Consider the following 71,266-nt stretch of genomic DNA (forward strand, 5'->3'; position numbering starts at 1 on the left):
CTTTAGATGTTCCCCTCACACAATTGGAGTAACTAGATTCTTCCCTTTGGCCAGCAAGTGTAGATATGAACCCAGACACACAATGGGCCATTCATGGAGCACTGCAATGCACTGACCCCCCCATCCCACTCCGCCTCCCTCCACCACCACTACCGCCGCTACCCAACCCCTCCACCCCCCCCTCCCACCGCCTCCGCGCCCCCATCTCTTTCTACTCCTCTCTGCGACTACACCCGCCCCCCCCCCCCGGCCCATCTCACCCTGCTCCCCAGCTGCATTCGAACCCCGTCCAAGATCTACCCCCACCACCAACACCACCACCACCACCCAGCAACCCTCCACTTCAGCTACCACCCAACAAAGCTACACCCCCGCCCCCCCCCCCCCCCTCCGCCCTGCACTGCAGTCTGCCACCAGCAACATAGAAGGAGAAAAACAACACAACCGAATAGGAAATTCTGTGGTAGGAACACAAAGGCAGGATTCATGGCGAGCCACAAACACTCAAGAGGGGGACCCATTTCAGCGTCGCACAGCTGCATCAATTTATTAAAAAGGATGGGGTGGAAAGAAAAGAAAGGTTGGGAGGTCTTGTGGAATGCTGAACTATTCTTATTAACCCCTTTGAAGATCACCTGACGTTTTAATTGGAGGGCTTTAATCATTATTTATTACAGAGAGGAATTTCTAGCCAACTTGGTGGTTAGTGTTGAGGATCCTTACTCAGTTGTTAAACTATTCTTTATGTTTCCTAAAGTTCTGATCGAGTAACTAACAGTTTCTGGTTATCAGAGAAGGAACTGTGTGTGTGTGTGTGTGTGTGTGTGTGTGTGTGTGTGTGTGTGTGTGTGTGTGTGTGTGTGTGTGTGTGTGTATGTGCGTGCGTGTGTGTGTGTGTGTGACATTACAGTGTTAATGAATACATGTCTACAAACCTAAACACCCCACTATCAAATGAAAGTCTAACGCCTGGTTAACACTCCAGCCCCACAGGCCCTCAGACTGGCTGCAGGCAGAGCCACAGGTCAGAGTGACCTGCTGACACAGGAAATAGTTCTGCTGCACAGCACCTGTTGGATACCGAGCAGGTGCGCCCGAGAGAGAGACAGGGAGAGAGAGAGACAGAGGGAGAGAAAGAGAGACAAGGAGAAAGGCAGAGACAGAGAGAAAGAGAGGGAGCGAGAGAAAGATAGAGAGAGAGACGAAGAGAGAGAAAGAGAGAGACGGAGGAAGAGAGAGAGAGACAAGGAGAAAGGCGGACAGAGAGAAAGAGAGGGAGGGAGAGAGACAGAGAGAGAAAGAGACAGAGAGAAAGAGAGAGACAGAGAAAGAGAGAGAGACCGAGGGAGAGAGACCAGGAGAAAGGCAGAGACAGAGACAGGGAGGGGGAGAGAGAGAGAGGAAGAGATGGAGACAGCAGCAGTAGTTTTAGCAGTGGCGAGTATTAGTCATTTTTAAATGTATTTTTAAAGCTTTGACTCGTCTCTGACTCTTCTGCTGCACAATCTCTGCCCCCACAGCCTGGTACTGGCAGGAGAGAGGCTGTGTGAGAGTTTGGCTGTTTACCCACCAAATTCCTAATTCATCTATGATGGATGGCAGAGTCATCGCCATCCCACCGAATATCATGAGATCATTAGTCCAGGCATTTTTGACAACTCTCTCTCTCTCGCCCTCCCTCTCTCTCCCTCTATCTCTCCATCAGATGAGACAGAGAATGCTGGAATTCGACCAGGAATGTCTGTAGTACCAGCAGCAGAGAGGACAGACAAAATGGTGACAGTTTTCCCCAGCAAAAACATGCAGCCACTTCGTCTCATTCCTCTTTCAATTCCCTCTTCTTCCTCAGTTGAACTTTCATGCACTTTCACGCACAATTATTCTTGCTCAATGTAATGATTCTATCTTTATTTTTCAGCATGGAATAGTTTTCTCCATCCCGTTCTCTCTTTCTCGGACCAGGGATGAGTCTCTGTACTGCTACTGTACTTAACACATGTGCAACACTGGTTTGTTCACACATCCGATTATTGGAAGATATGAACATTATACAAGAAATGAACGGCAGATGAACAGACTCACTAGCACATGAGTGTAGATTGGCCCACTATGTGTGAGAAGGGAGTGTGACTACTATTACATGTTACTATAGGTAGAGCACACTATGAGGTTTACAGAAAGCTAACCCCAAGCAGATGGAGGAGCTGAGCATCCTCCTTTAGGATCATAAACACATCACCCTCTCTGCCTTGGGAATGACCTTTGAATCCTGTAGTCACGCGTTCCGCCTCCCCCAGGAGCCCTAACCAGCTATCTATCCCCCCACTGACTCCCCTCAGGGCAACATCATCGCTGTCACATGGCAGGTCACAGAGCTGTGCACTGGGAATCTCACAGGCCAAGGATGTTGACAAAAAAAACAGAACTATCCTTCTGTAGTACTATAGTAGCCTACTGCTCAAATGTATGCCATTTTACAGAAATGACTATCTAAAGTCTAAATTAAATAAAAAATTAATTATGCAAGTAACCCTTGCGTAAGCAGCATACTCTACAATACTAATTGATCTCAGGATCATTACCTCCGCCCCAGCGACAGTGCAGGGAGAGAGGTAATGTTTTTGGTGGCGAGTGTTTGTTTCTGTGTGTTTGTTTGTTTGTTTGTGTGTTTGTCTGTTAGCAGGATTACGCCAAAAAAATACTAGTCCGATTTTCATGAAACACGGAAGGGTGTAGCATGGTCTAACTTAGAAGCCATTACATTTTGGAGCTGATCCGAATCACATGGCGGGTCCACGGGCCGCCCAAACACGGCCGGCCGTTCACAGCCATTCAGTTTTTGGACTAGGATTAAGCTAAAATTACCAGACTGATTTTCATGAAACTCGGTGGAGGGGTGTAGCATGGGCCAATTTAGAACCCATTCAATTTGGCGCACACAGAGCCACAGAATGCCTTCAAGGGGAGGCCAGTGCTGTCTAAGCACCATTTCTAGTTGTATTATAGGCCTACCATTACACTTCTATGATTTATATATCTAGTCTTTAGATACCTCCAAATACTTTTCATGTCAACTTCTGTATTATGTTATGTCCTCTTGTGTGCTTAGGCTATATGCCAAAATCTATTTGGATTTTCTTCAGTTTTTATAACTTCTTATAAGTTATGACTACAGACTGAGACACAACAAAGTCACTATCAGAAGCATTAAAGTACTTGTCTCTTAAGTTACCTATGAGGTTCTATGAAGGATAGGATTTTACATTTCAAAAACATTTTGACATGGCACATAGGCCTATTTTGATAGGTTAATGTTAAAAATATATTATTGCTGCATACAAACTGATTACTCATTCTGGATTACTGCAGAAAAGTATTGATGGACAATTTTAAATAATCTAATGAAACATTAAATCCTATATTTTTTTATTTGATCAAATCGTTATTGATAAATTAGGCCTGGCTACTCGCTGATAATAATGATAAATTAGGCCTATACTCCCTGATAATAATGTATTCTCTTTTTAAATTAGAGAACTATTCTGTTCAAAATGACACTGAAATAAAACATGACTGCAAATGTACACACAACAACAACAACCACAACAGCAGCAGCAGCAGCAGCTTGGTAATACGCCATTTGGCCTTTTCTGGCTCTAGTCTAACAGGTTTGGGAAGGGAAAGTATCTATCTTAATTTCTTATCTTTATCTTTATTGTTGCTGGAGCTGCTGCCTCCGCGACCCGACCCTGGATAAGCGGATTAAAGATGATGATGATGATGATCTTTATTGTGTTTATCGTCCATCTTTTTTCCTGCTTTTTGTTTATTTTATGTTTATTTTATGTAAAGGGTTAGGGTTAGGGTTAGGGTTAAACATGTACATTCTTTGTTGTAAATCACTTTGAGCTGAATGTATTTGTATGAAAGGTGCTATACAAATAAAGTGTATTATTATTATTATTATTATTATTATTATTATTATTATTATCGTTGTTATTATTGTTGTTATTATTTAACAAATACGTTTCATATTTCTGATACTGATTAGGCTACCACTTTTCATTACATGGGGAAAAAGCTCAGTATGATCATTTTGATGCCAACTAACTTGATAAATGCTGTAGGCCTATGTTCAAGAAAGTCATAGATATTTTCGATCGTTCAATATAATGCCTAATGGTCATACAATACCGAGGATTTAACGAGAAAAAAAGATAAACTTTATTTGCCTCATTTGGCTGGTTGTTCTTCCAAACTAATAGCATAAACAAATCCAACGCAGATTAGGATGTATAGGCCTAATGTTTACTCAATAAACACATTAGGGAATGGATTAGCCAAAACGAATGGTTACGAATGTGTCCTTTATTTGATAATTAAAAATACAAATATATATCCTATAAATCGAAAATAAATAAAAGCAAAACGAAACGTTTTACTTTTTTCAGACTAGCCTAATTAATCATTTTGGAGGTAGGCCTCGCGCATTCATCATATTTTCGTTTCTAAAGCTTCCATGTTTCCCTCATACTTCAGGAATATAATTATTAGTCTATGTAGCCTATTCTGCTTCTCTCTCCCATCTTCAAATCAGCATTTCCCTCAACTTCATAAACTAGTCTCATTCAACAAAGGTAATGAAAAATAATATTAGCATATCATTGACACTGTTACAGCTTTAGTAATAATAATAATAAAACGATTTGATTTAGCCTACAGTTAAAAGCTTATCTCGTCCATCTATTTTCTCTCAAATACTCAGAACTGATGCGGCCTTGCATTGACATGTTCCCTCTTCTCTGGCTGACATGTTTCTCTCTCTTCCAAACAGACTGAACCTGCTTCCCCTACCCCGGTGACTGCACCCCTCACAAAAACTCACTTCAAAGACGATGCCAGGCCACAAGTCCCTGATCGACCAGGCAGTCCAGCGGAGTAGCATTTTAAAGTGTCCCCCGTATCAAAGCTGCCAAGGCCGGACAGACAGTGCGACAACAGCAGATCCATAGACAGAGTAGCGAGATCCTGGAGCACGTTTCCCTATATGTGAGCGTTTACCGAGACACGGACAAAGAGGCGCACTAAAAGGAGACACACGTCTTTTTCTCTTTTCTTCTCTTTTTTTATATACACAACTGCTTTTTGTTCCTCATTTTTTCATTTAAGGGGGTAATGGAAAGGGGGTGTTCGTTTGATCACATGATTACAATTCACCTGAGATAAAACAAAGGGAGCAAAGAAGGAGCGGGGAGAGCGAATGAAAGGGGGAGAGAGGGAGAGAGAACCAGACAGAGAGATGCACTCATGGTTAGGATTCCCTTATCACAGTCAACATTCATGGATAATGAAAAAAGAAGTGATTTTTGGATGGAGGGGCAGTTTGTCGCGAGAGGGAGACACAAGGGGTCATTGTTGTAAAGAACAGCGCGTGTGTTTGTGTGCGTTCGGCCCGTGATGTTCTCTCTCCCGTCTCTCCTTTCTATTTTTTTTTTTCCTCACGCTGTTTAGTTTTAAATGTGTGCCCTGTGAGTGCGAATTGATGCAATTATAAAACTCACACATAGCATGAAGCAGCGCAGTGTTTGCCGTGGAATTACATTTCAATCGAACACATGGGCCTAGGCCATCTGTGTGCAAGGGCCCTATCCAACTTGCCAGTAGGCCTGGAACTATTGCCAATGCCAATAAGCAAACGCATGTATTGATGCCATGCATGTCCGTGGCATGCCGTGTGAGCGTATAGGCTACAGACGCACCATGCACTTGGATGGCCAGACAAATGTTTTATAGCCTATTCTAACTCTGCCGATCTGTTTATTGAAAAGTGAGACAAGAGTAGGCTAGTATGTCCATGTATCCTATAATAGCAGGTGCACAACAAGAGTATCTCGGGGTATGTCGGAATATGTGGAGCTGTGTCTCTCTTTTTCTGTGTGTGCCCCCCAGTATGTCGACCTCTCATCTCCGAAGGGCAGAGGGGGGCTCTGATATGGTCGTGCCCCAACAATGCTCCAGTGTGTTCTGTCTCGACCCTGTTGCTAATTTAACCGATGTCCCCGGACATCACTTCAGACGGAGATAAAAGGAAACACTTCAAAGTGCGTCACTCCTTGACGCGTGGATCCATCATGAGACGAATGACAGGACTCTGTGTAGGCTAAGGTCCTGCGGCATGCATTCCCTCCAAGTACTTTCAATTTGATAAAAAAAAAAAATCAACAAGATGTAGAAAAATTATAGCTACAATAATTCTGCCTCTGATCCCTGAATAGTAGGCTAAATAAGTTATCTAACTGAATGAACTCCTTGGAATGTTTTCAGATATTGTGACAAATATGGCGGCATTACGCAGTAGGCTAGATAAGCCTAGATCGAACACGCATTTGACTCACTTGACTTGATGCGTAAAATTTGTGCATGCAAGTTTTGCTTTGGCTTGCTGCAGAGCTTCACATCGTTTGAAAATAATTAAAAGTCCAAGGCCATGCCTCTACAAGGTTTTGAACTCGGGATCATGATATTCTGTTACTTGGGCAATTCATGTAAACTGCTACATCACATATATAAGGTAATGTTCATTTCCATTTTGATAGAGAGATCCCTGCCGGGGAAAGAATCAGGAACCAATCACAAGCGTTCTATCGGTGTAAGTTTGCTGCTCCTTTAAGACTTTTTTCTCTTCCTCACACAACGGAGTTCTTTAAGCCCCGGCGCGCGACACAGAGCAGGCATTCATAGACGGGCAGCGCGAGCGAGGGGGCTGGGGAGTGAGCGCGAGCGTCACTTTGGAAACTCGGGAACACACGGACTCTCGTGCAAAGCGGGCGACCTCCTTTTTCGTTGCAGAAGTAAGGCGCTTAGCATTCGAATACTTTCCTCTCTGCTGCTACTGTTCTCTTATTCTTTCTTTCTCTTGTAATCAAGTGATGAACTTCATCGACAATTGTATAGCCTGCCTTCAGAAAAATATTGAAACATTGAATGTATTTAATTATTATTTTCAGTATTATTATCATTGTCATGATTTGCATTATTATCATTAGACATATTCACAAACTATCAGACATTATTAGGCTACACTGTAACAACTGTCTCGTATTAATATTAACTTGCTTTAAATTAGGCTATTCCTTATTCTATTGATAAGCATGATGTGGCTACTTGACAGGGGAAAATATTTTTCGTCAAACACAACGCAAAATTGTAACGTTTGTTTTCAGCAAGTAGCAAAAACTAAAATTTTCAACTATGCACCAACTTCCACATAACCTTTTTTTTAACTCATCAATACAAGCATATTTCCATCAAGCTGATAGAATACAGTGGAAAGTTTCTCTGAATTAACAAGTTCAACAAAACGATTAACACCAAACTTTGACCCATAATCTCCACACAAAATATTTCTAATTGATATAGACCGAGATACATAGGCATAGCATGATTTATTGGAACATCGAAGATCTAGGCTAGTTGAACTGTTAGGCTACACCATCTATAAAAATTACCAATGCCAATTTATGTAGGCTAAAAAACATGCACCTGCATTTCTTTCGATCATGCACTTGACTTGTGATATTACGATATTACGAGTTCCAATTTTCGTTTAAAACAAAGAAGACTACGGACTAAAAAGAGAAACAATGCAGATGGCAGGAAATTGTTTCAGCCACAAAATTAAGGACAGGTTATTGTCAGGTCAAGCGGAGAAGCTTCTTTTTCATCGTCTTTCATGAAGTCCAAATTAATGACGGCGACCCAGCTACAGTGGCCAAAATGCACTCATGGACAATTAGACATCACAAACACAATCTAAACGGATTGTAGAGAACACAGTCGATATGCTGTATACAGATAAGCCTAATATATTAGATAAGTAGTCCAATGTGGGCGAACTCGTCTCGAATTGACATGAAAGTTCTGTTTTTCGATCAGCGGACAGAAACAAACGTGTGTCTGTCTCACTGACTTTTGAACTAATTTGACGCGCAACTTGATAAAGATACTGATGATGCAAATAATCATGGCTATTGAAAACAACAGAACATGTGGCGATTGAATCACAGAAGGGCTCTGTTCTAGGTATCCTGGGTTATATGCCACGCGAATAATTTGGACAATAGTGTCAATCGTCAGTTTGTCAGCTTCTTCCTCCATAAACAAACCACAGCCATGCAGTAATATTCACAAACGTCCCTGTATCCACCTAACCTCGTAGAAAAGCACTGAGAATTGCATGAGCCAAACCTTGTGTTGGTGTGCGCTTTGTGGTGCGTAAAGTTGAGAGCGCTTTGAAGCAAGTGATGGCGAGGACAGATCCAGAGACATGGACTCTGTTAGCCACGGTGCTATAATAACAAGATGTTATTGTACTTGAATCTGACACAGATGGTGTATAAAGGCTACTGGAAAACAGATAGCCTATGATTAGGATGTCCACTTTGCTTATGACGTGAGGTACATGCCAAAATGGGACAGCGAGGTATCCAATCCTACGCCTTGATGTTAATTAAAAGCTAATTGACTGAATATGTACAGGTCAAATCGCATAGGACCTTGGCGTTGCTATGCGATCAATTACACTAGCTGTAGTTAAGCCATAGTGTTCAGTCAATTGAGGCTATTATTCGGCCGTTGTAAATGAGGTGGACAACCATTAACTCTTTAACAGCCTAATCCTACTTCACCATTGACAATCCTAACACTGACCACGTAGACCTATTACTTCGATGCACTGAACAACTGGTTCTCAGTAAGAGGACGGAGAAGAGATGGCAGTCTTGAATGTGCCTACAGTGTTGACACGCACGTCAGGAGATCAATATCATCGATATATGTTTAATCCAAATGAGTCCAAATCCAAAGTAAATATAGGCATTATAGTTCTGTTTATGTTTTTGAAGTGCACAGGTTCGCTTAATCACAACTTCAAAGTCGTGTCAGCATGCAGCTTACACAGGAGAGCGTTTCTTCAATGGACAAAACTCCATATTTTGTCCCCAAATATGTATACATACCCATGCACTTCTACAAGCAGGCAGTGTCCAGTTCACACACGCGCACTCACACGCACCCACACGCGGTTTATATTTCCAGCGCCAGCCCGTGTTTATCTAAGAGCTCGCTGGTATAAATCGAAGCCCTGTGCTAGTGCGGGTTTATATTATTCCAACACTTTCTCTCCGGGGAGCTTGGAATAACTGCCAAACCTTAAACAGTAGCTTGTTAGCGCGAACGAGGCCTGGGCTAGAATAACAGCAGGACTGCGCTAACTGGACCTCAAATTATACATCTGCATAAATGATTGTTACACTTACATATAGGCTAGACTTGTATTGTTCATGTCTATTGCGCTCTGGTCTACCAATTATCTAACCGTGATAATTTGTCCTATAGCCTGTGATAGTCAAATTCAATTTTGTGTGAATTATAAATCAGCAATTGTCTAAAATGAGCTATTAAAATCTTTTTTCTTATAGACATAAAGTGTAGGTCTCTGTTCTCTAATTCTCTTACTGTTTTGCATCAATTTCAGGTCTTCGCTGTATGTATACGATTACAGAAAAACAAAGGGAAAAGAGGACAGCGGACAACTGTATCAAGAAGACGTTAAGCAACAGGTAAATTGAGGCCTGCAATACGCGCCGAGCGTATGATACCAGCATTACGGATGGAAAGAACTTTAATGAGGAATCCCAATAGAGTTCTGGAACGGAGACTGCGAGTTGAGACTGACTGGGAGTTTATATAGGCCTAAAGACTTAAACAGGCTTAAACAGGACCAGGTAGTTGTCTATAGCCTTCATTGAGACATCAAGATAATCTCAGTTAATTTAGGAATAACTTTACGCCTGTTGTAGTTGAACACCTAGACCAAGGAATAACTGTCTGATATAGGCCTACACCCGAGGACGGAATAGTTTTGTTTTGAAGGAAGATGTCGGGAGAGGAGCAGAGTTTGTCGGAGGTGGAGATGAGTCCTGGTGTCTCGGACGATGGCCAGTCCTTGTCACCGGGACATTCCTCCGGTGCCACTGGCGGAGGAGACTCACCTCTGCCAGGGCAACCGCCTCATGTGGCAGGGGTTGGAGACGAGGCCTCCGGCGGGGCTGATGGCCTATCCATCAAGTCTGATGAAGATGACGCCCGCTTCCCCATCGGTATCCGCGAGGCGGTGAGCCAGGTGCTGAACGGCTACGACTGGACCCTGGTGCCCATGCCCGTGCGTGTGAACTCCGGCAGCAAGAGCAAACCTCACGTCAAGAGGCCCATGAACGCCTTCATGGTGTGGGCTCAGGCTGCAAGGCGAAAGCTGGCCGACCAGTACCCTCACCTGCACAACGCTGAGCTCAGTAAAACACTTGGGAAACTGTGGAGGTAAGGTTGCATCTGCGATACAGTATATGGGTCAGTTCAGTGTCAGAAGGTCAAAATCGGCCTTTCAAATGTGAACGGTGCCTAGATTTATTGGTACAAATTGGTCAGTTCTGTGGGGGGGGGGGGGGATAGTACTCACAATAGAGGAGGAATCTCTTACAATTAAGTCTGGAATATCAGTGGCCTCATTTACACCTGGCATTAAAATGCGTTTTGAGTGATCAGATTGCAATCTGATAGTGCTAAACCACATGAAAGTACAGGTGTAAAGGCATCCAAAACTTTTTGAAGACGAATTGTGATCTGATTAGCCAAACTACCTCAGGAGGTGGTCAGGGACTTATACACCACATTGGACTTAAGTGTAAATGCAAATGTTAAACCAATGTGGCGTTCGGTTGTTTGAGCTAGATAGAGCAATCTGATCTCAATCAAGTCTCTCAGACCTCCGCCCATGAATGCATTTTGTGTCTCTGTGTGCGCACACGTGCATGTGAGCAGAACATCTTTGGTATTGCTGCAATAGTTAGGTCGAGAGCTTTATGCAAGTCAAAACCCCTTATCACTGAGACCTTCCCATGTCTAGATATGTCTGTTTCACCCCCCTCCCATTAACAATGAATTTTTGGCTCCTGAGCCAAAGTCCAAAAAATGACTGGAGGTAAATGGGCTTCTGTGTTTGGGTAGCTCTATTTAATGGGTTCTAAGTTGACCCATGCTACACCCTTCCAAAATAGGTCCAGTAGTTTTTGCGTAATCCTGCTAACAGACAAACAAACACACAAACAAACACACGCCACCGAAAACAACATTACCACACGCCCTGCACTGTTGCAGAATCGTATCTAGATACAATCTGGATACGAGACACATTTTAATGCCAGGTGTAAATGGGGTCAGTGGTTGCATTTTTGAATAGTAAACATCACATTGCTTTTATTAGCACATCTCCAGGGACCTGCGTTTTATTTTAGGGATCAATATTATTGTTCCAAAGCAGTTTCTGAAAATTACACAAACTTTGCTGCGATTTGACTGTATTAGCTCCACCAAAAGTAGTCCACATCTCTAAACTCAATACCAAAATGAATAGGCCTTACTTATTCTTATTCTTCAGCTGGCTTTCTGGTGTAGGCTATACCTGATGTAGTCTATTGCCTGCTTAGTGGGTGTTGATCATACTGTATGTTCCTAGACCCAGTCTAATTTCATAGCCCACTTAATTCACTGCCGTTTAGTTGGGAAAATGGCTCCAGAGGGAATAACTGTGTTTTCAGTCAAAATCCCCTCAGCTCACTTTTACTGGTCAGATTAGTATGGCACGGATTTTCCACTCACTCTTAAACACTGTACTTTAGCATGTAGCCTTTTTGATGCTAGCATGTATTCAAAAGCAAGTTTAAAAAGCATGTAAACACTAAACACTACACGAATCTGATTTGGTTTGCCTCCCAAACATTTAGTCAAGTTGCTGCATCAGTCCAGATGTAGGCCTATGTATGTCTGGGCCTTTCCATCAGGGAAGTCTAATTCATTAATCTTATAAAGACACAGCATGAATCAGATAAAAACTTGACCTTGAAACCAAACATGATTGTTTAATTGGTGGGGTAAGAAACATGATGAACTGGGAATGTGAAAGGTCAGGGTTTTCTCATGCCAGTAGAACCCTTAACTTTAGCATGATCTATAGTTTCTGTGTCAGCACAGGATGTAACTTTAGGCTGTATTGTAATTACATTAGAGACCTGATCTCCCAGCAAGAGCAACTCCTTAATGCAGCTGTGTAGACAGCACGTTATGTTAAAGCCTAGGCCCGTACCAACTTTTGCACCAAAATAACTACAAAAAATAACATGTTGAAATAGTGACAGTGCAATCAATCTATTTTGTGTCTTTTGAAATCTGAACAGGGTTTTAGGGTAAACACAAGAGATATGTTAAATGTTGCCCATTATGTTTGACAGACTTTTTGACCCAGATATTTGTTGACACGATCTGCAATGCCTTTGAATCCTTTTATAAACAGCTCTCTGACAGACCACATGGCAAATTACCCAGAATGCCTCTAAGACTGATGTGGGTCAAGGTTGTGGACCTATCATTGAGGTGTGAAAGGACCCAGTAACCATATGACTGTTATCTTAACATACATTTTATGGCCATCATATTACCAAACACACATACTCTCAAAACGTTCTCAAACAAGGCCTCTCATTCCTAGGTCATATCTCATTTCCCCATGCATCAAAAGAGAAGCATATTAAAACAACACAAGCATTGACACAGGGTTCAAAAACCTCAAAATTCAAATCTCTCTCTCTCTCTCTCTCTCTCTCTCTCTCTCTCCCCTCTCTCTCTCTCCCTCTCTCTCCCTCCACCCCAGACTGCTAAACGAGAGTGACAAGCGTCCCTTCATTGAGGAAGCAGAGCGTCTGAGGAAGCAGCACAAGAAGGACTACCCAGAGTACAAGTACCAGCCGCGGCGCCGCAAGAACGGCAAGCCCGGCGGCTCTGGCTCTGAGGCCGACGCCCACTCGGAGGGTGAGGTCAGCCACAGCCAATCGCACTACAAGACTCTCCACTTGGACGTGGCGCACAGCTCGACGGTGGCGGGGTCTCCTCTGGCCGACGGGCTTCACCCTCATGCTGCAGGTGGGCTGCAGGCTGTGGCCCACGCCACCCAATAGGATCGAGTAGAACAGAACACAACAGAAAAACGAGTTTATCTCCCACACAATATTCACAATTATGCACAATATACCTGTACAGTCAACCTATGAACGTAGTTAGTAGTTATAGAATTTAGAATTTAATTACATTCAAACTCTCCTGTTCAAACAATCCCATACAGCACCATTGCGCTCCGTATCAGCTAGAGCTTAACATTAAAATCTCTTCTCTTCATCATGTCTCTCCAGGCCAGAGCCACAGTCCCCCCACTCCGCCCACCACCCCCAAGACGGAGCTGCAGTCTGGCAAGTCTGGCGAGGGGAAGAGGGAGGGCGGTGGGGCCTCTCGTGGCGGCATGGGGGTAGGAGCAGAGGGCGGTTCCGGGTCCGGGTCTGGACCTGGCAAACCTCACATTGACTTCGGCAACGTGGACATCGGTGAGATTAGCCATGAGGTCATGGCCAACATGGAGCCCTTCGACGTCAACGAGTTCGACCAGTACCTGCCCCCCAACGGGCACCCGGGGGTCGGCCAGGGCTCCGGGGCGGTGGCAGCCGGGTCCTCGCCCTACGCCTACGGCATCTCCTCGGCCCTGGCTGCAGGACACTCAGCTGCCTGGCTCTCCAAACAGCACCAGCAGCACCAGAACCAGCATCACAGCTCCCCACTGGGCCCGGACCCCACCAAGGCCCAGATCAAGAGCGAGGCTGGGCCGGGGGCCCACTTTTCGGAGGCGACATCTGCCACCGGGTCCCACGTCACTTACACGCCCCTCAGCCTACCCCACTACAGCTCAGCCTTCCCCTCGCTGGCGTCCAGGGCCCAGTTCGCAGAGTACGCTGACCACCAGGCCTCGGGTTCCTACTACGCCCACTCCAGCCAGGCTTCTGGGCTCTACTCTGCCTTCTCCTACATGGGGCCCAGCCAGAGGCCCCTGTACACGGCCATCTCTGACCCGGCCAACGTGCCCCAGTCCCACAGCCCCACGCACTGGGAGCAGCCCGTCTACACCACGCTGTCGCGGCCGTGACACACACCGGGACCAGGGGGCGCCGGCGCAGACTCAGGCCCGTCCAGGACAGACCCGCTGAGCAGCGGCAGAGGAGGCGGCCTGCGCTCGGGGGAGGGGGGAGGTGGAGGGGGAAGGGGAGCGAGAGCTCTGTCTTGGTCGGCCCCAGGTGAAGAGAAGCCTGTAGGCCCTAAGGATGACATATGGAGCCTGAGGGGTTATTTGGAGTAACATGATGTGATGTGTTGTATTACTGCCATGTACTGAGGTCTCACTGAGACAGTTGGATCCTAGTTTCTTAAGCGTCTCAAATAGATCCATTCATCCATACCCAGAAAGTCTATCATTGAAATGGTTTCGCGACAAGACGTACAGTATGAAACAAAATCAAAAGTGCCAAACTGTTTGGCTAGCCCATTCAAATCTCAGGCAAGTTCAAAACTGATCAATTAGATTATCTATAACAATATCTGATATATAATCAATGTTTTATTTAATATATCCTACATAACAAAGTGTAAGTACAGTTAAGGAAAATGTTTCTGCTTGTATTTTATCCATGAACATGACCAAAGTTTTGAGACCAAAACTTAAGATGGAGAGATTCAGTCTTTTCAAGAAGTTTCTCTTTTAATAACTACATTGGTGTGAAACTACTCAGCAAACACGTTTTTTCAGTTGCTCTTTTCCGAAATCCCCCCAGAAGTGTGATTGTGTAGTAATGTTAATAATACTTGGGACATCTGGTACATCGCACTGAGTAAGTTGATTTGATTTGCATTTGAAAACAGTGCAAAACAGTTCAGAAAATACAACACACTTTCATGATGGATATTCATAACAATCCCTTTTATTAACCAAAATGAAGGTCATTCATCTTTAGAAAATAGAAAACATTATTTTTATTGTTAATAATCTTAACTATTAATGCCATTGTTGTCAGTTACTTTTTGCCATTACTACACTGAAAGTCTGCACCACTGCCCTCACATATCTGTAATTGTTTGACATTCAAAATGTGTACAGTATTCAGTGTGTAATGTTAGATTTGTAGATAGCTGTGGTTGTGTGCTATTTTTGTAACATGTTTAGGGCCTCCCTGAGATTTGCCATTACTGAACACAGTTGCCTGAGATTGAGTAAGAGAATGTGCGAATGAGTAATGAGTTTAAAAGATTATGACACTAAATCTCAGCTGTGCCTTCTTGAAATGCCTTCCACATGTGTCAAACAAAAAAGGGTTCAACATTAGAAGTGGGATGTGTTATTAGATGGTCCTCGTTTGTAATTCTGCCATTAAAAAGCCTGAAAGACCTAGAAAGGATTCCCAGGTGGGGAAGTTCATGTAAGGTCTGGGATTTCTCACCTCTGGTATCTGGGATCTCTCAGCTGCATTTGGCCCCTGAGGAGTTGTTGGTGTTTGCACCTGGAAACGAAACTTTCCCCACTCTGAAAACACTTCCTCAAAACACAGGCCTGCTCTCCATCTCCTAATGTGAAATAATTAATGATACGTCAACTTTGTTCTAATGTCTAAATCTGAAATGTTATAATTTGAAACAAAATCCACTCACACCATATCCATCTTGTTAATGTGGTAGAGGTAGTGTTTCATTTTGGCTCTACAATTTATAATCCTTTTGGGGCCTTAGAAGCTTACAGTTTGAATTCACGTTGTTCAGTTAAGAAGTTGATGAGGTTTCATTTGACATTCTATATTTTGCTCCATTGCAAAAAGCTTGTTCTTGTTGTTCTGAATTTAACTATTATTATTTATATTTGCTCGTATTATGTTTTTATGCGCTGTTAACATGTTGAAAACTCTTGTCTGTTATATTGTTGTCTTGTTATTTTGTATTTTTCCTCAGTAACTGTTGCCAGCAGAACAAAACCTGCAATACTAGCAGAAAAAAGCCTTAGAGATGTGATGACTAATGACCTTCTCACACTAAATAAATCTGTATTCTTTCTGCTTTTGTAAAACATCTGTCCCCACAACTGTTCTTGTACAGGGGCAGCTGACTTCAAATGAAACTAGATATGAATATGATAGACATGCAGGGATAAAAATGCAGAATAATGACTAAGAAGCCTAATCAAAATCTGGAAATGATCTCTGAATAGATCTTGCTGGTTGTCCGGACACAGATTGAGCCAATAGCCCAAAACTCTGTATTGTATTGAGGACCAGCATTCCTCAATATTAAACAAGATCTACATACCAATGTGAAATTGGACATGACACATGACATCATTGTGATAAAATGCAACAAAAGCAAGTATGCAGACTCATTCACTCGACAAACACACCAATTCATTCACTGGCTAAAGCAGTTTATCTGGGTAAGAGTCTCAAGGGAAAAAACACAACCAGCTGACGTTATTTCAGATGCTTTATTACTACAGTTCCCAAATTGATTGAACAGTTGGACATCAACCAGCGTAGCCACATTATACTGTAGTTAGTTAGTTTATACAGCCAGAGCCATAGAGAAAGGATGCTAGCATGGCTACTGGTGCAGTGTCGGAATTGGTCCATCCATCTATGATTCTCCCACAGCTGTCCTCTGGGACTATACATAACCATTAGGCTTGCTAATGCTTATTGTAGCTCAAGCAGGCAGTACTATGCACCAACACTATACATTATGTGTAGCGCTGAATCCTACTGTGGTCCACTGTTCCAGCAGGTCGCACTGCACGCAGTTCATTTGTGTGTGTGTGTGTACTTATGTTCATGCTTTGGGATGTATGAGTGTGTGTGAGTGTGTGTGTGTGTGTGTGTGTGTGTTGCGGGTTAAGCCTGACTCCTAATTCCCCCTATTTAATCGGCTGTGTGATACTTTGGTGAAGACAAAGAGAGCCATTGAGAGTGAGCAGAGGGGTGGAGGGAACCGGGGCAATGAGGGAGCCATACCCATAACTGCCTGGTCTGTAGCTTCACTGGGATACAAAGGGACTCTCATACTCATGGCACATAGGCCCTACACCCCCCTCCCACCCCCCACCCCCCATCCCTACATCACCAACCCCACCTCCCACAACCCCTCCCTTCCTCCACACCACACCAGCCACCTCTCCCCTACCCTCTCAGGTTGAGACTGTAATGGGATTAAAACATTCCAAAACTGGAGAGAGAGAGAGAGAGAGAGAGAGAGAGAAGAGAGAGGAGAGAGAGAAAGAGAGAAGAGAGAGAGGGAGAGAGAATTATAGGAGGGGTAAATGGACATTTGCATTCAAGAGTGAGATGGCAGGGGACTGAGTTGGACAGCTGGACATGATACTGTAATAACATGACATGGTTCCAGGAGGATGGTAGAGTAGAGAAAGAGGCTTGTGAACAGAGGGACAGGAGGACGCGGGGAGAGGAGAACGGGAGGCGGGGTGTGTCCCGGGGCAGGGGAGTCCAGCGGGGGATTCCTGGGTCTGGGGCTGGTGATCGAGGGCCACATGAGAGTCTCTGGAGCCCCATGACAGGAGGAAACCCATGCTATACACAGATAGTGGGTCTCCCTGGCTCCACTTCATATGATCGGACTATATAAAACGATACATTCAGGATTTGTATTTTTGTTATAGTCGAATGGTTCCTTACCCTTAGAGTAAACTGTGGGCCCAAAAAAACAAAACATGTTTCTTTTTCAACAATGAATGGAATGTAAGTGTTACTTTCAGAGATGAGTGGGATGCACATTGTGAAAACAAGGCCTTGATAAAAACTGTGAATACCCCCCCCCCCCCCCCCATCTCTCATCCCGGGTTCCTGGTTGCCATAGTAACAACCTATTTTCCATCTGACAATGACCTGCCTGTGCCAGGGTCCGTGCTTGTCTGACGGACTTCAGATCCACCCGTGTACAAATGATTCGCTGACACGTATGATACATGCAGCCGCAGGCAATAACACCAACGTATCAATAATTGATAGTTCGCCAGGTAAGTTAGTTGGGGGAGGAGCTTTGCCCAAAGGCATTACAGAACTCTGTGATCTGTAGAATGCAGCCCAAAAACACATTCCTTCAGGGCAGGCAACAATTAGCGTGGCTACCTCATGTGCCCCCCAGCTTTCAATAGCAAGTAGTTTACGTGGTATCGTGCAAATACGTCAGAGACAAGCCTGACACCTTCCAGTTCTACAAGAGGCACACCAGAAATGAGTTCATTCACTTGATTGATTTGAGTCTATTTTGCACTGAATGATTTGCATCATTCAGGTAGCAGCTGTATTCAATTTACATGTACATTGTCTTCCGCATCAACAGCACAGCAAGTATGGGCAAAGAATGAAGTCAAACAAATGACAAGAATGACTTCCATGAGCGATCACTGAATCACTGAATATACACATCACTTAAAAGAAAAACACGCCTGATGGAAAGAAATATTCTTGGTGACCACATTATGGGAATTTGACACAAATAAGACAAAACTTCAATAAAAAAATGAATTTATTCACAACAATAAAACAATCAGACATATCAAAGGAACTGCCCTTCCTCTGCACAAAACAATAATCTTATAATCACATCAGTGTTTTTGGGAATACAATGTAGCTAAACACCAACTTGACTTACATTTCCCCCTTGTGGATGCTAACTGTAATTTATCTGTAATAACAATTTTCCATCCTACATAAAGATTAACAAAGCCGCACTTCTTCTTTTTATGAAGGGGGGTTGGTTGTCTATGCTCCAAGTAATGGTGTTAGAACTTGTGAGGGATGCAGTGGATCAGAGAGAAACGACTTGGAGCTCGGAATCAAAGGCTGACCGATGACATCTACTCTCCAGGTCTCCTCAGTCTGTGGCCCTGATTGGCCTGGTTGGTCGGGAGGCGTGGACTCGGTGTGCCTCTGCCAATAGTGTTTGGTGTGGTTCAGTCGGTGATGATGAGCTCGTCACAGCCCCAGTCCTCGTAGCTGCCGTCAGGAAGGTACCGTCTAATGATGATGGGGATCTTCCTGCTCCTGGGGGAGAGATGAGAGCACAGAACAGAGTCACAATCAGACTTGAAAAAACAGAAACACTGAGCTGTGTTTACAAAAAGCAGGGTCTAGAGAGTGGCATGCTCTCATTCACTACCAAGTGAGTCCGTCTCCTGAAAACACCAACGCTTGAGAAAACACAACTCAACCGAGTCTAACCTGACAGTAGACTGTAGTGAGAGTAGCTAGTGTTGCTTACTTGAGCTCCTTCATGGCGATCTGCAGTGGGTCTGTCTCTCCCTCCAGCTCAACCATGACTGGGGCACACATCCTGTAACAGGACAAAAACACAGGAGAAATCTGTCAAAACAATGACTCAGCAGTGGAAAACGATATAGTAAACTGAACATCTGACAGCTGACAAGAAAAGCTTTGGGTGCCCACAACTGCACTGTCCTGGTCATCTTCCTCACACAACAGATGCTCGTCTGGATATCACATTAGGGTGGAATAGAAAACTTCCTTCCTCAGCAGAGAACCAAACCCGGCCTCTAGTGCTGTGTGTTATAATAGACCCACTGCAGGAGTAGAACTATATAGAAAAAGGAAATCGGGAAGATGGATAGAACTTCTACTCACGCTATCTGGAGGGCTCGTGTCCCCAGCACCCTGGCTCTCTCGTACTTGGTCATGTATGGGGTTGTTATCCTCTTCTGATTGGCCTGTTGGCCTTCACCTGCAGGCAGAATCTGTACGTTTTCCCGGTCCTCCTGGTTACCATGGGAGAGAGCACCATGTTAGAGCCGACCAGGGAGAGTCGAGGGAGAGTGGAGACTACTTAACGTTCGTTAGCGCTGTAGTATTACGATGAATGATATTTAGTGATGCATCAAGATAACAGTGTATGAAGATTTCTCAGGATTTCTCAGGATGTTACTTAATAAGCTAACGGTAGCTAGCCAACGTTAGCTAACGTCACAGCCGGTGTTCTGAAAAGTTGGCCTATCTTCCCAGGATGACCTACCATTATGTTTAAACCATGGGTAGCGCATCCTATCAGGTAGGAAATGTCTATCAGAGTGTCCTACGACTCATTTTAATCTGCTTAATTCATGGGTAGCGCATCCTGTCAGGTAGGAAATGTTGATAGAAAACGTACGTCCTCTGCGTTCTCCAGATCATCCAATCCTTCATCCTCTTCACCGTCATCAAAATCTCCATCATCGAAGCTAGAAATAGTATATGAGAGAAAGGCAGACAAGTGGACCTCCAGTTAAAGTTAGCTTCCTATAGCTTTGGTTCATCCTCACCAGCACCACCGCACAAGAACGAATGTCCCCACGTTGAGCTAACGTTAGATATAGTGTATGGCTTTGTTCCAGGGCTCTAACACGTTATTTATTTACTTACTTGTCTTCGTTGTCTGACATCTTATTCTTCTTTCGGGTGTGGTAATGTAGAAATCAATAAATTATACAAATACTTTCCAAAGACAGTTGTTGTCAACACTTCGATGAAAGCATGAGCGGCGAACTGCGAACTTCCGGACCAGTCCTTTCGCTACTTCCGTATACAACAAAGATCACATTATGGTTCCGCTGAGGTGGAACATTCTTTGACAAAATTATTTTAAAATATGCAACATAATAAATTGATAATATATATCTGTAGATGCAGATTTTTAAATCCACAAATTAATTCAGTTGATACAAAATACAATTTTAATAACAGAATAGCATTATATCCAGTATCCTATTGAAAATTTTACTTGTTACACAATCCCATCTGTCATTGATGTAAATAATACAATGCTGGCCTATAGTAGAAGTTCATCACTATTTCATAGCTGGTGATGAGACATTGTCTTTCAATAGGTGATGTCATTCCAACGTGATGTGTCCTGAATGAACAAGGAGTTGACATACTACTTGATATTTTATTTATTTATTTAGAAACTCAGGACATGATAATGAACATGCATAGCAGTACACGTAAATATGCCAGATTATAGCCCGGAGGCTAATTTCCATCTGTAGTCCATGTAGGCAGGTTGATGTTACATAACATCATATGAGACCATAGTAATGAGGTACAAGGTCTACAGTAGGCCTATGTGTGTGAGGTTAAAGCAATCATCAGTATCAGCAATCATCAGTATCAGCAATCTCCTGCACCACAATCTTCACGAGGGCCTCTGTAAAAGTAACTGAGCAAATAATTCCGGCTGAGGATATGGACTAATCATTTTTTCCGAGACAAAATGTTCCTCTATCTCAGCTCTTATTTTTCTGGGAGCCCTTGCTCTTGGGGTCTTTGGTGTCCTCTGTTTTATGGCCCAGCATCTTCAGCACACTCAAAGCATTTAGCTTTCCTTTTGACTTCTTCAGGTCTTTCTCTTCCTCTTTCCGAAAATCTGAAGATGGAGAGATGGTGAAAAGAATGTCAAAGGAGGAGTTCATCTGAGATGAAGTAGGGGATTAGAGGAAAGAGCAAAAAAGGAACTTGTATTCTAGAGAGACATGGAGACTAAGATGGAGACATATGCTCTACCTTTCCTCTGGATCATGGCCTCTAACAGCACATCTTCTTCCTTTTCCCTAAAAAGCAGAAAAAAACTTTACAGTGGGAACGATCCTGATTTTAAAAAAAGGAAAAGAAAAAAAGAGCCTCTTGGATCCAAAACCCTGAGAGTATCCACCATTCACTTGTAAAACAGTGACTGCTTCCCCGGTACAGTACCTCTGCCTGTCCTGGTCTAAGCCGTTGATAATCTGGTCCCTCTGTCCGATGACGGTAACAAGCTCGTCCATCAACTTCTGCTCCTGGCTGCGGTCGTCCTTACTCCACTCACTCTCTAAAGACCCCGAGAAGTGATCCAGAGATTATTCTGGATTATTCTAAGAGCCCCAAGCACACTTAAGCAACAGCAGCATACAGTAGTATCTAGGGTTGGGTTAAAAAAATGATTAAAATCGATCTTTTATTTAATTAATGAATGATAGTTCATTAATTAATTCAATGATTCATTCATTCATTCATTTTTGGAAATCAGTATCGATACCCAGCCGTAGTGGGCCTGTTGATGTGTTGCATATCTTGGCAGTCATGTAATTAAGGTTACAGAAAAAAAAAAAACAGGTTTTAATAACACTAACCGAATCGATATTGAATCGAATCGAATCGTGATAATCGATTCTGAACCTTGTGAATCGGAATCGAATAGATTCTTGAAATTCGAAGCGATACCCGCCCTAGTAGTATCACTCACCAGGTCTGTTAAGGAGACATCGAAGTTGATACTCCACATCTGCCTGTCTCTCCTCCAAATGCTGCTGCCTAGTCCTGCAAATGTGTACACACACACACACACACACACATACACACACAGAGTCATAATGCAACGGAATGAAACGGATGGTGAGGGTAACAGATTAGAGGGGTAGTGTGCTATTCTGGACATTTAGCGCTATTTGTGGGCTGTCTACCATGAATCTGAATCATGTTTTGGACTGCAAAACATTTCACAGGAGAGCATTCTGAGAGTGGTATGATAACAACCTGTGCATCTCGTCTTGGAAAAGCACATATTATATCATTGTTTTTCCAATACATTTACGGTTTCCCCATTGACTTCCATTGTAGCATTGTAGAAAAACTGCAGCTAGCTCAGTACTGGAACAATCAGTGAAATTATGTTGTCTATGTTTCCGTTTCATGGTAGACAGATATGGCTAAATGTCAGAAATAGCCCACTAACCCTTTAACACAGGAAGTGCTGTTACAACAGGAAATACTGTTCGGTTTTGACTTTCATCAGTAGATCACTCACAGGTAGACCAGCTCAGTATCCCTGCGCACCAGTTTGTGTTTCTCGTGGATGAGGGTGAACCAGTCCACCAGCATGTCGTCCTCCTCTTGATCTGAAACCAGCGGTCATCAGTAGGGCCTGATACCATAACCAATGTCATCAAATGATTTAATCGTCAATCAATTAAATTATCTTGACGTTAACATGATACAATTATCCCCACTGTTTCCCTAAAGAGTGTACGTCAACGAAGCGTACAGTACACCCCAACATGAGACAGCAGAACCCAACACTGTATTTCTCTCTACGGCCTCACTGTCGTGGCCGCCTCTCAGACTGGTCTCCAGCTCCACCCCCCTCGTCTCCAGCGAGTCCATCTGTTGCTCCAGCTCTCCCATCTCTCCCTGCAGCTCACGCACTGGGACCACATGGTCCGCCTGCACCTGAGGACTCACACCGAGAGGAGTGAAGTATGAATGGCGTTTATTTTGCTACTCTTGCACTTTGGTTTTAGCACTAGATTATGCTCTTGGTTACTTGTTTAGAAAGGAGATGCACTTGTGAGTTCTGGCGAGTAGTAGTACACTGACTACCTACGTTAAATGCAATTTAAATAAAGTTGCTTTGGATAAAAGCGTCTGCTAAACGGCTGTAATGTAATGTGTAAGGAATGTTATACAGGAGGGCTTTAGTACAGTAATAATGAAAAGCAAACAATTAATTTACATGACACTTTTCACAAAATGAGTGGGTTAGGATTAGTGTTAAGTCAGCAGGATCAGAGTAAGGAGTACACCAGGACCAGCATGAATAGGTGTGCATGTTGGGTTTGAGCACTGCCAGCCTCACAGCCTGTGTCACGGTGTTGCATCACAAAGGTGATCACTGAACCCTTGTGTCTCCCCTCTCACCTTCCTCCTGATTAGGGGGAAGCCGTGACCAGGAGCGGCCGCACGTCTGGGTATGGTTCCCTGGAGCGTCTTGGACACAGGAGCGCCTAACGGGGGGGCTTTTCTGTCAAAAGGGTTCTCTTTGCTGACCTGCTAAATAATATAAACACAGTGAGATACTTTGCAGCCCAGACCACACCGGCCGACTACTTTGCAGTGCCGGTGACCTAGATACAGACCGTGTTGACACTCTGCAACCAGTTCAACCCGATACCTTTGCATGAATTACACGCTGAAGCTTTTGGCACGGGGAGCTATATGCACATGAGGACATTGATATTATAGTAGACTTAAAATCACCAAATCATAAATAGACTTATTAAATCCACATAGGGCACATTGACTAGAAACAGGTATGTGTCAATAGAGACCCGTGTCCAGGAAACTGCTATATAACTGAAATATAAATTGAATTTGAGTATAAATAGCTCTACTCTTACCTTACTGTGAGACAGTAGGAACACTGTCTCAGTGTCACTCACAGACTCTGAGGGAACAGCTGCTCCCCTATTGGTTGACAGGACCGGTGGGGAGGGGCTATGACTGGCAGAGAGGATGGCTGGCTCTGAAACACTGCTGGGGAAAGGAAGGCCCTGGAGTCCAACTAAGCCAGCAAGGTCACTGGGCTCATATAAGTCGAGTACTTCTGAGCAACTAGCTGCTACAGCCGAGTCAGGTATCTCCAGTATCTCAGATATTCCATGTCCACTAGCCTCTTCAGCTAAACCACCTAGCCCACCAGGTCCAGCTAAGTCAGATAAGTCTGATGATGACCTAGCTGCTCCGGCTTCAGGTAAACCAAGTCCACTTTCTGCCCCCACCGAGTCAGGGACCCTTGTTGTTCCGTGTCCACTGTTTTCTGCTGCCGAGTCACCTAACCTCTGACCCAATGCAGTGGTTCCACCATCCTCTGTCTCAGAAGTACCATCTGACCTATCCTCTGATGTGTCATCCTCATCTTCTTCTTCCCCAAAGGGGTTGGCTGGTGGCACCTTCTTCCAGAACCATTCCCCCGTACCATGGAGGGACGACAGGGAGCCAGAGCGAGAGGGCTTGATTGGGGCTGGGGCTGGGGGAAGTCTGTTCCAGGGTCCTGGGTGGACTATGGACATCCAGGGGGGGTCTTTGGGCTTATGGCCCCTGCCAGCAGAACTGGGGGATGGGTTAGAAAAGATTAAAAAGCGACAGACGCTTGAATGTACGGGCGATTTTTGCTGTTTACTTAAGTAGATAGATGAACACACTCACCTGGGTGGGGATTTGCGAAGATCAGCTGACCTGCCTGCTTTGTGAAAAGCAAAGCAGAGATAAGAGTCATGGGGAGACAGAGAAGAGAGAGAGATGACTGAACACGTAGTAGCTCACACGTTCATCTGACTCACCTGTAGCAGAGGAGCTGTCCATGGCCTTGACAGTACGAGTCCTGGGTACAGGACGGGGAGGGACAGAAGAGTCCAAAATCCGTCTGGGGGCAGGAACAGGCCTACAAACGCCCCCCTGGGGGGCAGAATGGCCAGCCGATACTGGAGAGAGACCACCGCAGGAATCTGTTTTCTTAGTCTCTGTTTCCTGTGCCCCGGCGTGTGCCCCTGCGGACTGCGACTGCGTGTCGGCGAGCGTCCTCTCTTCCGTGGCGAGCTGTGGAGGACTGGGTGGCGGCGGTTTCTTTAGACGGTCCCTTAACATCGACTCAGAAGCCGGATCTGTGTTCCGCTCTCCGTGATTCGCCTCTCTGCTCCCGCTCAACTCCTGCCTTGGGCTCCTCTCCCCGCCGCGAGGAACCGCCCTCTCTCGTCGTGACTCTGTTTTCCCGGTAGAGTGAGCGAAACTAAGACCGGGACTGGGGCTGTGTGTTTGTCCAAGTTGGGATGATGTCACTTCCTGACCGGCTAATTTGGGCAGGTGCTCCGTGGATGCCACCTCTGCCTGTCTACTTAGGTCGGGTCGGGCGTTCTGGTTGGCTGTCAGGCAGTGGTGGGCGCACACCAAGGAGCCAGTCTCTCTTCCCTCGCTGTAAGAGCCTGGTATGAGTGTGCTGCCGCACACACTGCATCTGAACAAACAAAAGAGATCGTCATTATTGTTTATTTATCCATCTACCCCAGGCTAGTCAGTTAAAAACAGACTAGACCGGCACAAGTTATAGATGCCAATAGGGGAGTACAAGTACCAAACACACCGACCACAAGAGATATTTCACTAAGGATAAGGGTGTGATCATAGAAATTAATACAGCAAGCAAATGCATTAATACTGTTGTATTCTCTATGGGAGTGGTCCTGTTACCTGGTGTGCTGTGGTGTTACAGTACCTGAAACAGCTGCGGTGGTAGAGCTTTCCTTCTACCAGGTTCCTCTGGACCAGGTGAACGTGCTTCATACAGGAGGTACAGATACTAGTAGGCCTGCCTCTGTTGGACTGGAAGACCACCCCTGTCTGTCCATCAGCTGAACTCTGAAAACACTCAGAGTAAAAAAGACATATCAGAGGACAGGAACAAATATTCTACAGAGGTGGAGTTGGAGGGAGATACCACAGTTCCTTGTTACAATGTTGACCTGTTTCTGTTACCGTGGGTGTCTTCAGAGCCTGAGGAGATGCACGATGTCTCTTAAGCAGATGGGAGGGGCCTGCAACACCATCATGTGACACCCTCAAACTGGCTGGACTGGCTGTGAAGTAAAGATGCAACGCAAATTATTACACAATTAATTGTTGCTATGCATTACACAAACATTATAATAGTGGAATAAAACATGCTTTTCTGTTTATATGATTCCTAATTACTATTACTATTTAATTCCTGTATCTCATGGGTATATACAGTGTATGAATAGGACTTGTGGCATCTTCTTGACTTGAACAGTGAAGATATTGAACTGACTGTGATATACCATGAGGTATTCTGTTAAAGAAGAGGTAGTACTGGGAGAGGTAGGTGATGACACTCAGGTGGTCAGGCACCTCCACGGACACCATATCTGTGGGGTCCAGCAGGGCGGGGATCCCCAGCTTGGACTCAGCAACCTCGAATGCCTAGTAGTGAGAGAGGCCAGACAAGGTTGAGTCCCCACAGCGTTTTCTTGATCCCTTACCTCCTCTTTCCTCGCATCCTTCTCAAAACACACTGTAGGAGGAACGCAGGCCCCTCAATGACGCGCTTTAAGTTGGAGGCCTGAATCTGTCTAGTATAATAATATAATAATAATAATAGGCATGCATGTTGGGAGCGTTATGAATAGGTCAACTCACCAGACGGTTGTTTTCATAAATGTTATCTTTGGAGAGGGAGAAGAAGTCTCTGGGGAAAGGTACGGTACAGCATTTAGACTGATTAATTTGTAGTTTTGTTGAGCATGGAAGTTACTGCTAGTAAATGTGCCCTATCTAGACATACACACTCAATATCATCACCAGTCAGACAGACTGAGAAACTACCAAGAGGATGAAAACGGATACAGTGTTGACTGAGAAACGACAGATGAAAAAGCTGTCCCGTGTACTGCATTAACAACGAAAGGAAGATGGGCAGAATGAGGCAATTAAGGAGTTAATTTGTGTAGCAGGCCTACTGGGGATTAGTGCTGCTATTCTGTGTGTCAAGGTAAGAAAATCCTGAGGCACATCGATAAAGTAGCGCCAAATAGCCTATTCTATTCTCCACCCCATGGCCACTTTTCATTGTCAGTCAACCTCTGAAAAGTGCTGCAATTTTTCAAATTAGAAATTTTTATTTTTTATCCGATACTCGTGTAGGCCTATATAACGTGTAGCCTACATATACTTACATTAAATCTGGTCGGTGCTTGTGGATTATGGCACAAAAGGCCAACCCATCTCTGAATGAGGATGACATGTTCCTAATCTCCACATTGGGATAATTTTCGCACTTGATGCGACACCAATTTTGCAGAGCCTTCAGTGACCCCATGAATCTGACCTGGGAATCCTTGCTTGAAACAATTTAACGTCTCGCTGTATTAGTGAGGCAACCTGACAGACCGTTTAATTTTCACGACAAGACTAGCAACAAAACCCATTTCGGCATCTTCGTAGACTGACGATTCGATACGAGTAACCTGTGTGGCTTGCTCTTCCAAAATGTCTCTCTCCAACCTCTTGAACTGCAGCGAACCTGAAAGATCCTTTTTGGCTAAATCTAACCAACAACGTCCACTTACACGAGTTGATTCCTCTCTTTGATGTAGCTCGCTACTGTACAATGTTGTCACAACAAACTCACTGAAATCTGTTCAAGATTAGTCCCATTCGAGAATTCCAAACTAAGTAGCCCTAGGCTATTTCTGGTAACATTTTCCATGCAGTTTATTATCATTAAGCTAATCAGTTCCTTGTTTACCATGGCTGTGAAGAAAATATGAGTTAAAATAAACCCGTTAGGTTGGGCTACTCGCTCGCTATTTCTTTACTGTTTATGCCCATGCAGTCTAGCCTCCAGTACAACTTTGTACCGCTAGAGGGATTCACGATTCATGCACCTAAACTTAGTTCAGGTTTGGGTTTCAGAATGAAACCCATTAGATACATGTTACAATACTAACCTATTTGTTTGGTAGATGTTGTGAAATTGAAGGGGTTGCAGACTAATGCTTTAACATTGCAGGTATGTGACGATCAAGTAGGCTAAATGCCTAGAAGAAGTGGTTTTGGTACATTCAGTGGTGCACAAACTCTTGAAATGTAACACCCAGAATTAAGAGGATGAGCATCTTAAGTCATGTCAATATGGGGCAAAAAGTTCTGTAGACGCACACATACTATCATGGATTTAATCACTCTGCTGTTGAGTTTTGGATTGAACATGGGGGGAAGGGGCTTTAATGACATGGGAAACATACATTTACATTGCCAGAGCAAGTGTGAAATAAAAACAGAAAATGTACATACAATTTACTACTAATACTAGAATAAGTTCATTGTGTAAACAGAGTACATATATCTCAAGTCATTCTCCGATGTGACCAACTGACCACAGTATATACATTACAAAGAGAGATGCATGTGCACTGTGCTGCCAGAATTTGATCGATGTGGATTTAGATTTGGTCCAGTTAAGACATTCATTCAGAGAGCGACTTTCTCTCTCATGAGATGGGGCATCAAACACAACTCATAGCTTTGTAGTAGTTACTTTCTCTGATCGCTGGATCATATGTACTGGATTTTATGTTTCAACATTGGCTTAATTACCTCTGTAGCAGGGTGTCCCATAGCTGCAGCAGGAGGGTGTCAGGCCTGCCATCCCTTAATATAGCCTGCCTGCACCCCCCCCCCCCCCCCATCACCCCCTCCGACTCCTTAAAATACCCCCCCTCCCTTAATATAACCACCCTGGACCCCCCCCCCTCACCAAATCAACTGTCACAGGTGTAACCGAGTTCAATTGGCTAACTCACTCCTTAGTACCGCCCACCCACGTAATCGAACCAGAAGCTGGTGGTGTAGCTGGCTAAAGCAGTGATTATGAGAGGTGGTCAAGTGTCAAAGTGTGGGGCAAGCGAGGGTGGAAGCTATACGGACGAGCGACGCAGTGACACCTTGTACACGAGCAATCTGGTTTGCACAGGAAGTAATAGAGACCATGTACAGTACCCTACAGTATGACAGAGGAACACGGAAAATGGTCTCAAAATGGCTCAAACTAAACTACTAAACATATATATATATATTTCTAATGTGGAGCCTGTAGTCTCTCTAATTTCAGTGGTCTCATTACATTAATATGAATTATGAATCATGGGGACAGGGGGCATGAGCACTTTCACCTCAAGAATAGGCTAATACTATACATTTACCAGGCCTACATTCTCTCAAATATTACATACTACAACATCTAGGCACAGGAACATTTCTAAGCAATTGAACTGATTAATAAAAGAGTAAGCATTTTATATTTACTGATTACAGTATCTAGTCACAGGTAAATGTATAATCAATTGAACTGATTATTAAATGTGTGAGACATTAAAACCAGCTCAGTGGCCTTGTGGTTAGAGTGTCCGCCCTGAGACTGGGAGGTCGTGAGTTCGATCCCTGGCCGAGTCATACCAAAGACTATTTAAAAAAAAAAAAAAGAAAAAAAGAAAAAAAAAAGGTTCCCATTGCCTCCCTGCCTGGCACTCAACATCAAGGTAGAGGTCTTCACGGGTCGGGTAAATCCGAGAGGACCCGTACGGGTCCGGGTCCACATTTCCACGCTTTTATTATGGTCAATTGGGTTCGGGTGGATCCGATTCTATTACCTCGGGTCTCGGGTCTGTGTCATTATGCGTAATACCCGAGAAACGCATGACGCAAATTCAGTGAGACCGTGGCCGCGACGCGAGCGGAGACACGGCAGCCACCACCAGTAGCCTACCTTGTGAAAAATAAGCTGAAAGATAATGAATATAAAGAGGTCAAATCTAGCGGCAGCTTTGTGTAGCCTTATTTATTTACGGCCGTTTCATTTCCATGCTGCCACATCACAGCCTGACAAAACAGCGATTGATCCTGTCAAGATTGAGAGGATAAATCGCAATTCCATCAAACTGTGATGCAACAGCATGCAAGCCAACAGCCCTGACAGCCTAAGAGATTAATGCTACTGCTACTTGCTACTACTGCCTGTCGGATCCGTAAAATACCCGATCCGACTCGGGTCTCTGTCCTACTCCTGCTCTCGGACAAAATCGGGTCCGGTATACATATTTTTAAAAATTATTAGATTTAGTCGGATCTCGGAACGAATGTCTCGGGTCCATCTCGGTTTCGGGTCCACATTTTAGACCCGAGAAGACCTCTACATCAAGGGCTGGAATTAGCGGGCTAAATCACCAAATGATTCCCGAGCGCGGCACCGCTGCTGCTCACCGCTCCCCCAGGGGATGGGTCAATTGCGGAGAACTAAGGTTGGGTGTGTGACAATAATTGGGACTTTAACTTTATCTAGGCACAGGTGTGGGGGGGGGGTTATAGTCGCTATGAATAAAACTACTCATTGGAAAATTCTGCATCAAATAAAAACTGTTGAAACTTCAAACGGACGAGGGATTTTTCTCTGTTATCCAGTCTTTTAAGAGCTGGTACCAGACTCAACAGGAAATGTTCCTCCTCGCCAATGTCTTTGTTGAGGGCATCAAGCACTCCCTGCTGGAACACAGAGAGGACCACTGGTGGTGGTGGGGCCCTCCCACGCTTTGCTCCCCGTCTGACCTCCCTCTGCGATGCAGCCGGTGGCGCCGGCGTCTCTGCCAGTGGCGCAGAGACAGAGCGGGGTGGGGTTGTGGCAGGAATAAGGACCCCGTAGCTGACTTCTGGCCTCAGCTGTGTTTCCTCCTGCTCACAGCTCCAGACTTGGGTCACCTTGGGTTGAAAGAATATTTCAGTTTAGAGATAAATTACTAGAAGAATTAAATTACATTTCCACAAGTGACATAGGAACTTTATACAGTATAGCTTACTATGTAAACAAACGCATATTTCAGACAGTTTGTCATTATGTAAACGAACCTCAACACCTCGAATCTCCATGTCCTGCGACATACTAGCGTCATGTCCAGGGGGTGTACTTGTACATCAAGCTGCCTCACACTAAGGAAACAGGAGATAGGCTCCTGCCCTATGGGCCACTAGGCTCGAGAAACATTGGTTCTCTGCCCTGAATATGTGGCTCTAGAAAAGCTAGGATGTGCAAACATTTCCATCTTTCTCTTCTCCACCTTCTACGCCCCTCTTTTCCTTCTCGGACTCTTTCTATACTTGTCCTTCAGGTATTTTCACTTTGACTGGCAACTTTCAACCATACTCAGACAGACTGACATTAACATTAGCGAGCTAACGCTACACTAACAGAGAGTCGTCTACACAGCTAACAAGCTTACAATGCATACGGTGATAAAAGCACAACACTCGCCAGCAACATTCTGTGTCCGGACGATCTGCTCCCACAAATGGGCTTTTCTGTCTTTATTCTGATAGTGTCCATCTGACATCATATAGCTCAGGGAAGACAGACATCCCTGAACAAGCTTCTCCTCCATTTTCTTGGGTAACGTTAACGAGTCCCGCCCCATCTAATATGTGATTGGTTGCCTGAAAAGGAGCGGCAGTGATACAACAGTGCTTTTCTGAAAAAAATTCTGAAAAGATGCACTTGGAGCGGCTGCACAAAAAAAGACTTGGCACTCCTACGGTCTCTCCTCATTGGGAACAATCGCAAAAACGCACTGCTGCTCGGAGAAAAAAAAGGTATATGGACACTCAAGTCTAAAGCTGACCTCTAACCTGTCCCGTCTTCCACTAATCATCTACATGTCTGAGCTCTGGTTCAGTGTGTTCTCTCAGTGCCGGTCTTCTCACCTGAGGTTTGGGGGACATGCTCTCACGGCCAGTCCGAGTCCGGTCCCCACGGGGACCACAGAGGAGTCCACAGGGGGGGGTGGCATTTCTGTGGAGACTCTGGGTCAAGGTGGCTATGGTGGCCTGGCACTCCTGCTGCCAGATCCGGTGTTGCTCCTCCCTGTGCAGCCGGTCCTCCTCCAGCCACTCCCTGTCACGGGACATCATCTCCTCAAACTCCCGCCGGGACTCCGCCAGGAAGCGCTCTCCCAGACCGCTCAGCTGACTCTCCACCCTCTGGATGTTTGACCTCTTGTCGTAGCGACCTTGTGGAAGATGACGAGAATAAGAGAGGGAGAAAAAAAAAGGAGAAAATTATGCATTTAAAGGATCATTCTACTGATGCTGGTTTATTCTTCTCGGGGAGAATACTTTTTTTTTGATTATTGTCTTATTTTTTTTTGTTATCAAAGTACACATTTTATATCATTTCAACAAGCCACCGGTGAAAAAGACGAAGGCTCTTAGTCTACCTTTGTGTCTGATGTTGTGAAGGCCACCAGTTCCTTCATCCCCAGGTGTTGGCATTACAGGAGGATCTGCACATTCATCTGTTTAGGTCATGATGTCGCACAAGGGTCGACAATAACATTTTCAGTGATTTTGTGAAAACTGGAAAATAAATATATAAATATTGTCAGATTGCTCGTCATGCATACCCTTTGCCAGTAAAATGTGTGTAGACCAATCATACCTGTATCTTCACCATGGCCTATGCAACCTCTTGGTTGACTGGATGGATTAGCTGAGTCTGAGAGTAAAAACATATCAGGAAATGTGCCAATGAAATATCTTCAGTAATAGATGGCTGGTGTTTGTAATGACATACTCACCTTTGTCGTTATCAACATCAGGCGATTCCTCCATTTTAATAACATAATCCAACCCCTCTGTTTTCACTGAGGGTGCAGTTGTAACAACAGCATCCATATCCTCTTCAGTAGCACATTCCATCACAGCTATTGGACATGTAATTGTGCGGTCATCTGAAACTTGATCTGACTCCTCATAGATCTTGCCATTCTCCCCTCTATCGTTGCCTTCTTCTTCTTCTTTCCTATGTTCATAATGTTTGTCAATCATGTTGCTTATTTTAGTTTTCTTTGGAACAGTCAGCCTCCTATCCACTGTATCCATCATTAGAAGAAAGTCTTCATCTTCAATCGTTGTGACTGGTAATCCTGTGCGTACAATCCATTTGGCTATGGCCTCCTCCTTGGTCTTTTGTTCGTTAGAGTCACTTTTGTACTTTGAAGCACTTTGAAGAGCTGTTGAAATATTCTGCTGGGGTGCACTAGCTTTATTTGCACTCAGTGGTCCATCCTTGTCACTGGGCGTCTTCTGGGTCTTCTGTACCTGTAAGGTTGAATAAGCGGAATCAAGTTTAGATTTTTCCCTGTCACTCATACACATGCACACACACACACACAGCTCTAAGTTGTCTCTACTGTACTAAATGTCTGCTCCTGGCAACCGTCGTATGTTAACATTAAGTATACTACATTTCTCCCATCATGTGTCACGTCAAGTATGTGTGCATGTTTAATGATTTACCGTAAATCCTCTAATAGTGGTCAGGGCCTTTATTTACTGAGCTGCAGAGAGCCTCAGGCCTTTATTGGAGGCAGGCCTATATTAGAGGCAGGCCTTTATTTCTTAAAATTAAACTCTCAAGGACATAATCCCTTAATTTCAGGACTTTGATTGCAAAAACATTGCACAAACCAAAAAATATGCCCTGTGTCATCCAACAAAACAAATCAAAGAGGCCTACCGGTATATAAACAGCCAGTTTACCTACTAACAATATAACATCACATTCACAGCACATTCATTCACATTCACGCACTCCAACTACTGAAGCGTAGATATCCTTCGCTTTGTTTTGTATCATTTTTCTCGAGACTCGGTTGTGTTTCTCCCGCATTGAGTAGATCCAGTCTGAAAGTTTAGCTTTGTGATAGTTATTTTAGACTTGTCTAGTCCAAAGATTTACCAAGATACGTTCAAAAGGTTGAGTCTGGTTTATTGAATGAAAACATTACGAGCGCAAGGACTTCCTGACAAACGCAGCAAAGGTGGTTCAGTCAGAGAAGTGAAGTCAGTCACTTCTGGCCTGGCTTATATTCATTCAGAACACAGGTAAGTCTTTCTAGGATTTCATTGGCTGAGTTGTCTATGCGTCATCGTGAGGGGACGGATATCACACAGTGAAAGGAAGGAATGTGGGATGAAACTCGCTTTGAATAGAGACAAAGGTCTGAGTGAAAGGAAGGAATGTGGGATGAAACTCGCTTTGAATAGAGACAAAGGTCTGAGTCAGGGCAGGAAGGTGGCCTTTCTGACTTGGACAAAAGAGCGAGGCAGAGCTATGCAGAGTGTGTTTACAATATCAAAAGGGGGGAGAGTTGGTGTTTTACATTAGACTGAAACTGGGGTTTTGCAGGGGACTTGGGGGGAGGTGATAAATTACAAAGACAAAGGCTAAGGTGTTTGGATGTAAATTCCTGGACAATCCCTCATTTGTGCCTGAACAGGCACACAAAAATAAAATCCAAACACAGTGTAAACAGTCAGCTATGCTATACATGTGGAAAGGAAATAATCTCTCCACTAGGTGGAAACTTTAATTATTTCCTCTCAACGTGCAAAATCACACACCAAAACCCCTTGCTTCAGAAATTTGACAGGAAACAAGATAAAAAAATGACATGATTATATACTATTTATAGTCTAAGAGTGGACAACCATTCACCAAAAAACAAACTTGATTTAACAAGGCAAAAAAAAAGATAAAATGGTTACCAGTGTAAGAGGGGCAAAAAACCTCTTGGTCAATTTAGAGGAAAAACCCAAACTTATTTATCAATTCATGTTTCAATCATTGCAACTCTTGTAAACAAATATGATATTTTTCAGATTATTTCAAAGTTCATTCACTCTTGTGAGGAGGTGACCGGCAAGGTCAGTCTCCGATTGCTCATCAGAGGAGGGGAGAGTGTGGCGGTGACTGTCAAGGTCACTCTTGTTCACAGTGTATCCCAACAGTCATTTAGGTGGCACTTCTCTTTTGGGCAATAGAATGTCATTGGGGAATGCAAGGCGTCTTCTCTTCTAGATCGCAACTTCGATGTCACGTTGCTTGAAATCAGTTATGTTCAATGTTAGTGTGTGCAGGTGTGTGTGCGTGTGTGGTGCATCTTGTGAGGAGGTGACCAGCAAGGTTATTTTTCCTCCGATTCCTCGTCAGAGGAGAGGACAGTGTGATGGCCCATGGTTTTGGCCTCTGAGCCCTCTGGTTCAGCTGCATTCTGATCTCCTGGTGTTTGCGATCCCTTGGTGGACCGTCCTCTGCTGCTTGGACCCGTCGGCAATGGCTTGCATGGGTCCAACGAAGTCCTCTCAGATCGCTGTCTGCGTGATGAGTAGAAACTGGTACGGCCCGAGCCACCTCGGCGAGTTCCAGCTCCTTCGTCTGTGGTCGTGGATTAGGACCCAATCCCCAGGAGAGATGTGATGCAGGAACCCCTCCTTAGCCTCAGGAAATGGCGGTCCTCACTCTGTTGGAGACATCTGTTAACATCCTCCGCCACCCCTGTTTTTGAAACATGATCTGGCCCGTGGGCTAGTTTGAAAGCATAATGAAAACATGAACGAGGTAGTACAGGTTTGTCATTAGGCCCTAGATACAGGTTAGTTTGGTGGTGGAAATGTGCACTTAGTCCTTCATTTCTTTTTCTCCGCAGGTGGAGCAGATGCTTGTAGGTCAGAAATGTCTCTGCGCTCCCGCCTCCAGCACAGGCTGATGAAGTGCTCCGTCTGTGGATCCACAGATGAGAGAGAGACAAACAGAGACAAAACAGAAGAGCAAAAGAGAGTCCTCTGGTCTGGTCTCCCTGTTCCCCTCTTTGGTCAGGAACGGTTATTCAAAATCTGTTGGAGATTCTCAGAAATATGGTTAAGCGCAAGCTCCTGCTTTGGGGAAAAATTGTTATTATTCTGTCAGGAAAACTTAAACAGGGTGACTGTTCAAGTGTCATTTAGAGCCAGTCTGCAGTAGCCTACAGTGACATCAAGGGCAGTGTTAGAATGACTTTAACACGCCCAGTCCCCAGTCATGATCAAGGCAATTGGATTTGGCTCTTAGCATTTCTCTTGCGATTTTATGAAAAGAAAATAACCCATATTCTCGTCTCAACAAAACAACACCCTCTAAGGGTGAAAGCAATAATTTCCTGAAGTCAGGATAAAAATAGAGATGAGGCAAAGAAAATGACACTAAAATGAACTGGCTTCATTTACAATTAACTAATCAAAAAAACTCCATCAAAGCTTCATTTGTAGAGCTACAAATATGTATCTCTAAAACCCTCCCTCTTCTGCATTTGAGGACAGAGTATTTGGGCACTGCTCCTGTTTCATACTTATCTGTCGCTCACAGTGAGTTGGTGACATGGCGTTGGTCTGCATCTCACGAAACCCAGATCGCCCATCTGTAGGGAAACAGGCCAGTAACCTCCGGTGTCCTGTGCCCGTCTCCTGGTTCGGCATTCACCCATCACTCCCGGAACGACAGTTGTCTGTAAAATACCACTCAGAAAAAACACTCAGGCCCGATGAATGTGCCTCAAACTATAAACATGAGATATTTAACATACTCATTTAAAAAATATATAATTGGGTTATGAGATGGTGCATTCAGATTAAGATACTGGCAACCCTTATCTATTCCCCCCACTATTATGCACAACGCTTATGTCTTAAGCTACATATCAGAAAGAGAGACAAAACAAACAGTTAAAACAGACAAACAGCAGGTCCCAAGCAGTCCCCAGGAAGGCATGATCCAGGCTTCTCAAAGACCTGCCGCCCAGGGTCCATAGCACCTGAAAATTAAGACTCAAAACACAGACTGGGTTCAATAGCAGAGGAGAAGGCCTAATGCCAGCTCCTCAAAAAACACATTATCATTATATGAATGAAAATTCATACAGTAGAAATGCATAAAACGAACAGCTTATGGCCATTCATTGACTATTGAAACAAAACTCCTGAATCAAACACCTATTCAACCCTGTCAGACTTTTGAGTTCGCTCTACATCTATTTTATCCTGTTTATTTCCCTTAAAAATTAAAACTCTCTATCTTGGCTAGTTTAAAATCACCCTTATGGGTTGTTTCAAGGGAAGTCCAGCAGGTGGCGCTCGACTTCAAAATCGGAGGCTCTTCCTTCCGGACCTGTTCGGACAAATACCTCGTAGAAAGGGGTGGCTTAACTCGTAGAGAGAAGGGGCGTGGCTAATGGCGCAACAAGTCGAGGGGGAATCTAATTTTAAATCAGAGTTATTCTGCTGGGGAAAATGGCGGAGAGACTGTTTGCTGAATCTCCTTATCTTTCCTTCCTGACCTAAAAAAAAACTCTCTCGTGCTACTCTCCCAAATCTTAAAAACAGACCAGTCTAGAGAATCAACAGGCTTCTCCCCCAACCCTCTAGCTGAGCCCGAATCTTAGAATTTAACACTAAAATGTCAGATGTGGATGTAAGAAATCGAAAATGCTTTAGCACATAACGAAATCTGCCACAAACGCCCGCAGAAATATGCTTCAGTGCAACAATCACATCAGGCTAGACGTTTGCAGTAGAATTCTTTACATCCTCTAGCATATCTTAATAACTAGTGTTACAGGGACACCTAGTGGTGATCCCAAAATGTTGCATGTATGACCCGGATGTGGTCTTTGGTTGTGCGCGGGGAAATTTAAAGAAACAAATCCCAAATAATCACGACGCAGCCTAAAAACCCCAAAACAGCAACGAAAGGAAACCTTATAGTTAACTCACGGCGGAAAAGAATACAATTTCGAAGAAACAAACATTAAGACACATTAAAATTCGCTTAGTACTCACCCAGTCAGCGAAGTGCTTTGTTCTCTTCTGGCTCAATGGCGGAACACCGCGATAGCGGAGTTTTCCTTATCTCCTAGGCAACCAGCTAGCTAGCCTACTGGGAATCTAGCAGAATTTTAACAGTCTAAAAAGGGTACAAAACAATACTTTACCTGGATCCATGGCGCGCATAACAAACATACAATCAAGAGCCGAGGCTCAAAACAGTGAACACATAAGACGACCAACCCCCCCGTGCACATGCAAGAGAGAACGTAGCAGACACACGGGAACGCAAACAAAGAGCGACCAAACGACGACCAAAACCGACTAATATACGACTTAACACACAAACATGAAACAAAAAGCCCACGTTTACAACAACACTCTCGGCTGCACTAGCAATTTGGTCCAGGCTAAACCATGATGTCTAGATCCTACCAAATATGTACAGCCCCTCTGGTCAAAATCTCTACCAGAAAACGCGGATTGCAAAACTCTCAATTCCACCCTGTAGCTACATCTCCATTGAGCAAAAACTCTCTCAACGTTCTCTCGGTTAAAACTCTCCCGCGACCGGCCAAAAGGAAACCTGTTCTGTGCCAAACTCTCACTTGAACAGCTGTTAACTCTCCCGCGACCGGCCAAAAGGAAACCTGTTCTGTGCCAAACTCTCACTTGAACAGCTGATACCCTCGTAACGAAACAAGGACGAAGTCAATAAGACAATACGATATAAAATCTATTGCTGTTCACATCTCCTTAGATAGTTACTTACTAAATACCCACGCTGGGGTTTTCCGTTTTCAAACAATCCAGACCAACAAGCTGAACCAAATCAAGGCAAATACAACTCAACCCATAAGAGGGTTCGTTTAAACGTACCTGTGAGCTTTCAAGAATCCAGTGGCAGAACTGAGGAAATAATCTCGGCTAGCGCTCTGGCGCAAGAGAGAAAATTGATTTTCCAACGCCCACTATGGACCGACACGTCTGCCGATCAGTCCTCTCCACTGGAATCCCGAAGCAAACGCAGGCAGTGCTCCCATTCCCGTTCGCCAAACTGTGATAGTTATTTTAGACTTGTCTAGTCCAAAGATTTACCAAGATACGTTCAAAAGGTTGAGTCTGGTTTATTGAATGAAAACATTACGAGCGCAAGGACTTCCTGACAAACGCAGCAAAGGTGGTTCAGTCAGAGAAGTGAAGTCAGTCACTTCTGGCCTGGCTTATATTCATTCAGAACACAGGTAAGTCTTTCTAGGATTTCATTGGCTGAGTTGTCTATGCGTCATCGTGAGGGGACGGATATCACACAGTGAAAGGAAGGAATGTGGGATGAAACTCGCTTTGAATAGAGACAAAGGTCTGAGTGAAAGGAAGGAATGTGGGATGAAACTCGCTTTGAATAGAGACAAAGGTCTGAGTCAGGGCAGGAAGGTGGCCTTTCTGACTTGGACAAAAGAGCGAGGCAGAGCTATGCAGAGTGTGTTTACAATATCAAAAGGGGGGAGAGTTGGTGTTTTACATTAGACTGAAACTGGGGTTTTGCAGGGGACTTGGGGGGAGGTGATAAATTACAAAGACAAAGGCTAAGGTGTTTGGATGTAAATTCCTGGACAGCTTCTAGCTCCAAGCTAACTTTCTTCCGCCCACCACCAGCTAACCGTGCTCTTTTCTTGTCAGCTAAACGCAGTTCATCCTTCTGCTTTCTCCAGTATCTGATTCTCTTCGGGTCGATGCCAAAGTGCTTTGCAGCTTGCTCTCCCGAATGTTCTGCAGCATACTGCAAAGCTCTCTCTTTAAATTCCACGTCAAACTTCCTTCTGGTCGGCGCCATGATTGTTACCACCTCAAACAACGTGCCTAGCAATCAAAACTACCGTAAAGCCGAGAGCTTGTCCGTGTTGACCGTGCCCCCGGCCATTATAAGAGACCCGGCCTATAATTGAATACAGGCCACTAATAGAGGATTTACGGTATGTGAACTTTGACAGCAAGTCGGTGCCATTGCGCTATACAACCGCTATGGGTCGACGTAGCCCATGGATGGAAAGAAGCTTGGTGTAGAGGGAGTGGAGGCACTCGAGTTTTTCGGTGTGGATGCCCTCCGTCACTAGGGCTGGGTTTAAAAAATCGATTCATCGATTCTGAATCAAATGATTCAGAATCGATTCATGAATCCCAAAATCGATCTTTTATTTAATGAATGAATGAAGGAATGAATAGTTCATTAATTCATTCAATGATTCATTCATTCATTCATTTTTGGAAATCAGTATCGATACCCAGCCCTAGTATTGACGTGTTGCATAACTTGGCAGTCATGTAATTAAGGTTACAGCTAAAAAAAACAGGTTTTAGTAACACTAACCGAATCGATATTGAATCGAATCGAATCGTGATAATCGATTCCAAACCTTGTGAATCTGAATCGATTCTTGAAATTCGACTCGATACCCAGCCCTATCTGTAACTCTTTCCAGTTTCTTCAGCAGCAGTTTGGTGTGGTGAATACAATAATGTATGAGAAACACTGATCCAGTACACCCCTGATTATAATAATCACAACTATCCGCGGTTCCGTTTTTCGGTGGGTGCCTCATTGATGTCACTGACTGATGGACTTTCACTGACGTGGTCCTCCATGTTTACCGGCCTGTGTAACCAGCAGTGTAAACAGGAAGCCAGCTGGAGTACCATTCACTTCAGGTCAGTCCCATGGGTCAGTCTGACGTAAGTTTGTAACCCTGATGGTATATTCAGCCTGTTATTTTGACTATTTTGGTTCTTGAAGTGGTGTTTTTACAGTGAACTTTTAACATTGAAGTCAACGGGCACTTCCGCATCCACACCCCCAATTATGTCAGACTGACCAATATGGCAGCTGAAGTGAATAAGGCAAATTAGGTGGATTTCACATTTGATTATAGGACCCTGTCTTACCCAAGGTACACAACAAACAAACCACACGCATATTGTTCAATAATTCACCTCCACTGATACATTTCTAGTTAACTGCACATTACTATTTAGCCTGTCTTTTGATTTGAGATATGTTGTTATTTATAGAGAATATTAATAAACATTTGATTATTCCATTGCTTTATGTATCCATGTTTCCTCTGTGTATTAATTGCCAGTGTTATGAGTGATAGAAGATAGAAGAGAGGAATTGTCTTATCAGAATGCCCTATACAAGCCATTATTGTGCATTATTCATGGGTAGCGCATCCTGTGAGGTAGGAAATGTCGAAAGGTCTATCAACATGTCCTGCCTGACAGGATGCACTACCCATGAATTAAGCACAATAAAATGGGTCGTAGGTCATCCTAAGAAGGTAGGCCAACTTTTCAGAACTGCAGTAGTTGACAAATGCTACGCGAAGGAACCAAATGGACGTTACAAACTTTTTGGCTTACCTTTTATAACATAATATTTCAGTGGTGTATCTAAATGTCAAATTAATGCTATGATTATGTTTATTTCGCCATGATTCAGCTCCACTTTAAAGGAGTAGTAAAAGGAAAATGCATGTTTAGCCCTGTTTTAAAGTTACTTATGATCATATACAATGGTTCAGATCAAAACGTTGACAAAACTAGCACTTTTGAGAAAGTGTGATAAATGCTCTACCACCTTGAAAAAAACGTTCAAAAATATGTTAATGTTTCATGTCGATTTCAAAGACAAGAAGCTCACCGAGGGGGTAATTGGTGTCTGTTGGTGTTCTGACATCAAATTCGCCGCAAAGTATGAATCCTGTAGGGTTTTATTGATCATTTTATGAAATCCATTGACTTGTATTGAAGCGACCGTTGTAGATGTGTAGATCAATCCGCAGAGGGGATTCAGGAAGCGGAACTACTTACGGTAGCTACTGTTATTGTTTATGTTGCTAGACTACCTAGTTTGCAGAAGTTTACACAAGTATGTGCTGCGACTAAATAGTTCTATGCAAAATATTTTAAAAAGCCTTTCCAGATGAACTAGAATCTTACTTTATGGCGAATTATATGTCAGAACGCTAACTAACACCTCGGTGAGTTTCTTGTCTTTGAAATTGAGAGTTTAACATGTTTTTTGAATGATTTTTCACGGTGCCCACCCACATCCATTGTATGACCAAAACAGTGGTAGAGCAATTATCAGACTTTCTCAAAAGTGCTAGTTTTGTCAACGTTTTGATCTGAACCATTGTATATTATCATAAGTAACCTTAAAACAGGACTAAACATGCATTTTCCCTTTACTACTCCTTTAATAGAACGTGGCCCTACCCCCATGCCTCCATCCCACAGATTCACTGCCATTTAATCGAGAAATCAGTCAACCGTTTTAAATAAGTAATAAATATGTAACACGGAAGTAAACAAAAATGTTTATATGTTTAGCACATTTTGCCATCAGACGATCTTTATCACAGAAGACGGCTGGCTCTGATGAGATCCTAATCACAACTTGTTTGTAGGCCTATTTGCTATACAACAACAACATATAAACTCACCTTGGGTCTCGAGTTAAGGATCCTATCGAGGTCGTCATACCACACAAATTTGTCCTTAACATCTGAAGAGATGCAACTTCTCATGTAGTGTGAACGCAGTTTTTTCACTTTCACACGACACTGCTCAAGAGTTCGATGGAATCCGTTCTCCTTCATTTTATCGCTAAATATTTTGTACACCTCTGTGTTCTTATGCACCGTCTCAAGTAATTCAGACAAATTCTTTTCAGCCCATATATTTAGAAGGCATCGCACTTCGTCGTTAGACCATGTTTGCCCCCTGCTTCCATTCATTTTACAGAATCCAAACTAGTTTCTTGCCCACGTGGTGATAGCTAGGCTTCTGGCTACAGCCCCCAAACAGGACTCTTTTTTACGCTATAAAATTGTACACTTCCTGTGATTGGTTCGAACGGTGTTCACACCAGAAATGAGCCGCTCCAGAGTTCACTTGAAGCTCGGCCCGAGAACAACCCCTTCGAGGGGGACCACTGAGAGCGGCTGTTTGGTCCCCATCGGAATTCACACCAACCTAAACTAAACACACCAAGGGGGTAAACGCTCCATGGTTCAATTTAACTCGACTAAACAAGGTTCAACCATATGGGCAACCATTTTGGGGTTTTCCACCCCTTTGTTTTGAAAGAAACACAGGCGAACCAAAATGCATCACTACAAACCATGTGAGAACGTTCACTCCGCTTATTGGTCAGTTGTGTCTGGGGCGGGAGCAAGAAAGTAAATACAGGAAGAATATCCTGTGTTCTGGAGTAGTGCATGGAGCAAGTTAGCATTTCCCCACAACCGTGGTTATTATTTAAGCAATATTCCAGGCAAAACTATAACAGCACAATGCCGAATGCACTTCAAGGAAATGTCTTGAAAATACTATACAGCTTCACACTTTGCAAGCAAGACGTGTTACCTCCAGACGACTGAGCAGAACAAGGGAGCTAATACTTACATGTACAACGGCAACACTGGGCTGGGGTTTGATCTTGTCGCTCTTTGACTTCCTTGCCAGCACCGAGGGAGAAGGAATGAGGTTTCTAACAGTCGGGCATCTTTCTAACTTGTCCGGGTGTTTCCATCGCAAGTGGTTAACCATTGACCCTGTGCTGCAATTGTAAGCTAACTCTGTCAGACACAGTATACACTTAACTTTATCTCCGCTGGTATTTTTTTCGAAAAACTGCCACGCAGGGCTTCGCTGTGACTGCTTCTGTCTGTCTGCCATCACGTTCATTCCAATTGTTCGCGCGTAGTCTGGGGCCTTTCTCTATCGGTGTTGTTTCGCCGGTCTAGAGCGGAAGCGCGATGACGCATCGCATAATCATCCAGTCTGGACCGGAAGACGAACAGTTGTTGTAATGTTTTTACTGTAGGCTGCACATGGTGAAGTTTCGAGTAGATAACATTCGCGATGGCATCACCAGGCATAACACCGTCGAAAAATGTAAAAGAAGATGCGAGGAGAACTACCGGTTAAGGAAAAATAAAGCAAGCGGATGTTGGAGGCGGGCTCTACAGGCTCGAGCCGGATGATGGGGCGGGCTTAAGGCAGTGAAGTAAATAGATACCAGGCTCTTCTCCCTGAGGAGACGCGAGGCTAGTTCGCGCGTAGTGAATGGTAGGGGATGATGACGTCACCAGTTGCATGGTGTGACAAAAGAAAAAAACGAAACCCCGTCTGATTGTGTGAATTGATCAAGTAGCCTAATTTACTTTGATGTAATTGCATCTGGGTCATTCACTTATATAATCAGGACAGCGGTGGTTGCATTTCAAGATTAACGAAAACACCAGCTCGAGATGACAAAATATTGTTCGCTTGAGATTTTGTGTGTGTGTGTGTGTGTGTATTTGCCTTATAGCTCCATGGTGCATACCTTTGCATGAATTTCGGGTTGATTTATCTGCAAATGTCGCTTCAAGTTCGATGTGTTTTTACCGGTGATTGTCACGCCACACGATTTACAAAGGGTCTTGTTTTCCTTGACATCAAATGTGAAATCTTCTCTTTCTGCCAAGTGTTGACATTCCTGTAGTGTAGTTAGTTTGACTTGCAGTCTGCCGCCGCTGCAACAAGTGTATGCAAGTGCTACCCTAGTTTACCCTAGTAAATCACGTTACATCTGGTTTTGACAGGATCTCTTCCCAATCATAACATTTCCCTCTTGTTTTTATTGTTTGACAAAAGTGAAAAAAGCGTTAGCCTAAATGTCATATTGCACAATCATAAACATTCGATTGACACCAAGAATAATTTGACGTGAGCCAGAAAGCTGATATACACAGTGGAATTTAGGCTAATGATTTTTTAACCAGAGGAGTGACGTACTGTGCAGTTGGTTGATGGTGACAACCAGTAGGCTACTAGAGAGACAAAAAGGAAGTAAAAACCAAGCCAGGTCCAGCCGCGTGATTTTTTTTACCAACAAACTTCTGCCATAACCACGCCCCCGCGAGTTTTCATTGGACAACCCTAACCCTAATCCTAACCCTATCCCTAACCCTAAATTTAACCCTAACCCTAACCCAATGAAAACTCGCGGGGGCGTGGTTATGGCAGAAGTTGGTTGGTAAAAAAAATCACGCGGTCCGCGCCCAGCCTGCCTTATGCCTGATGGGCGTACTGTTGTTCTTTTTATAGTTCTGGACAAATGTCATTGCCTGCCCTATGCACTTCCATTTAGGTGGTGAAGGAAGGCTTATCTGGACATGTAGCCTACACATTTGATCGAGTCAGCAGGTAGCATTAAGTGTCGGACTCACAAGTGTGTTGCATTGACCGCGAGTGGCGGCCATGTTGAATTGTGCTTATTGACCCTTATGGAATGTGCATATTAAGTAGAATGTCAAAGGGATGATGCGTTAAGCAATTCAACCTAATTTCCTGTTTATGCAGCATTGCGTTGATGTTGAGTGGCGGCCATGTTAATTTGTAACCGATGACTCTTAGGGAGCATGCATATTAAAGGAAAATGCTCGTTTTTGACAACCTGGACCTTATTTACGACATATTATAAGAAGTTTGACTCACCGAGATCACTTTTGTGTTGTTCGGAGGCCTGTAGAAGAAATTTAAAATCCAGCGCGAGCCAGTATATCCATGTAATAACGTCGGACGGGGCAACGGGAATGCAGTTTCTCAAAATCCATTTTCGGCCGCTAAACGGTTGTTTTCATCAATCAGATTGGATGAATGGACAGTTGAGATTCCTCAACGGGAGCCATTGTTGTTTTGGTTTTCAAACACGGGGTCTTTAGCCTCTGTAATATGATCTTTACACGCCTCTCCCCCACTTGCTCCAGCACGCATGCGCACAGGCCAGCGCGCAGACTGGCTATTCTCCGGCTCACATTCTCTGCGCTACGATCGGATTGTTGCTGACGAATGACGACGACAATATTCTCGGCACCAACAACGATCGTAGCGCAGAGAATGTGAGCCGGAGAATAGCCAGTCTGCGCGCTGGCCTGTGCGCATGCGTGCTGGAGCAAGTGGGGGAGAGGCGTGTAAAGATCATATTACAGAGGCTAAAGACCCCGTGTTTGAAAACCAAAACAACAATGGCTCCCGTTGAGGAATCTCAACTGTCCATTCATCCAATCTGATTGATGAAAACAACCGTTTAGCGGCCGAAAATGGATTTTGAGAAACTGCATTCCCGTTGCCCCGTCCGACGTTATTACATGGATATACTGGCTCGCGCTGGATTTTAAATTTCTTCTACAGGCCTCCGAACAACACAAAAGTGATCTCGGTGAGTCAAACTTCTTATAATATGTCGTAAATAAGGTCCAGGTTGTCAAAAACGAGCATTTTCCTTTAAGTAGAATGTCAAAGGGATGACGTGTTAAGCAATTAGACCTCACTTCCTGGCCTTCCACTTGCCAGAGTGAACTGTAACAGTGGAGACCTCCCACGCGCTCTGAATTGTACTCATCACCGCCGGAGAGAGTCCTCTACTAGACAATAGCTGCGTTCGGAATCGCTCCCTCGTTCCCTCACTCCCTATATAGGGTTCACCATGTAGTGTACTACCTAGGTAACGGAGAAAATGTAGGGTACATGCACTGTTCCCTGCAAATCAAGGTGAATTGTGGGTAATAAATAGTGGACTATATAGGGAACGAAAATTCCGTGGAGAATTCGGACACTACAAACAAAATGGCTGACGCCCTATATAGTGCACTATATAGTGAATAGGGAGCGATTCCGAACACAGCTAATCTCTGCTGCTCAGTCGGCAAGCCATCAGCGTCCGCCCCAGTGTCAGAGGCACGCAAATCGAGCCCTCCGCCTGGGATAGCGCATTCGGGCACTGAGGGATGGGCCATATACGCTCTATTCTATTTTGATTTGTAACTATATTGTGTCTCACAACTCATTGTGAGTGGTCCTTAACTTTTTATTATTGCACTTTTGTACTAATGTGATGGAAATGTTTGTTAAGGAGTGACACAAAAATAAAGATTTATCTATCTGTCTATCTATCTATCTATCTATGAGTCTGCGGACATCATGGCCATCACCTCCGCATACCACCGCGCCCGGTGCCGGTCAGGCGGTATCAGAATCACTGATAAACCCTCCGACCCTGAACAACAGAGAGAGAGAGAGATCTTCCCCCTCGTCAGAGCTGCCCTCCATGGGTACAGGTTCTTTGTTCCCCGGCGGCGGCAGACAGTTGACGAAATACGCCTGGCGAAGCCTCTCAATAGACTCCAGTTGAGCGCAGGTCTGGCAGGTACGACCAGACCGGCCCTGGTGTGCTGCGGCCCCATGCAGCGGAAGCAGCGCGGATGTCACTTGATGGCACATCAACCGCAGAACTCCTCAGGCAGATTAGGCAGTCAACTCATCGTCATCTTCTGTCATTCACAAGTTTCTAGGAGCAAATGAACGGGCTCGGTTCCCTTTTATAGGGGTGCACCTGTTCTGATTGGTCGCAGGTGTGTGTATGTTTTTTTTCTTCAGTCAACTACGATTGGTTAAACCAAGGAGCTTTCTCTGTGGGGCAGTGCTCCACAAAATACAACTGACACCGCTGCTGTCTATGCTGCCTGCCACTCACTAAAGAGACAAACCCTAGTATAGGGCTGTCGGGCTCCGCCCATCAGCCAAAACGTATGTGGTCAAACTCTAGTCAATCCCACCACATTTTGGGGCGTGGTCATTGAATTTCTACGAAGTACCCGGATTAGCCGGTTGACGTGTTCCGCTCTCGCGATAGTCTCGCATGGATGATACAAATCCCGTACAATAGTGATGGCTGCTCCGCCTGACGCGGAGAGTTTGGAGTCGCGTATCAGTAAGTATTTTCAAGTTATAAATGGTCTGGAGACAGGGAGAATATCGTAGAGTAACGACAGTAGATTCATTATTGAATGCAATGATCGAGGTGACTGCTCACGCGAAAACAGGGTGCAAAACGTATGAGGAAAGAGACCCGTCCTAACCAAGGCTTGCTAGCTTGCTATCCAGATAGCTAGCTGTTGTGCTAGCCAGCTGTCAAGTCAAGCGAACGTATCTTGCTAACGTTAGGTAGCTAGCTAGAGAGCCGGATCTTTCAAAAACAGATGTCCCAGAAACGCATAGCCTACTAGGGAAAATACATTAATGACAAATGGCATATAATATCATTGGCTATAGCTAGCAAGTAAGATTGTCATGATGCAGTGGTGAACTGGCAAGCTGCTTTGCTAGCTTTGTCGCATATTGCTGTCAAATTCAAGAAGCATTACTACTCATGTTTTCCTCCGTTGGCCATTGTATACTGTGACGATGTACTAGGTCATAGGAATATACCTTGAACATAATGCTCCAGTTAACTCAATTGCCATGAAGGACTATTCCATGTGCTTCCTTATTCTACAGACAGAGCCACAAACCCACTGAATAGAGACACAGACTGGGAGGGCATCCATGCTTTCTGTGACCTGCTGAACAATGATTTGGAGGGGTAAGGGAATGCTTGAAGTGTGACATAACTTTACTTATTGCTGTTACCTGTCCTGGTCAGTTGCATTGAAGTGTGTTAGAAATCTGTTTCCCCTTGCACTAGGGGATAGTGCAGTTTGACATAAGCACAAGCTTTATAGACCTATGAGGAAATGTCGCTTTGTTTTCTTGGAAACATGGCAGTAGTATTTCAACAATGCATGGTAAGTATGCATACCAGAAAACCTCATGGCTCTAACCATCCTCTGTGTCTCCTGCCTCAGGCCTCAGCTGGCCACCAGGCTCCTGGTTCACAAGATCCAGTCCCCACAGGAGTGGGAAGCCATGCAGACTCTCCTGGTGAGTCCACACATGACAGGGTTCAGGGCTGTCACTTAGGCTTCAGCAAGGCTTCTGTTGAGATTGTCGGTGGAATATGGTGTGGTGGAATGTTATCACCGCTGATTCCATGTAATACGGTGTGCCGTCATGCACGTGCATGTTTAGTAGGCTACAGTATGTCTACTTTAAAAGCATATTAAATAATTATGAGCATAAATGCTCCCCAGGTGCTGGAGACGTGCATGAAGAATTGTGGGAAAAGATTCCACAGTGAAGTTGGCAAATTTCGCTTCCTCAATGAGCTCATCAAAGTGGTGTCTCCCAAGGTAATGGTGTGTGCGTGTGTGTGTATGTATGTATGTATGTATGTATGTATGTATGTATGTATGTATGTATGTATGTGTGTATGTGTGTGTGTGTGTGTGTGTGTGTGTGTCTGTGTGTGTGTGTGTGTGTGTGTATACACACCGAGAGTACTCCCACACGTAGAGCACTGTATGTCATGGCTGAAAATGGTAAATGTTTAAATGGAAAATGGTAAATGTCTAAGGGTCACTACGGGTGAAGCCATTTGTGACAGGCGGTCCTCTCCCCCCCATCAGTACCTGGGCTCTCGGTCCCCTGAGCCGGTGAAGAAGAAGGTTCTGGAGCTGATCTACAGCTGGACTCTGGGCTTACCTGATGAGGTCAAGATAGCGGACGCCTACCAGATGCTGAAGAAACAAGGTCAGCTACTATTATCTATATATCTGATACACGCCACTGTGTAACTATGACAGGAGGCACTACATGTTAGTATGGAGAAAAAAAAAAGACCTAACTCGACCTAACTATGGATGAGGGAATGGACTGATGTTAATGTGATTTCAATTTTCTTTGTTTGACATGAATGTTCTTAATTTCACTTCTTTGTATCTTTGACACCAGGCATTGTCAAACAGGACCCAGATCTTCCCCCTGACAAATTGCTGCAGCCGCCACCTCCCAGACCCAAGAATGCTATCTTTGAGGATGAGGAGAAGTCGAAGGTAAGGCCGTCTGATTCAGATATCCCTGCTGTCACCTGATCTTTTATTTTTCTGTAGTCACGACACAACATGTTTTGCTGGGGTGCTTGTGAAATTGAGAGAAAGGGTTGCACACTCCGATACTCCAATGCAATAATTTTATTATCCAATGTTTCGGCAGAAAGCTGCCTTCATCAGGGATTTCACAACAGTGCATGCACAAGACATTAAAAGAAGAATAGATAGATTTAAAAGAAGAATAGATGGTTGGCCAGAAATATGTTAGATAAAGCGGTCCTTCAATGAGATTTTCTATATGAATGAATGAATTCTTTATTTTTAAGACGGGGACAGTGTACAAATAACACTAACCTTGTAAAACAAGGAGAGATGTTTTGCACCAGGTTTTAGCAGATTGCTAATTTCCGCCCGTAGTCCCTGGGCAGGTAAGAAAAAAAGGAAGATATAGTCGGAAACCAAACCTTATAGACACATTAAAAATGTCCTAAAAATACTATGGTGCAAAACAACAAATGCATAACACTAAAAGAGTACATCCATCATACATACTGTACAATGTGCATCAATAATCAATATCCAAAAGGTCAGTAGAATACATCAATAAACAATATTCAGTCAAAATCCCCAACCCAGAAACAACCCCCCCAGTATAATTCAGTGATTATTCTCACACTTCTCTTCCTTTCCTTCTCTCCTCCCTGACCCCATGTCTGACCCCATGCTGGTGTTGCTATAGATGCTGTCCCGCCTGTTGAATAGCACGCACCCCGAGGACCTGAAAGCTGCCAACAAACTGATCAAAGAAATGGTGCAAGAGGTAAGGTTCTTATCTTCACCTGTCTGACATTCTTATAAAACATCCCTAAACTATGTGAATTATTCCAGTAGCACACAGATCCACAGCGTGATATCGCCTAATAATGAAGTATGTGTCAGCATCAGGCCCATGCATGTGGTAGAGAGTGTGAGTGAGTGTCCCAGCGCTGTGTTTTAAGAGGCTTTCTGAGTGAACAGTGGCTGAATGAAACCCAGGAGGCTCTCTGGTGCTGTGAGTTTGTCCCTGACAGAATGTCGCAGTGCTCCCTGGATGGGTCTGCCCTTATTTTGGGGACAAAAGAGGCGGCCGCTCTCACTGCTCTGACCTCACTCTCTTACGCCCGCGGCATACTTGCTTTTAACCACTCGTATGCGTCACATGCATCACGCGTTTCCTGCGTTACTATGGAGTGGTGGCTGCGGTTGACTTGTGTCAACGTGTCCACGTACGCAGAAATGAACGTTCTGCAAAATCCACGCATCACTGCGGATCTGTTGCTAAACAGCAAGTATGTCGCGGGATTTACTCACATCTTCCTGACCCGTGTGTGTGTGTTTGTGTGTACGTCTGTGTGTGCGTGTTTTTGTCTGCTTTGTGTGTGTATGTGTGCGCGCGCGCTTGTGTGTGCGCCCCTGGCTGCCCGTGTGTTCGCTTAGGACCAGAAGCGAGCAGAGAAGGTGTCCAAGCGTGTGAACACCATCCAGGAGGTGAAGGAGAGCGTCAGTCTGCTGACTCAGATGCTGGAGGAGCACGATGGAACCAGCAGCAACCTGGAGCTCATACAGGTCGGCTCTGCTCTGCTGAACACACACACACACACACACTCTCTCTCACACACACAAAAACACACACACACACACACACACACACACTCACACACACACACACACACACACACCCCTTTCACTCTCACTCTCACTCTCACACACACACACACACACACACACATACACACACACACACCTCTCTCTCACACTCACACACACACCTCTCTCTCTCTCTCTCTCTCACTCACACACACACACACACACACACACACACACACACACACACACACACACACACACACACACACAAATGCTTACATTTTACGTATGTGTGTATGTGTAGGACTTGTACCAGCGCTGTGAGAAGATGAGGCCCACGCTGTTCAGACTGGCCAGTGACACAGAGGACAATGACGAGGCTTTAGGTGAGGGACTCTCACTCTCAACACTGTGGGGCTGATCTACTAAAGGTCTGCGTGTGTAAAACCACAAAAGATGACGAACTAACAGGGCTGCACTAGGGCTGTCTTTCAGGGGTCAGCCCTAGGCTGCATGCATCTCTCAAATGCGCAATATAGGCGCCTACTAAAAAAAAAAAGAGGAACAATTGCCTATCCAGCATTGCCATTATAAAGCTTTTGGTTGAAATACAAGATTATTTTGAGACAGAAGGAGTCTTGCAGTGCCCAAATGTCTTGCAAATCCGCATTTCCTTGCCTGCGTCAGTCCAGCTCACGGCTGGGATCTCCCGGTCCAGTTTTTTAGGTGTGCTTGCTATTGTATGAATGCTTTGTTGTGCAGGATGGACAGGTTTCAGTTCAAGCTCTCTATGGTTGAAATCAGGTTAAACCAGAAATGGTGCTCAGAGAGCACAGACCTCCGCCCCAGGCGCCCCTGAATGCACAAAAAACATGTAAACATGCACAACCCTCGTCTGAATATGGCTGTTTGCACCTTCATTCACGCACTTACTCTGTTAATCATCCTCAATAAGTTAATTAACAACATGCGCATGTCTGCTAGTTTGAACATGCAATCAAGCATGCTTTATTTGGGATCTTAGTAAATCAAGGCAAGTGTGTGCATGTCCGTTTGTGTACTGTGTAATCACGTTTTCCCTCATGTCTGGACAGCGGAGATCCTGCAGGCTAACGATAGTCTGACACAGGTCATCAACCTGTACAAGCAGCAGGTGAAGGGAGAGGAAGTGAATGGCAACATCTCAACCGATACCAGACTCACAGGTAATGACACACACAGACTCATAGGTACTGTGATAAGACACACATATACACACACACACAGACTCACAGGTAATAACACACACACAGACTCAAAGTGCTGGGAGAAGACGAGAGTTGTGTAGTAGAGAATGGTACAGTAATGTACCGAAGGCCAAAGATGGACACTGATGTTCCTCATATCGTAACACCTCTCTCTCTTACAGGAAGTAGAAGTACAGCGCTGCTAGACCTGTCGGGATTGGACACGTCGCCCCAGTCCCCGCCCTCCTTCCCAGAATTCCCCACGCCAACAGACAGCCTGAACGCCCCTTCACAGGAAATGGGACTCAGTCTCCTTGACGACGAGCTGATGTCGCTAGGTGAAGACATGCATTTCTAGATTTTCTAGTACATTGTCAGAAGCTATATCTTGACATTTTGTCCATTTGAGAGATTCTACCTAACCTAGCTTTCACCGTCAGTCTTGGTGACCTACTGCTCCTCTGTCTCTGTGTCCCAGGTCTGAGTGAGGGGACCCACACGTCCTACGCAGCCTCCCAGCCCGACGACTCCACGGCGTGGGACTCGTTCCAGGTGAGGGAGAGGACAGGTGATGGGTTAGATGGACAATAAGGGAGAAAACGGGGATGAATAATGTATGGGTGCACGCACACACACACACACGCACACCATACTTTGGGGTCCTCTAACACACAATCCAGTCCTCATCTGTCTTTCCAGTGGGATCCACCTACAGGTGCATCTCAGAAAATTAGGATATTGAGGAAAGTTCATTATTTTATGTAATTTAATTTATGTTGATGCAGTAATTTGTGCAAAAGGAGCCCCCCCATAAATGAACATACTGTACGATCATAAAGATTAAAACAAAAAAGGCTTGAAATATTTCACTTTGTGTAATGGATCTAGAATACATGAAAATGTCACTGTTTGAATTAAATTATAAAAAATAATTTTCTGAGATGCACCTGTACTTCCTTATCCCCTTTGTTCATTGAATAGGTTGCTGAAAACGGCTTCAAAACAGTACAGTAAAACCAGTATCTAACAGTCTCGCCTTCTCTCTCTCGCTCTCTCTCTCTTTCTTTCTCTCGCTCTCACTTCACTCTCTGTCTCTCACTCCCACTTCACTCTCTGTCTCTCTCTCTCCCTCTTTCCAACAGTCCTCTGACAGTGTGGATGCAGATGTCCCAGCAGCCCCCAGCCTCCTGAGTCCGGAGCCCCCCGCCCCCCCCCCACACCCTCTCCCCGGCCTCCGTGCCTGGCAGCTCAGCCCTCGATGAGTTAGACCTGCTGGGCAAGACCCTGCTGCAGCAGTCCCTACCTCCAGAGGGCCTCCAGGTCAAATGGTAACTCACCACAACAATACGCTCCAGGGTTCATTTGCTTCTTTAGTAATAGTCGCATGCCGGGATCACTTGGAAAGCAGACCTCGGTCTGTCGATGACGAGTGATAGATGCTTGAAGTAGTCTATTGCACAGCACAAAATACAACGGCGTTCGAGATCTTTTATTTATATTATTATGAGAAGTCTACTTGTCTACTACTAGAAGAATACTTTCGGTAGCCTAAATAATTATTTATAATAATACAGATTTATGAGACTATTGCGGGACAAATTAGACTATGGCAGCCCTTCATAGTCTAGGTAATTAATGGGAAACACTGGTCTCTGTCTCTCTATAGGGACAGGCAACAGTCCAAACCTACTCTACGAGATCTCCAGAACAAGTCTGGATCGAATCCCAGTCCGTGCCCCATTCCGGCCTTCTCTGAGCCTCTCCTGAACTCCCAGCCCAGCCTGAGCACGTCTCCAGTTCACACAGAGACTCCCCCTCCAGAAGTCCCCCTGACAGATGTGTTTGTACCCTTGGAATCAATAAAGCCCAGTAAGTTAGAATAAATCTACTTTTTGCTTACATGACTTGTGTGACGATATACACTTAAATAGATATCTAAACTAGCACTCGCTGTTGCACTTTCTCTCCGTCCTGTCCATCTCCATCCCTCTCTCCTCCTCTGCCCCTCTCTCCGTCCGTCTCATCATTCTTCCCTCCTTTTCTCCCTCTCTCCCCCCATTTTTCATCTCTCTCTCCCGTTCTCCTACCTCTCCCCAGGTAGCCTGTTGCCGGTGACGGCCTTCGATGGCCACAGTCTACGGGTGCTGTTCCACTTCGCCCGCGACTCCCCTCCGTCTCGTCCCGACGTGCTGGTGGTCATAGTCTCCATGCTGTCCTCCGCCCCCGTGCCCGTCACCAACATCCAGCTGCACGCCTCCACCCCCAAGGTTAGACCCTCCCACAGGACGGGACGCAAGCTTAGACCCGTCCGACTCTTTCAGATCTGTCGATGCCGTCGCGCGTCGCACCTCCTCCCAGTACTCTCTGTGTCAGTGCTCCTCACCGTCGAGTTGAACGCTCTGTCTCTCTGTGCAAATGTCCGTCGCTGAGTGGACCGTTAAAGAAGTGTTGTGTCTGTGCGGTTGTAGAGCCTGGCGGTGAAGCTGCAGCCCCCGTCCGGAACGGAGCTCCCAGCCTTCAACCCCATTCTGCCTCCCAGCGCCATCACTCAGGTCCTGCTGCTGGCCAACCCCCACAAGGTAGATGCCTCTTAGTCTCTGGACTAGAAGCTGCCACTGAACTCTCACACTCACCGAGCTAGCTGTCACTCTCCTCTCACGCTCACTAAACTAGCTATCACTCTCCTCTCACGCTCACTAAACTAGCTATCACTCTCCTCTCACGCTCACTAAACTAGCTGTCACTCTCCTCTCACGCTCACTAAACTAGCTATCACTCTCCTCTCACGCTCACTAAACTAGCTATCACTCTCCTCTCACGCTCACTAAACTAGCTGTCACTCTCCTCTCACGCTCACTAAACTAGCTATCACTCTCCTCTCACGCTCACTAAACTAGCTATCACTCTCCTCTCACGCTCACTAAACTAGCTATCACTCTCCTCTCACGCTCACTAAACTAGCTATCACTCTCCTCTCACGCTCACTAAACTAGCTATCACTCTCCTCTCACGCTCACTAAACTAGCTGTCACTCTCCTCTCACGCTCACTAAACTAGCTGTCACTCTCCTCTCACGCTCACTAAACTAGCTATCACTCTCCTCTCACGCTCACTAAACTAACTGTCACCCTGCTGTCATGCTCACTAAACTAGCTATCACTCTCCTCTCACGCTCACTAAACTAGCTGTCACTCTCCTCTCACGCTCACTAAACTAGCTGTCACTCTCTTCTCACGCTCACTAAACTAGCTATCACTCTCTTCTCACGCTCACTAAACTAGCTGTCACCCTCTTCTCACGCTCACTAAACTAGCTATCACTCTCCTCTCACGCTCACTAAACTAGCTGTCACTCTCCTCTCACGCTCACTAAACTAACTATCACTCTCCTCTCACGCTCACTAAACTAGCTGTCACTCTCCTCTCACGCTCACTAAACTAACTATCACTCTCCTCTCACGCTCACTAAACTAGCTATCACTCTCTTCTCACGCTCACTAAACTAGCTATCACTCTCCTCTCACGCTCACTAAACTAGCTGTCACTCTCCTCTCACGCTCACTAAACTAGCTGTCACTCTCCTCTCACGCTCACTAAACTAGCTATCACTCTCCTCTCACGCTCACTAAACTAGCTGTCACTCTCCTCTCACGCTCACTAAACTAGCTGTCACTCCTCTCACGCTCACTAAACTAGCTGTCACTCTCCTCTCACGCTCACTAAACTAGCTATCACTCTCCTCTCATGCTCACTAAACTAGCTATCACTCTCCTCTCATGCTCACTAAACTAGCTGTCACCCTGCTGTCATGCTCAATAAACTAGCTATCACTGCTTTTACACTCACTAAACTAGCTATCACTCTGCCTTCACACTCACTAAACTAGCTATCACTCTGCCTTCACACTCACTAAACTAGCTGTCACTCTCCTCTCACGCTCACTAAACTAGCTGTCACTCTCCTCTCACGCTCACTAAACTAGCTGTCACTCTCCTCTCACGCTCACTAAACTAGCTGTCACTCTCCTCTCACGCTCACTAAACTAGCTGTCACTCTCCTCTCACGCTCACTAAACTAACTGTCACCCTGCTGTCATGCTCAATAAACTAGCTATCACTGCTTTTACACTCACTAAACTACAGTAGCTATCACTCTGCCTTCACACTCACTAAACTAGCTATCACTCTGCCTTCACACTCACTAAACTAGCTGCCACTCTCCTCTCACACTCACTAATTTAGCTACAGTATCACAGCCCTCACACTCTCTGAATTAGTCATTACTATGCCGTCACACAACCACCAGACCTCTCACCGAGTTACTGCTACTACAAAACCCATTACCAAGTGATTGATTGGCCAAGTGACCAAGTGTTTAATCTAGGACTGCTTGATCCATATCTGGGAAAACTGCCATAGTGTACTAGAAGAAGTCTGTATCAGCGGGACATCCCTCTCTTCTTCTGCCCTTTAGGAGAAGGTGCGGCTGGAGTACAGGCTGACCTTCACCCTGGGGGAGAGGGAGCATGATGAGAGCGGAGAAGTGGAACAGTTCCCCCCTGCAGACACCTGGGGGACCCTTTAGCACCCTGGACAACAACCACCTGACGGACACTTTGGCTCCGCCTCTGATCAACCCCTTAACCCCACCTCCCCCCCCGTGCGCTGAGAAGCCATCATAGGTTTAAGTGTGTAACCAATGTGGTCAAACTTACTCTTTAGAAATCCAGTAACGACCACCTGCACTGTCAAATTGCGTTTTTCGGTGGTGTAGCTGGCCAGGCGTTAGTTTCGGGAGGTGGTGACGTGTGTTCGTAAGCCAGAGGACCCTAAATGAAGCCCAGTGAAGTGGGAATGGAGGGTGGAAACAATACTGATGAGCGACAGTGGCACGCGTGACATAAGCAAGGTGGAACTTGCCCTCTTATTGGCTGTTTGGAAATGCCACCATCTTGCTTACACCTGTCCCATTCACTCTCATCTCTACAAGTGAACAGCTGGTGGGGTAGGGCATAGGGGTTGATTCGGGCTGTGGCATTTCAACTTTGAGCCTTCGCTTCCCTCACTCACTCACCAACATAGCACTGCATCAACTAGTGCATTACTTTATCAACCATACTGTATGTTTGTATGTACTGTATGGTTGATTAGTTGATAATGTTTTAATGATTCAGGCTCAATCAGTACACTGTGTGCTTGTGCTTTGCTGTATTGCGTCTAGGAGTCTGCTAGTGCACCCGTGCTGAACCTTGTCTTTGTGGCTGCTTTTAAAACCGCAACTTGGCACGATGTCGCACTAATATCCTTTTTTATGTTTTATCAGTATAATTGCTATGAAGGAAAACAGAAACACTATGTTTTTTGTCAGGATATGTGGGTGTGCTTGATTTAGCTCACCTAGTGCATTGGGTGGGTGGAGTTCTCGCCTTAGGACCAATGACGTTCGCTCTCAAATATGCAAAGCCTGCCCACCCAGGACGCAGGGTGAGCTATATCCAGTGGGGAGAATTGTAGCGGTACATCTTGAGAAATTGTCTGGGGAAGCTAGTCCTATCACTGAGTCATGTTTCATGAAACTGTCCTGCTGAATTGGTGTCTTCCGTTTGGACTGACGTGCGTTATCTCTCTCCTTATGTAATGTTGCATATTATAGAGGGCTTTATCTGAAGCTTAGGACTGGATGCTGGCATATGAATGAACTCACCCTGCCATTTGCACAGAGAATGACTGCAACTCATTTCCCCTGTCTGGAGACAAAGAATTGCACGCATTTCAAATCTGCCATCTGTGCCTATTTTGATGGTTTATTTTCTTCACTTTGCATCGCATAGTCAGATTGTTCAGTTGGTTCACTGGTTATATCTGTTACTTATACACCATGAAAATGCTTCAGACACATGGTGTGGCTTCAATACAGACTTACAAATTCTTGTAATAGGTCCTTAGACAAGCATGGTCTACATACAGACTCTTGTGTAGGATATGGGTTCTGTTTTCTTCAGTATCTCCTGCAGGCATTAGAAGAAAAAAAAGGATTTACCGAATCAGTGGCTTTGTGTCAATACTCTTAAACAGCATCCTTCACGTCTCCCCTCACGGCAATTTCTGATCTTAAATGATTGGACGGGTGAAAGCCTGTGCTCTGCTGCATAGTCACCACCAGTCCAGTAATATCAGATCGGTTATTAATCAAAGAGAGGAAGGTTGTATTTTATGAGCATTCACAGGTAGTATATCTCAAATATGCTCAGCTTGTTCCTGTGGTCTGCATGTTAGCTTTGCCGAGTTACTCCTCTTCCTCAAAGGCCCCGTTTTAACACTCTGAAGGGCTTCTTTCCCAGTAATGTAATGACTGATCAGGTGAAAGAATTGTTCTGCTCCGAGACCCATCCAGTCGTTTAGATCAGTGACCTCTGGAAGGGAGGGTACAGTCTCGAGTATTCAGTCTCCCCGTCACATTCCTTTCCAGAGCTACTAACTACTGTGTAAATAAGGCCGGCAGTCTACTATCGTGGACGTTCACCAAGTGCAGACATTGGAGAACATTGAAAATATGTATGTAAATGTTGATAATAAAGTCCTTTTTCTTGGGAGTTTGAAATAGTCTATTTCATCAATGACTTACAAAAAGTAAGTAATTACAGACATTACATAACATTTGGTTGTGTGAATCTGGAAACTTTGATTCATAATTTATCAAATTACGTTTTGGCATACTGCAATCAAGCCAACAAAACATCGACATGCACACACAACCACAGGACACAAACGTTCAAAAGTTTTATTGAAACACAACAGACAGTAAAAAAGTGAACAGAGATAGTAAGCTACAGTCACCCACGATGTCTAGCAGATTCAGGCTTACATTAGTGATTAATAAATCGGAGACAAGGCCAACAGGAAGAGAGAACTTTATAACTATAAAGGAAGATGCCATCACAAGTGCATGGATGCGACAGGTAGGTTCATCTAGCTTTTCTACATAGAAACTTTATAATACCTAAGATAGTGTAACAAAAACTGATGTACCAACTACTTATGGGTTTAAACTCTCAAAAAAGTAATTTCAGTACTTAGTTACCCAAGCTAGCAGAACAAATATGAGTACATACACGTGAATGGAAAATACCCATGCTAACAAAACAAATATGCGCACATACACATGAATGGAAAAAAACTAAAATAAGCATCACATTTCCTTAATTTTCAACACTGAATGTTATCAATTTGCTCTTGCGAATGTGACATTCAAATGTGAAAATGAACGAGCGGGTTCACATCACAGAGAGAAAGCAGACTGATACAATAACATAAAATATTTCAAGTTTGAGGACAATCGTATTATGTACAGAACTAGGTGTAACATTTATTTATTTTTAACTAAGAATGTTGGAAAAGAAAGAAAGTAGATGTTGATTGGAGACATTGAAAATACGTTTTTAGTTAGCCGCAAGCCAATTGTAGCCAAATCTTTCTCAGGGTGTATGTCTCAACCAGGACAATAACAACTGATTGAGGCTACTAGAACTGAATTTAATAATTTCTCCAAATTCTACAGCACCGAACTTTGGAAATAAGGGTCTGACTGCTTGTTAGCCAGATGAACTAATGGTCACAAAGTTGAAGCAGAATCCTGTGACTTACAATCCAACACCCACCCAGCAACAACTAATAAGCTACTAGCCTAGACGGACGGAAGACAGACATTTCTGACTGAACCGATGATCGTATGCATTTGTGTATACATGAGTGTGTGTATGTACATGTGTTACGTGTGTTTGTGAGGGAGGAGGAGAAGAGGAGGTGGGACCTTTACTTCCTCCCCGCGGCAGGAGGGGGCGGCGGCGGTGGGGCGAACTGGAACGGCGAGTGGCCCATCAGCCCCATCATGGGCTTGGCGGGGGTGAACTGCTGGGCCATGAGTGGCTGGGGGCCGGACGAGGGCACGGCGGCAGGCTGGCCCTGTGCCCCCGCGCCGCCCCCGGACCCCGCCCTGGACGAGCCGTACTGGTCGTAGGAGGAGTTGGAGGAGGAGCCGTAGCTGCTCCGGCCGTCTCTGGAGCTCCTGTCCCGGTAGGAGGAGGAGGACGAGGAGGACGAGCGGTCCCCGTCGCGGCTGCTGCGGCTGTCCCTGCTGAAGCTGCTGCTGCCGCCGCTGCTGCTGCCGCCGCTGCCCCCCCGGCTGTCCTTGCTGCTGCTGCCGCCGGCGCCGCCCGCGCTGCGCATGCGGCGCTCGCACTCGTCCTGGTACATCAGGTTGGGGTTGTTGGAGCTGGAGCTGGAGCTACTTCCGCTTCCGCCGCGGAAACGGGACCGGCCACCTAGCGACAGTAAAGGGAGGGAGAGTGAGAGACGAGACGCAAAACACGCCCGCCGTTAATCGGCCCCAGCGGCCTCCTATGGACTCGACTCAAACGGCCCACTAACGGCTGTCCTTCCTCAAGCCCAGACTAGTGAAATGATCTGTCCATGCAGCAAGATCATTTTACTTGATTGGAAATCTTAAAATAAGCTGGTTCGAGTCTAGAAATAAGATCGAAACTAGTAAATAGCTTTTAAAACAAGATAATTCATCTCATATTTCCAAATCTAAGATTTTAAATCTTGGCAAGTGCGGAACAATTTGCAGTGCAGTCCTCCTGGTTAACCACGGCCCCTTGGTTAGAGCTCTCACCTCCTCCCCCGCCCCCCCGGCCGGAGTCGACCAGCTGCAGCAGCTTGGGGTTGATGGCCTGCCGGGCCTCCTCCAGGACCCGGATCAGCTCCCGGGCCTGGCGCAGGTTCCCCGGGGTGAAGAAGGTGTAGGCCGTGCCCTTGTTGGTGCTGCGCGCCGTGCGGCCGATGCGGTGGATGTAGTCCTCGGAGGAGTTGGGGTAGTCGTAGTTGATGACGAACTTCACGTCCTCCACGTCTTTTGGGGGGGGCGGAGGGGTGAGGAAGGATTGAGTAGAGGGGCAGGAGGTTATTAATTCACAGGGAGGGAGAAGAGAGAAATAGATAAGTTAAGGTTAGGAAGTGTTTGCTGCAATACGGAGACAGTCCGTAGTGGTGTTGCTGCTCTCTGTAGCAAAGTCAGGGAGCGCGAAGGAGACATTTGCTTGATTTGTTTGATACTTTTTTTTTTAATACTTGTGGACAGACAATACCTCTAAGATACCCGTCTAGCTCTCCAACAGTCACTTACCTGTCTAAAAATAGGATGGACACGTCTATTCTGAGCACAACACAAAGAATACAGTCTTTCAGAGAGACTTACTCTGTAGGTCAAAAGAAAGGGATACTTCTGTACCCGTTCACAAAATACCAGAGAGCCAAAAACTGGGGTAGGGGTCACTCCACTAAAGGGAAGGCTGGATGAAGGGGTGAAGCAAAGGGCCATTGTTTGTTTTTGAGAGATTCAAATTAGTGCGAATTTACAAAAAATAAAAAAAAGTCTGTTTCTCATTACAGTTGACGTAGGGCTCTGACGACACTGCTCGGGGCTTTCAGGTCTCCGTTTTTGTGGTACCTGATGGTATAGAATAGGGGGTGTGTGGGGGGAGGGGCAGGGGGAGAGAGGGTGAGGTACTTACCCTGTCTGAGAGATTTAGAGATGACTGACAATGTTTGTTCTCTGTCCCCCCCTGACCTGTCCTGGTGGTCTGCAGGGGTAGGAGAGTGCCAAGGACAAAATGGGTCCTTCTTTTCCCCCCTTACCACTCCACACACCCCTCCCAAAGCTAGGGAGGGCCCGGATCCAAAGCCCAGGACCAGGACACAAGACCCAAGCTGGACAGGACCAGATTCCCCAGGGCCAGCTCCCAGAGCATGCCTGGACCTGGCTTCCTAGGACCAAGAACCCAAGCTGGACTGGATTGGACACCTGCCTCTTCCAAGTCTCCCTGCTTCCTGCAGCCTGGTAGAAGCTGGTTCTGTTGGTCAGGTCGTCAGGGGTCATGGCTAAATGGACTGGACTACTATTTCCAACTCTAGATGGCTGATCATAGTTAGAGGCTGGGGGATGGCTGTTTGGGTTAGAGGGCCGTGGTTATTATTTCCCACTCGTTTTGAAGGTATTTGTAGACGAGGGTATTTGGAGGAGACAAATAGAAAAGACCCTGGAAAGATGCGCTCCTCCCAGATCCTTCCTGGAGACTGGCAGCGTGTCCACGAGCCCAGGAGTTCAAGTGCAGTAACAAGAAACAGACAGTACGGCGTTGGTGTGGCACTTTAGGGGAGCCTAGAGCACCTAGGGGCTTTGGCAAAGTGGGGACCATGAGCATTTGTAGCAGGGGGGGGGGGTAGTTGCTGAAAGGAGGATCATTCCCAAATGTTTTCTGATCCCTCCAAATAAACACAAAGAAAAAGGCGTAGGGGCAACCAGGAAGAGAAAATGTAGAGGACTGGGACGGCAAAAGGTCACCAGGCAGACAAACAGCGGTGTGGTCAAGCACAAGGTTAGAGGGGAAGCAGGAAGAGAGAGTTGATACTGTGGGCTGACAACAGGGGTGGCGGGGAGAGAAGGTGGAGAGAGAGAGGGCAATAGAGAAAGATCAAAGGGCAGAAAAGGAAGAATAAAGAGAGAGAGAGGGAGGGAGGGAGAGAGAGAGGGAGGGGGTAGAAACGGGGGGCAAAGGACATACAGAGGGAGAGAGAAAAGGCGAGGGAGAGAGAAGGAGAGAGAGAGGGGTAACAAAAGGAGACGGCGGAGGGAGAGGGCGAGGTAGAGAGAGAGAGAGAGATAAGAGAGGCGGCTCCTCCAGGCCAGGACTCCTGCCAGCCAGGACCAGACATGACGACGCCTGCAGAGGGAGAGGCCGGCCGGCACAGCCAGGGGTTGGGGCTCCGGGGTGGGGTCTGTCAGACAGGTGTGGTGGGGGGCGTGGGGGTGGGGCTGTAGGGGCAGTTCAGAGGGGAGCGTCCGGCAGAGCAGAGCAGAGGGGTCCCTGCCTCGCCCGGCCGTCCTTCCTCCCTGCTGCCTCGCTCGGCTGTCTTCTCGTAACGCACCACCTTGTCTAGGGCTCGGCATCGGGGGGAGGGGGGCGAACTTGAGTGTGTCTTCACACACCGGGATCCAATTCTGGACAAAAAAAAAATCAAAAATGTCACCTGGAAAACCGGAATTTAAATGTTTGTGAATGCCGCCGTGGCTGGTGAGAGACTACAATGATGAACGCTGCTTAACTGGGGGGGGGAGGGGCTTGACAAGCCAGGGTTGCGTATCGTGGGGAATCCTCCACTATCAGGGTCTTTTGGCTTCACCGAGTCCGGTGCTGACAGAAACCACGGCGGCTGGACTGCTAGAGTGGTGCGTTACTGCCGCAGGAGGTGGCATAGGTGGAGGGCGGCCGCCCCCCTCCCTTGCCCTCCCAGCTGACCGCCTTGCCCCACCCCAGGGGCAAATTTGGAATCGCAGCAGCACCCCTGGCTCTCATCCCCCCCCCCCCCCCCCCCCCCCCCGTCCCCCCCAGGCAGTCAGACTCCTGGAAGGGGGGAGAGGCTTTTTGAGGGCTCTGGTCTGGGGGTTTCGGAGAGATGGCTGTGTCTGGGACTGATTAATCAGGCCGTGTCTCTCCCCTGCTGTGTATTTTCTCCGCAACTCAGGCTTCGATTAGTCATGCCTAGGTCCGGCTGCAGGCTCCCGAGGGCCTGTGCGCTTCTAGTTGCCGGAAGAGAGACTTGGAAACAAAATGAAAATAAAAGAAATGAATACACAGAAAACAAAAAACAAAATTAGGTTAAAAAAAGTTTCCAGATCTGGTTACGGGGCTGCAACACCAACCACCATAACCTTATGATAGCAAGTTCACACTGACAACATCACTGTCCATATCTACATGCTCATCATTCACTCATCAACTGTATCATTCAAGGCCCAGATTCAACCCGTTGCAAGGCACTCCTCTAATAAATCCCAGCTCCAGTAACATGCTATACTTCTCAGAACAAGAAGCCACACCTCACACTACACAAATGGGCAGCAGGGTATGTCTGAATCTGTGCTGTCGACGCCAATTCATATCGATAATAGTAGTACTAAAACCTACTGAATTTTAACATGCCATGAGCCTAGTATGCTAACCATGTCACCATTCTAGGTTTCATACTAACCATATTAAGTGACTGTGTGTGTATATATACTGTATATACATATATCTACTGTGTATGTGTGTAGGTGCTGTGTGTGTGCGCGCATGTGTGTACGTGCCGTCTCTTGCATGAGCGTGTGTATTCATGCTGAGGGGTGGCGCCATTACATCCAAGCACCCAGGACCTTACCCAAACCACGCGAGGCCACATCGGTAGCGATCAGAATGGGGGCCTTCCCGCTACGGAACTCTAAAACAGGAAAACACGTGAGGGGAAGTCAGATTAATACACACATCACCAGACCAGACAACAAGGCCCTTTTCCAATACCAAGTTCGCACAAGTTCGGAAGTTCTCATCAGAGTATGAACTCCCGAGGACGGGAGGACGCAAGTTCAGTCATTCAGCAATTGGAACAGCAGCGTCCTTGTTGTCACCATCTCAGCTGTTTTGTGAACATTTTATCCAAATAACGTCCGTTTCTACTAGTTTAGATAGATTATTTAGATAGGCATTTTCAATGGTGTTGCCCTAACAACCGTTAGCACAGCCGCTTGATTCGAAATAATTTCTGGGATATCTGGCTGTCTCAAGTCCACACAAGTCTGCTCCGATGCATCCTCGATAAAATGGGCGGAGCAAGAACACATCCTGGCATTTGATGCGGACTTGGGACTTGCGTCCTTTTGAATTGGAACAGTACTTGGGCTCCGACTGATGACGTTTTTCAAGTTCACAAGGACACAAGTACACAAGTATGCGTATTGGAAAAAGGCCCTACAGAACTGTGGACATGGCCGACTTCATCCCTGTGACAATCTTGACACTTCCCCCTGACGTCTTACCTATCAGCACCCAGTCTCTTTCTGGCTGGCTCTTGTCACCATGGATACACATGGCTGGCCAACTGAGGAGAGAAATCAAGCAGGTTTCAGGTTAGTGGGCGATGCACTGGGAGATCAGAGTATTGGCGTAGTGCGTGTGTGTGTGAGAGAGCGTATGCATGTGTGTTGAAGAGGATAGGGCTACAAGGTGTATCTGTAGTCTGTAACAACTGTGTTTTTTGCTGTATCGGACTGACGAAGGCCTGTGTGCAAACGAAACCTGTTAAAATACGAGTAAGAAGTGCTCATGTGAGAATGTGGGGTGTGTGGGCGCAGGCTGGTGCAAGTACCGCAGATAAGTGTAATGATGACCAGAAAGTTGGCAGTGAGCCCAGAAACACCGTGTACCAAGATGAAGCGATGCGCGAGCTCACACCCCAAGAATTGTTTCCTTGCTAAAACTGACCAAAATCATTCTCGAATAGTCTACTGTTCTTAAGACCGAAAATGTAAGAAAAAAATCAAACTCGTCCCTACCATGAATGTATCTTTCTATTTGGATCCTTCTCTGGGGATTAGACTGCCTGAATGTTGCTCTCTGGGACGTTTTGTCACAAACTAGACTCTTGCTCACTAAACCTATGTGACCATACAGTATCTGCTGTCCCCTGCACACATGACACCAGGAAGAAACAATATTACTGGGGAAAAACAAAGTGTTGTGTGCGGAGGACTGCAGATACTGTATGGAATGAGCTAGATGGACTCAGAAATATGTCTGTCTCCTCCATTAAGAAGAACCTAAAGAAGAAACTTCTGTCTACACATGATACATCGATGTTTGTTTACGCTTGGCGGACTGATGATGTGAACGTTTTAGTTGTAGTGTTCACCTGTTGTTATTTGTTTTATGCCTGGGTCCCCTCCCAAAAGCAGCTTAGGTATCTTATTCTGAGGTTTCCCTTTCATACATTGAGTTTGTATCTGGTGACTATTAATTTTTTTCATGTATCTTTATGTGTGGATAAATACTTTGAATTGAACTTTTTTTTTCTTCTTTTTTTTATAAATAAAAATAAAAAAGCCTAGAAGGACATTTTGAGGTCTAGAATGATGATCTTCAGTGTGTGTGTGTGTGTGTGTGTGTGTGTGTGTGAGAGAGAGAGAGAGGGGGAGGGTTTTCTTCCTCTGCTCACCCGTCTCGTCTCATCCTACGAGTCAGATCATCGCAGCGTTTCTTGGTCTCCACAAAGATGATGGTCTTGTTCTCCTTCTCAGCCATGATCTCCTCCATCAGCTGGAGCAACCTGGGGGGAGAGAGGGAGAGAGAGAGAGAGAGAGAGAAAGAGAGAGACAGAGAAAGAGAGAGAGAGAGAGAAGGGTGTCCAGGACTACATCACAACGGATGGCCAACATGCTAATGCTAATAGTTCGAATGGAATGAATGGAATGATGATGGTAGGAAGTACAGCCAGTCGGCCATCTATCCATCCTCACTTGTTGTCCTTCTCGTTCTCCATGCAGACGTCGACTATCTGCAGGATGTTGTGGTTGGCGCTGAGCTCCAGGGCGCCCACGTTGATCTGGACATTGTCCCTCAGGAAGTCCTCTGCCAGCTGGCGCACCTCCTTGGGCCAGGTAGCACTCCACATCAGGGTCTGCCGGTCCGGCTGGAGGAGAGAGGAAAGGAGAGAGCTGGGATTGTAGACAAGAACTAAACACGGCCTTCCCTCCTCACAGCGATGCCCAATTCAACATTATGAACGTGTCACCAACACACAGTAATAAAAAATGCTCACCCTGATCTGGTCTACGATCTTGCGGATCTGCGGTTCGAAGCCCATGTCCAGCATGCGGTCGGCCTCGTCCAGGACCAGGTAGGTGCAGCGGCGCAGGTTGGTCTTCCCCGCCTCCAGGAAGTCGATGAGGCGACCCGGTGTGGCGATGCAGATCTCCACGCCTGGGAGAATAAAGTTCATGTTCACTTCCTATTCGGATTAACCTACTCAAATTAGGAGAAACGTTGGTTTTTGTGTCAAATAAATATATTTTTGCATCAGAGCTTCGAGCGTGCAGCGACTTTAATTTCCACTTTCTACTCCATAGCAGAGTAGCTGTGTGCTACCTTTTGAATGAGCAGGCCTATCAAAATGAAATGAGGCCAATGATTTTCCATTTTACACACACGCGCGCGCACACGCACACACACACTATTCTTCCTCACCTCTCTCCAGGTCCCTGATCTGCGGCCCTTTGGGTGCGCCCCCGTACACACAGGTGCTCTTGAGGCGCGATGACCTGCCGTATTCATGCGCAACCTGCTGCACCTGCTGGGCCAGCTCTCTTGTAGGGGCCAGGACCAGACACTAATACACACACACACACGCACACACGCACGCACACACGCACGCACACACGCACGCACGCACACACACACACACACACACACACACGCATGACAGGAAAGCCTTAAGTTGAACATCATTATCATAATCCCTAGGCAGGCACTACATTACAGATAGATTCATGCACACATTGACATCATGAAATGTCCACTCTGACAACAAAAAGCCTGGTGAGGTACTGACCTAATTTCAATGGCAGTGATATTATCCAAACAAAACTCCCAAATCATAAACAGTGAGATTTAGTCCAACTAAGTCTAGTCCAACCCTAAGAATGTTGAGATTCTCCATATAAAGTGCTTGTAGGTTTAGACTGTCTGGGAAACCTGTCCACACAAATACGACTATAGGACTTACGATGGGTCCATCTCCTCTCTCCAGGTAGGGCTGGTGGTTGATGTGTACTATAGCTGGCAGGAGATACTGAGGGGAGGGGAGGCAAGACAACAGGATAAGTACATTACATCTGACCGGGCAGGAGAAAATGGCCTATGGATTTCCACACAGGGATGAGGTGAGGTCGCTATGAGCATAACCAGATACTCTGCTCTGTATTCACACTCTGCTCTCTCCACTTTCGTTTCATTTTGGTTTCACAGAACCCCCTATGTATCGGGCTTGTGCGCCGCTCTCGTAGTCATTTTTGTTGGACAGCGACGGGGGACGGACGGTGGTGTCTCACCGCCAGGGTTTTCCCAGAGCCGGTCTGGGCGATGCCCACCATGTCTCTGCCACTCAGGGCCAGAGGGAAGCCCTGGGCCTGGATGGCCGTGGGCTCCTTGAAGTTCAGCTGGATCAGCACATCCATCACATACTCTGGGTCAGAAGCAGAAGCACATGGATCAGGATCAGCAACAGCTCTAGGCACACTGGTGCATGTAGGCTACACTAGGCTCAGATTGTTAACTGCCAGGTTATTAACGATCATATACAACGGCCAATATCAAAGTTTCGTCACATGGTCCACTCTCGAGATATAGCCCATCGTCGCAAACACACTCAATAGATCCATAGGAGCATAGACAAAATCCCTCGAAAACACCATAAACTCAAAACGTTTTCAAAGACAGGAAACTCACTGAGTGGTCATTGGTGTCCGTTGATGTTCTGGCAAATTGCCACAAAGTATGCTTCTGATCGCGTTTTATTGATCAAATTATATATCAATTTATTTGTATTGACAACAAAGCCAGATATGTTTAGATTAATCCACGTCCAATATTTGTTTTGATCAACAAATACTTCTACCCAACACTATTAATGAAATACCAGCTGCAAAGCAATCCTAGGCTTCTCGACTTGTTGTTGTTGTGTACAGTAGACTTGTGACCTGGAAGCAGCTCTTCTTCTTCTATGGTAGCTTCCAAACTCAGTCAAGACCTCCTAAAGTTCAAGCGGAAGTTTACACACGTATGTACTGCGAGTGAAAATAGTTCTACGCTAAATGATAAATAAAACCTGATCGGAGGCATACTTTGTGGCGATTTTTTTGTCATAACATCAACGGACACCAGTGACCACTCCGTGACTTTCCTGTCTTTTAAAACAAGTTTATGGTGTTTTTGAGGGATTTTGTCTATGCACCTATGGATCAATGGAGTGCGTTAGCGGCGACAGGCTATATCTCGAGAGTGTAAGTAAGTAAGTAAACCTTTATTTGTAAAGCACATTTCACACGACAGCAGTCGACCAAAGTGCTGAACAGTAGTAAAAATAATAGTTGATACAAATACAAAACAGGGAATATGCAACAATACAAAGATTAAAAACAGACACAGCTTATTGTCAGGGTGAATGAAAAGCCAGGGAAAAACAGACACAGCTTATGGTCAGGGTGAATGAAACGCCAAGGAGAAAAGGTGAGTTTTCAAGGAGGATTTGAAAATCTCAAGGGTCTGCGCTGATCTAATATGAAGAGGCAGATGGTTCCAGAGCCTGGGGAAGCCGCCGCAGAGTGCACCGCTTGACGAAACTTTGGTTTGATGAAACTTTGATATCAGCCATTGTATATGATCGTAAATAACCTTTTAACATGGCTTATAATGCTAAATTCCGACCCTGTCCTTTAGGCATGAGTCCTGTGTGAATGTGTGTGTGTGTGTGCCTGTACTCACGTGGGAAATGAGCCTGAGAAAAACTGGTGAGTGGTTTAGGACAGCCTGTGCCTCGGATGGTGATCTCTTTCTTCCTGCGAAACTCCTCTAGGTCATACTGGAACACAAACACAATATGCGATTCAACCATAGGCATCAAGTGGAACATCATCATGCAGATCTTATCATCCTGGGAGGTGTGTGTGTGGAGGTGTGTGTGTGGAGGTGTGTGTGTGTGTCAGCAGGGGGGGTACCTGGCTCATGCGCTGTACATCTGGATGTTCTTTGTAAAAGTTCTTCTCGAACTTCGGCAACTCGTCCATGTTCCATTTCTTCTTGCGGAGACGCTCTCCGGGATTCCCAAACTTCCCACCTCTGCTCGAGCCGAAACGGGGGCTCCTTATAAGGACATAAGAACATGAACATGAACATACGGCTAACTTACGCTAGTTCATTTTGTGTCTTGAATTAAACTAATACAATTAATAAAAAAAAAAACGGCCAGGGGCATTGAGCTTGCTGGCTAACTATACTAGCAGCAAGGTAAAACGTTAGCTAGCTAGCTCAAGTTAACGTTAGACCCGAGGTCACTTACCCCCTGTCGCGACCGCGGTCCCTGTCCCTGTCACCGTATGACGAGCCTCCTCTCATTTTCGGGTTCAGGCGTTAGCTAAGCAACAGCTAGGTGCAAACTGCAAAATAAAATCAAGATATTTGTCAGTTGAAAGGGCCACAGCTAACGTTACAAAGCTTAGCTACGTTAGTTGGCCTGAGTTAGCCTGCCTAGCTAGCTGGCAAGTTGTTACCCACCTAACGTTTGCTACCTAGCTAACTAGCTAATAGTGTAGCTAAAGATAACAGGGATAGACGAAGATAAAGAGCGTTTCGACATTATTGAGGTTAGGAACCTAAAAATACCCTCAAAACAAACCAAATTCAGGCGGACAAGGAGTGCAGTCTCTCGCTGTTGTTGTGGATCTTTTTTGGGCTGCTAGGGCTTCTTCTCTCGATTTACTGGCGGCGGATCGCAAACAGCGTCAAGGTGCACACCGCCATCTACTGTACAAGGGTGTGTAATATCATGTCATTTTGCCTAGTTCTGTTTACATGGCGTGGTCTGCCCTGTTGCAGTGAGTGAATTCAGGTAATAGAGAATCAGGTGAGATTACAAATG

At 45.3% G+C, this 71,266-nt stretch overlaps 4 protein-coding genes and 1 pseudogene across 5 annotated transcripts; 2 read left to right on the forward strand and 3 right to left on the reverse strand.

Moving 5' to 3' along the window:
* Positions 1-9,937: 9,937 nt before the first annotated feature.
* Positions 9,938-14,080, forward strand: sox10 (SRY-box transcription factor 10; the record flags this gene model as incomplete). Its single annotated transcript, XM_084438802.1, has 3 exons — positions 9,938-10,377; positions 12,764-13,032; positions 13,299-14,080. The coding sequence occupies 3 exons, from the start codon at positions 9,938-9,940 to the stop codon at positions 14,078-14,080; spliced, it is 1,491 nt and encodes a 496-aa protein (XP_084294928.1).
* A 4,409-nt stretch (positions 14,081-18,489) lies between these two features.
* Positions 18,490-20,535, reverse strand: polr2f (RNA polymerase II, I and III subunit F). Its single transcript, XM_084437848.1, has 5 exons — positions 20,394-20,535; positions 20,143-20,212; positions 19,623-19,753; positions 19,243-19,314; positions 18,490-19,025 (listed from the first exon to the last, which is right to left on the reverse strand). The coding sequence occupies exons 1-5, from the start codon at positions 20,411-20,413 to the stop codon at positions 18,935-18,937; spliced, it is 384 nt and encodes a 127-aa protein (XP_084293974.1). The 5' UTR covers positions 20,414-20,535; the 3' UTR covers positions 18,490-18,934.
* A 498-nt stretch (positions 20,536-21,033) lies between these two features.
* micall1b.2 (MICAL like 1b, duplicate 2) lies at positions 21,034-27,672 on the reverse strand (the record flags this gene model as incomplete). Its single annotated transcript, XM_084439065.1, has 16 exons — positions 21,034-21,396; positions 21,534-21,580; positions 21,723-21,837; positions 22,252-22,325; positions 22,813-22,903; positions 23,108-23,234; positions 23,703-23,831; positions 24,182-24,893; positions 25,020-25,023; positions 25,124-25,264; positions 25,628-25,794; positions 26,053-26,195; positions 26,313-26,413; positions 26,636-26,777; positions 26,994-27,042; positions 27,530-27,672. The coding sequence occupies 16 exons, from the start codon at positions 27,670-27,672 to the stop codon at positions 21,257-21,259; spliced, it is 2,325 nt and encodes a 774-aa protein (XP_084295191.1). The 3' UTR covers positions 21,034-21,256.
* A 20,146-nt stretch (positions 27,673-47,818) lies between these two features.
* LOC311309322 (ADP-ribosylation factor-binding protein GGA1-like) lies at positions 47,819-59,195 on the forward strand (annotated as a pseudogene). Its single transcript, XR_014631349.1, has 17 exons — positions 47,819-47,856; positions 48,423-48,507; positions 48,770-48,845; positions 49,055-49,153; positions 49,430-49,553; positions 49,755-49,855; positions 50,592-50,672; positions 51,329-51,457; positions 51,783-51,864; positions 52,573-52,683; positions 52,887-53,042; positions 53,183-53,256; positions 53,847-54,032; positions 54,371-54,573; positions 54,802-54,971; positions 55,173-55,283; positions 57,177-59,195. The product of XR_014631349.1 is annotated as an ADP-ribosylation factor-binding protein GGA1-like (transcript).
* A 308-nt stretch (positions 59,196-59,503) lies between these two features.
* On the reverse strand, positions 59,504-71,100 carry LOC311308940 (putative ATP-dependent RNA helicase DDX17). The gene is made up of 14 exons (XM_084438039.1): positions 71,024-71,100; positions 70,688-70,784; positions 70,347-70,491; positions 70,114-70,210; positions 68,682-68,815; positions 68,357-68,422; positions 67,819-67,960; positions 67,394-67,554; positions 67,092-67,264; positions 66,791-66,901; positions 65,616-65,677; positions 64,961-65,020; positions 61,377-61,613; positions 59,504-61,023 (listed from the first exon to the last, which is right to left on the reverse strand). The coding sequence occupies exons 2-14, from the start codon at positions 70,741-70,743 to the stop codon at positions 60,515-60,517; spliced, it is 1,953 nt and encodes a 650-aa protein (XP_084294165.1). The 5' UTR covers positions 70,744-70,784; positions 71,024-71,100; the 3' UTR covers positions 59,504-60,514.
* Positions 71,101-71,266: the final 166 nt, after the last annotated feature.

Source organism: Borostomias antarcticus, assembly GCF_949987555.1.
Source record: "Borostomias antarcticus genome assembly, chromosome: 5".
Classification (NCBI taxonomy): Eukaryota; Metazoa; Chordata; class Actinopteri; order Stomiiformes; family Stomiidae; genus Borostomias; species Borostomias antarcticus.

Coding starts and splice junctions, on each gene's coding strand:
- LOC311308940 (XM_084438039.1), bottom strand. CDS start 70,743: ATGAGAGGAGGCTCGTCATACGGTGACAGGGACAGGGACCGCGGTCGC. Junction 68,816..70,113: donor TTCTCAGGCTCATTTCCCAC/GTGAGTACAGGC, acceptor CTTCTGACCCAG/AGTATGTGATGGATGTGCTG. Junction 68,423..68,681: donor GCTCTGGGAAAACCCTGGCG/GTGAGACACCAC, acceptor CCCTCCCCTCAG/TATCTCCTGCCAGCTATAGT.
- polr2f (XM_084437848.1), bottom strand. CDS start 20,413: ATGTCAGACAACGAAGACAA. Junction 19,315..19,622: donor ACACGAGCCCTCCAGATAGC/GTGAGTAGAAGT, acceptor GTCCTGTTACAG/GATGTGTGCCCCAGTCATGG. Junction 19,026..19,242: donor ATCGCCATGAAGGAGCTCAA/GTAAGCAACACT, acceptor TCTCTCCCCCAG/GAGCAGGAAGATCCCCATCA.